The sequence below is a fragment of the Notechis scutatus genome, chromosome 13 (genome assembly GCF_049901735.1).
Source record: "Notechis scutatus isolate UNSWTSFEM ecotype Mainland chromosome 13, rNotScu1.2, whole genome shotgun sequence".
Classification (NCBI taxonomy): Eukaryota; Metazoa; Chordata; class Lepidosauria; order Squamata; family Elapidae; genus Notechis; species Notechis scutatus.
Genome location: NC_142021.1, coordinates 7,427,466 through 7,498,974, shown reverse-complemented (window position 1 = coordinate 7,498,974; position 71,509 = coordinate 7,427,466). Strand labels below are relative to the sequence as shown.

At 44.4% G+C, this 71,509-nt stretch overlaps 2 protein-coding genes across 4 annotated transcripts in view; one reads left to right on the top strand and one right to left on the bottom strand.

Annotated features, from left to right (window-relative positions):
• Positions 1 to 2,802, top strand: part of GNB1L (G protein subunit beta 1 like) — a 37,376-nt gene extending 34,574 nt beyond the window's left edge. Inside the window, exon 7 of the mRNA XM_087942844.1 lies at positions 1 to 2,802. This exon is cut by the window's left edge and continues 1,423 nt beyond it. The gene's annotated coding sequence lies outside the window, so the exon portion shown is untranslated.
• Positions 2,803 to 15,924: 13,122 nt separating this feature from the next.
• TBX1 (T-box transcription factor 1) lies at positions 15,925 to 63,650 on the bottom strand. Of its 3 annotated transcripts, XM_087942842.1 has the most exons (9): positions 63,617 to 63,650; positions 54,942 to 55,145; positions 48,749 to 49,328; positions 37,499 to 37,600; positions 33,612 to 33,783; positions 31,652 to 31,807; positions 24,477 to 24,544; positions 23,723 to 23,823; positions 15,925 to 16,558 (listed from the first exon to the last, which is right to left on the bottom strand). In XM_087942842.1, the coding sequence occupies exons 2-9, from the start codon at positions 54,973 to 54,975 to the stop codon at positions 16,113 to 16,115; spliced, it is 1,659 nt and encodes a 552-aa protein (XP_087798968.1). In that variant the 5' UTR covers positions 54,976 to 55,145; positions 63,617 to 63,650; the 3' UTR covers positions 15,925 to 16,112. The 3 variants fall into 3 exon arrangements, with proteins under 3 accessions (XP_087798968.1, XP_087798966.1, XP_087798967.1); XM_087942840.1 differs by lacking the exon at positions 63,617 to 63,650 and having other exon boundaries at positions 54,942 to 55,390; XM_087942841.1 differs by lacking the exon at positions 63,617 to 63,650 and having other exon boundaries at positions 48,749 to 49,277; positions 54,942 to 55,351.
• Positions 63,651 to 71,509: the final 7,859 nt, after the last annotated feature.

The window sequence follows — 71,509 nt, the reverse complement described above, 5'->3', positions numbered from 1 at the left end:
GGTCTTCTAGTCCAACCCCCTCCTCAAGCAGGCGACCTTATAGTACCTTTCCAGACAAATGGCTATCCAGTCTCTTCTTAAAAGCCTCCAGTGATGAAGCAACCACAACTTCTGGTGGCAAGCTGTTCCACTGGTTGATTGTCCTCACTGCTAGGAAGTTTCTCCTTAATTCCTGGTTGCTCCTCTCCTTGATTAGTTTCCATCCATTGTTTCTCGTCTTGCCTTCTGGTGCTTTGGAGAATAATTTCACCCCCTCTTCTTTGTGGCAGCCCCTCAAATCCTGGAAAACTGCTATCATGTCCTCTCTAGTCCGTCTTTTCTGTAGACTAGCCGGACCCAAATCTTGCAACTGTTCTACACTGACTGTAAACTGCTTAGAGAGGGCTGGAAAGCACTGTGAAGTAGTATATAAGACTAAGGGATATTGCTAGTGTCCTTCCTTCCTTCCTTCTTTCCTTCTTTCCTTCCTTCCTTCCTTCCTTCCTTCCTTCCTTCCTTCCTTCCTTCCTTCCTTCCTTCCTTCCTTCCTTCCTTCCTTCCTTCCTTCCTCCCTCCCTCCCTCCCTCCCTCCCTCCCTCCCTCCTATCCATCCATCCATCCATCTGCACAGTGGTCAGAATGCAGTATTGCAAGCTAACTCTGCCCACTGCCAGGAGTTCGATCCTGACTGGCTGAAGGTTGACTCAGCCTTCCGTCCTTCCGAGGTGGGTAAAATGAGGACCCAGATTGTTGGGGGGAAGGGGCTGACTCTGCAAACCGCTTAGAGAGGGCTGTAAAGCGGTATATAAGTCTTAAGTGCTATTTCTATATATCCAAGTGCTACTGCTATTACTATTGACCTTTCCTTCCTTCCTCCCTCCCTCCCTTTCCTGTGTAGTGATTAGAATGCAGTATTGCAGGCTAATTCTGCCCACGGTCAGGAGTTCAATCCCGACCAGCTCAAAGTTGATTCATCCTTCCATCCTTCTGAGGTGGGTAACATGAGTACCGAGATTGTTGGGGGCAAGAGGCTGACTCTGCGAACCGCATAGAGAGGGCTGTGAAAGCACTGTGAAGCGGTCTATAAGTCTGAAGTGCTATTTCTATTGCTATTGACTCGGTCTCCCATCCTTCCAAGGTTGCTAAAATGAAGAGCCAGATGGTTGGGGGCCTTGTGCAAATCATGCTGATGTTATAAACCATGCTTAGAGAGGGCTGAAGCAGGACACCACTATGGCATTATGGACAAATGACTGTGTCCACGAAGGGTCATCAGCTCTTTTGAGCTGCAGCTTCTGTGAGATGAATAAATCAATGAATAAAATTCAGAAGAGGAGGAAAGTCTCACTTTCTGCAAGTTAAGCGTCACTAAAGGAGGAGAAGCAAAGCATTGTGTTCACTCTGTGTGTGTTTGTGTGTGTGTGTCTCCTGGAAAGATTACAGCAACGTGGACTCCTTCTACAAAGTGCAGGTGCCCCTTTGACATTCCTGATGGCATTGTAAGTGGTCTGGTGTGTGACACACACACACTTGTGCAAACATATACAGTGCAACTGCTTAAAAAGGAGCATGCCTTTTTTTGGCTCCTATTGCAAAAGGGAATGAGACACTTGGCCCGAGGCGGTGGGAGTAAATTGATTTTTCAATTATTTCACAGTTTCCAACCTGCCCTGTTTTTCCTCCTCCTGCTGGAGGGTGGGTGAGGGGGGGGTGAGGGGGAGAGAGAGCAGTTGTAACATCTGAACATTTGGAAGCACGGTAGGAAAACGAAGGTGAGAAGCTGCCCCCAACAGAGTTACTGAAAGCCAAGCTGTCTCTCAAAAAAAAAATCTCATATACAGGTTGTTCTGATCGTACAACCACAACTGAGCCCAAAACTTACATTGCTATGTGAGAAATTTATTGAATTGAGCTTTGCCCCCATTTTATGACCATTCTTTCCATGGTTATTAAGTGGATCAAGTACAGTTGTTAAGTTAGTAATAGGATTGTTAAGGGAAAAGATCTTAACAGCCACTTGACAATTTTCAGGCTTGGGTTGACCCCTAAAATCACACCGTTATTTTCATTCCTTAAGGAATGAAAAAGATATTTGAACAGGGATCAATTAGGATTAATATTTGGAATGCTTGGGGATTGAAACCCATGGTAAGTTTTCGACGAGCTAGTCTAGGGAAGAGAAGGACCAGGGGAGACAGGAGAGCAGCCTTCCAATATTTGAGGGGCTGCCCCAGAGAGGAGGAAGGGGGTCAAGCTGTTTTCCAAGGCACCCAAAGGCCAACAAGGAATAATGGATGGAAACTGATCAAGGAGAGATTCAACTTAGAAATAAGTAGAAACTTTCTGACAGGGAGAACAATCAACCAATGGAACAAAAGTTGCCTTCAGAAGTTGTGGGAGCTTCATCACTGGAGACTTTCAAGAAGAGACTGGACTGCCATCGGTCAGAAATGGTGTAGGGTCTCCTGCTTGGGCAGGGGGTTGGACTAGATGACCTACAAGGTCCTTTCCAACTCTTGTTTATCTGGATGTGCTTAACAATGCAAATTTACATTCTTAATCTCCACCCCTTTTTTTCCAACCATTGGTAAAATAAATCCCATGTTTGATAATAGTCTACATCTTCTTTCTGTTTAATTTTCAATGTCAATCTATCCATTTCTGCACAATCTAGCATCTTCCTGACTTCATCTTCATTTTTCCAGTACTGTGCGAATATAACCCTCGCTGCTGTTAAGGACACGTAATATAAAGTACATACTTTTCTTCTCTAATTTTTTTCTGATATTATACCTAATAAAAACAGTCCAGGTTTTCACTCTACGTGTTTCCCTATAATCTTTCTTAGCCCACCAGAGTACCTTTGCCCAAAACTTTTTTGCTGTGACACAAGTCTGCCACATACGTGCCTGTTTTTTTGGTTTCATTTCCAACATTTGCTAGACATATTTTGAAATATTTTAGCTAACATAGCAGGGGGTAAACTCCATCATATTTTTTTTCCAATAAACTAATCATTTTGGGGGTGGGAGTGAAATGAATGAAAAGTGACTTAATAGCTGCCGTAAAGCATCCAGAAGGAAAGCTGATGACAGCTTATTTGCCGGATAATAAAACTTCCCTCCTGGCAAGTGGACACAGCTCTGATGCCACAATTAGAGGAGGATCAGAGCCACAGTTTCCAAATTGTCTGGCAATTATCTGGGATATTTATCGGGGGTGAAAGGGACACGCATCTCAAACTTTTTGACATTTCCTCCTCCTTGCGTTGCCAATTCCTCTTCCTGTGTGACCGAGAAGGCGGTTGCATCTGAATTCTTCTTTCCCCATCTCCTCCCCCCTTGACAACAACACTGAAAAAAAAAGTGACTTTCACACTTTCACAACCATTGCAACATCCCCGTGGTCATGTCAAGTCAACACAACCGGCCTGGAATTGCTAGGGCAACGCATTGTGTATGTAATTAGCCTGATGAGAATTTTTTAAAATGTCGAGGGGTTGCATCTGAATTCTCCTTTCTCCGTCTCCTCCCCCCCTTGACAGCAACACTGAAAAAAGTGGCTTTTACACTTTCACAACCATTGCAACATCCCTGTGGTCGCGTCAAGTCGACACAACCAGCATGGAATGTGTTGTGTATGTAATTAGCCCGATGAGAATTATTGTAAAATGTTGAGGGGAAGCTGAAATGCAAGATTTCCTTCAACAGGGCAGCCAATAAAGCATATTTCCCTCCCCCCCCCAGAAACCAAAAGGTAAAAAAACAAAAAACAATTTCAGCATTTCTGCTGAGATAAACCTCAAATGCAGGCAAGTTTGAAACCGTCTGAGCAAGTATTCCCGCTTTTAAAATATGCTCTGTTGACCGTACGCGGAATAGGTGTCTGTTCTTATTTGATCATTGTTGGTTGGGGGAATGTACAGGTCGTAAAAAGGAGATCATATGACCCTGGGACTCAGCAACGGTCATAAATATGAGTCAGATGGCAAGCGTCTGAATTTTGATCACATGACCATGGGGATGCTTGCAGCAGTCATAAGTGGGGAAAATGTGCCTAAGCAGAGGTGGTATTCAGCTGGTTCTGACCAGTTCTAGAGAACTGGTAGCGGAAATTTTGAGCCATTTGGAGAACCAGCCAATCCTGCCTCTGACTGGCCCCGCCCCCATCTATTCTCCGCCTCCCAAGTCCCAGCTGATTGGCTGGGTCTTTGGTTGCCCTGCACGGGAGAACGGAGCTGGAAAGCAGGTGAGTGGAGTGGGATGGGAATGGATATTTTGCAGTATCCTTCCCCTGCCACGCCCACCAAGCCACGCCCACATAACCGGTAGTAAAAAACATTTGAATCCCATCAATGGACCCAAGTCACTTTTTTCATTGCTGCTATAACTTCAAAAGGTCTCTAATAGCTGTAAGTCGAGAACTACCTGTTGTAGAAACGTTGCTTCTTCTTTTTTTAAACAGTGTATACATTTTCACATTACATGCATGCTTGGCAAACAGGGTATTGTCTGGATCATTTTGCTTATATAATAATACTTCTCCCACTCTTAATTTCTACCTCTGTTATCCAACTATTTGTACAACAAATCCCATGTTTGAAAATTGTATCTTCTTTTTCTTTCATTAATGTCAAACTGCCCCATCTCTGCACAATCTAAAAAAAGTTCTAATTACATCTTCTTCTGTAGGTGTTTCCTCATTTTTCCAGTTTTTACCATTCTTACTGCTGTCAAAACATGTAATATTAACTATATATATTATCTTTGTCATACTTTTCTGGTGCTATGCCTCACAAAAATATTTCTGGCTTATAATCTTAAATGCTGCTTTAACATTGGTTTCTAATCATCTATATATTTTGGTACCATTATTTCTTTGCTTTTGGACATGTCCACCACATATGATAATATGTACCCGGTGTCTGCTTACATTTCCAACATTTGGCGGACAAATTTTTAAACATCTTTGCTTGTGACCCTCGGGATGTTGCAACTGTCATAAATACGAGTCAGTTACAGGTGTCTCAATTTTGATCACAGTTTTAACCGCAGAGTTGCTGCAATGGTCATAAGTGTGAAAAATAGATCTAGGTCATTTTTTACAGTGCCGCCTTAAGTTCAAACCATCACTAAGTGAATAACTAAGTCAAGGACTACCTGTCGTAGAGACGTTGCTTGCAGTTGCAGGGGAAATCTCCAATCCTGTGGCTCACTGGGATCCATGAGATTCCTAATCCAAACTGCCCAAGGAGCTGCTGATCCAGTTCTATTGAGTCTGTATATGTCTGGTTTGGTTCTGCAACCCAACAGGACAGACAGAGACTTCAGTGAGTAATTAGGACTGCAGACAAAACAATGGCTACCAACCTGCCTTCCATGGAGGACCTGCATACTGCACGAGTCAAAAAGAGGGCTGTGAAAATATGTACAGACCCTTCACACCCTGGACATAAACTGTTTCAACTCCTTCCCTCAAAACGACGCTATAGAGCCCTGCACACCAGAATAACTTGACACAAGGGGAGTTTTTCCCCAAACGCCATCACTCTGCTAAACAAATAATTCCCTCAACACTGTCCAACTATTTACAAAGTCTGCACTACTATTACTATTAATCTTCTCATCACTCCTTATCACCCATCCCCTCCCACTTGTGACTGTATGACTGTAACTTTGTCACTTGTATCCTTATGATTTATATTGACTGTTTCCTGGTATGATTTGATTGCTTATTGTACCCTATGACTATTATTAAGTGTTGTACATTATGATTCTTGACTCTTGACGAATATTTCCTTTCTTTTTATGTACACTGAGAGCATCTGCACCAAAGACAAATTCCTGGTGTGTCCAATCACACTTGGCCAATAAAGAATTCTATTCTATTCTAATTCTAATTCTAATAATTCTAATCCTTATTCTAATTCTATTCTTATTCTATTCTATATTCTATTCTGTTCTATTCAATTCCCTATTCTATTCTATTCTATTCTATTCTATTCTATTCTATTCTATTCTATTCTATTCTATTCTATTCTATTCTATTCTATTCCATTCTATTCTATTCTATTCTATTCTATTCTATTCCATTCCATTCCATTCCATTCCATTCCATTCCATTCCATTCCATTCTATTCTGGATCAGCCTGTCACCCACCGAGCTGAGTCTTACAGCAAACCTGGAATAAAACAGGCGGCTTCGAACCCAGCCAGATCTATTTCACCCATCAATCACATGAGTAAAAAAAAAAACCCTTCCCTGACTTGGAATTAGGTTGCTACCATCCCAACTGTGGGCTTTTCGTACATTAAAATGCCAAGCGCCCCTTGATGAATGGCACCAGCGGGGATCAGGGCCAGATGGCCCTGCACAGAAGCCTAGATTTGAAGAATGAGGGCGAATTTTCAGTTCGTATGCGGAGGGTAGCATAAATAAGAGACCAAGAAAAAGAAAGAAAGAGCATAGATTAGCAGAGGCTGTTTCACATGACTCCAAGAGGCACTTTGCTGGATTTGAACAGGTTAACCTGGGACTATCTGACTTGATTATCCAGCTATCAAGGAGAGAATGGGGGAGGGGATTACAATTTGATTTCTGCTAAAGTGAACTTTAGCTGTTCATTCAATCACATAAGCAAGCAGCTTAATGAACTGTAGAGACCCTGAAAAGGTTAACTTCAATACATTTCACTATCTAAAATTATCTTCTTAAAAGGGGCATTTATTAAGTGGGTTAACAAAGAAACATCATCTATCTATCTCTACTTGTCTCTATCTCTGTTCTATCTGATTATCTCTACCTTTCTCTATCTCTGTCTCTATCTCTTTTTGCCTATCTATCTCTACCTATCTCTATCATCTGTCTACCTCTACCTCTATCTATTGTGTCTATCTATCATCTATCTAATCTTCTATCTATATCTATCATCCCTGCCCAAAAAGCAGACTTGAAAAACAGGAAAAGAGCAGAAGAAGAAAAAAGAATATAATAGTTTTACATTCAACTGCATAAGATTAATTGCACCATCCAGGACCCATAAGTGGCTATAATAAAAATACGGATTAATAACAATATCTTTCTCTCTATTTCTCTCTCTTCACTTATTTATATCTCTATCATCTATTTACCTCTACCGTATCTATCTAACCGGCTACAACAAACAGGGATAAATAACAAGTTTGGTGTCTAACACACAGCTTGAACACCTCCAAGGTATGACTTCAATATTTCGATCATGCATCGAAACCGCTCCCTATTTTTTTTCAGCCAAGCATGTTACAAAAACATTTGAAAAACATAAAGTTCAGGCATGTTAGAGAGGAATGTTGTCACACTGGTCCCTTACAGAGAGTGCCAACAAACACCACCTGGCCAGAGAAACAGAAGGAAAAAAAAACCATCAGTCCTTTTGCAAGACCGACATCAGGGTTGTGAGTGTATATCTCAGCGCCAATCATTTATCTCAGTGCATTGCGGTAAACCAATAGTTATTATTAACAATTAGCGCTCACAAATCAGGCTGTGATGAAGGAGATTATTGTAAGCGGCTTTGAAATAATAAAATTAGGGCTCGGTAGAAACGGAGCCAAGTCAGCTGAGTGCAGAGATTCAAAGAACCGTGTTTCTAACGAACCATTAAGACAGGTAATCCTTGACTTAACGGCCACAGTGGAGCACGAAATTTCGGTTGCTAAGGGAGACATTTGTGAAGTGAATTTTTGTCTCATTTTATGATCTTCCTTGCCACCGTTTTTAAGGGAATCACTGCAGTGGTGATCCAAACATTTTTACTACTGGTTCTGTGAGTGTGGCTTGGTGGGCATGGCAGGGGAAGGTTACTGCAAAATCCCCTTTCCCTTCCCTCCCCACCCAACTAACCTGCTTTCCAGCTCCATTCTCCTGGGCAGGGCAACCAAAGGAGACCCAGCCGATCAGCTGGGACTCAATGGGAGGCAGAGAATAGATGAGCGCGGGGCCAGTCAAGAAGTGGGATTTGCTGGTTCTCCAAACTACTCAAAATTTCTGCTACCGGTTCTCCAGAACTAGTCAGAACCGGCTGAATACCACCTCTGAACCACTGCCGTTGTTAAGGCAGTAACACGGTCATTAAGTGGAATCTGGCTTCCCCGTTGATTTTTGAAGGTTGCAAAATGGGATCAAATGACACAGTAATCGTCATAAATATGAGTCAGTTGCCAAGCCCCCTGAATTTTGATCCTTGGGGATGCTACAACTGTTCCAAGTATGAAAAATGGTCACGTCACTTTTTTCAGTGCCATTGTAACTTTGAATGGTCACTAAATGAACTGTTGTAAAATGAGGACTATCTGTAATGGTTCCAAATTTCATACCGGCTGCAATGCCCTACCTGTTTGGATTGCCTCTGTCTGGAAGACAGGCGAATCCTGAAGAAGGGACATGCCAGTCAAATTAGAAATTTGAGTCACTGGGAGCTGGTTTTCAAAGGGCTCCCATTGCCATTTTTAAGTCTTGTTGAAGCTTCTCTGCTCTCCTTCTCATTTGGCCTTTTTAGAAGATGGGTCTTCAAACTTGACAGCTTTAAGACTTGTGGACTTCAACTCCCAGAATTCCTCCTCCAGTCATGTTAGCTCAGGAATTCTGGGAGTTGGAAGTCCACAAGCCTTAAACTTGCCAAGTTTGAAGACCCTTGTTTTAGAAGAAGAATGGAAGAGGATCTGTGACCTAAAATAATGAACTTGACTCTCATTTCACACCTCATGCTGAACCCCGGGCTTGTAAACCATGATTGAGTGGATGAACTACAATTAGGTGAGCTCATACAGCACCATCAAGCTAAGCCTGGAGTTCAACTCCCAGAATTCCTCAGCCAGTCATGGACTTCAACTCCCAAGTTCCTCAGAGGTCTCAAACCCTGGCAACTTTAAGACTTGTGGACTTCAACTTCCTTCAATTCTGAGAGTTGAACTCCAGAAGTCTTAAAGTTGCCAAGTTTGGAGACTCTTGATCTGAACCATAATTGGCCTACAATGCTTGGCTGGGACACCACAGCAATCCTCCAAGGCTTACAAACAGAATACATGCAACTTACACAACACCCAAGCCAAGCCCAAACCACCTATTAAGATATCCCAATCTAGCCTACATCCCCTCTTTCCTTCCTACAAACCCATCTATCAACTGGTCTTCATCATCTCTTAGCTCCATGTTCTTCTCAGCTTGAAGTACTGCAATCAAAGAGTTGGTCTCCAGAAAACTGAAAGCTTTTAAGGCTAGACTCTTAAGCAGGGGTGGGCAACTATGGCCCTTTTATGAATTATGGACTTCAACTCCCAGAATTCCTGAGCAAGCCATGCTTGCTCAGGAATTCTGGGAGTTGAAGTCCATAATTCATAAAAGGGCCATAGTTGCCCACCCCTGCTCTTAAGCCATTACCCTGAGAAGATTCTTAGAGATCTTCCAGCCATTTTCCTACTCTTGAGGAGACTCTTACTCACTAGTGGGCTTTTATTTTTGAGAAGTCCTGCTCCTGAGTCCTTAGATAGGTACTTTCTATGGTCAGTAGATGGCAGCATCTACCTCACCTTGTTGGAATCTCAAACTAAGCTGAGTAAATGTTGATGGATACTTAGATGGAAGACCATCAACCTTAGACTCTGATTATGACAGCAGCTAGCTAACCTTAGCTGAACTCAGAATCCTATAGGAAGGTGGTTAGATTAACAGAGTTAGAAGGGACCTTGTAGGTCATCTAGTCCAATCCACCCACCCAAGCAGGAGACCCTACACCATTTCTGACAAATGGCAATCCAGTCTCTTCTTTGAAAGCCTCCAGTGATGAAGCTCCCACAACTTCTGGAGGCAACTTCTGTGCCATCGGTTGATTGTTCTCACTGTCCAGAAATTTCTCCTTATTTCCAGGTTGAATCTCTCCTTGATCAGCTTCCACCCATTATTCCTTGTCTGGCTTTGGAAAACAGCTTGACTCCCTCCTCTCTCTGGCAGCCCCTGAGATATTGGAAGACTGTTCTCATGTCTCCCCTGGTCCTTCTCTTCCCTAGACTAGACCGGCCCTGTTCCTGCAACCGATCTTCATATATTTTAGCCACCAGTTCCCTAATCATCCTAGTTGCTCTTCTCTGCACTCTTTCTAGAGTCTCAACATCTTTTTTATAGTGTGGTGGCCAAAACTGGATGCAGTGTTCAAGGTGTGGTCTTACTAAGGCTTTATAGAGTGGTATTAGGACCTCACGTGATCTTGATTGTATTCCTCTATTAATGCAATTCTATCTATGCTGCAACCATCATAAATTCATATTGATTGCCAAGCACCCAGATTTTGCTTATGTGACCGTAGGGAATGTTGTGATAGCTGCAAATATGTGGACTGGTTGTAAACCACATTTTTCAGGGCCGTTGTAACTTGGAAGAGTTGCTAAGCAAATTGTAGTCAGTCCAGAACTTCCTGTACATGTGTGTATGTATGTAACCAACACACTTCTTGGAAAACATTGCATGTGCCTATTTTACATCTGTCATTCACGTCAAGAGCTTTTATATTTAATATCTGGTCTGCCTTCATCTCCCTGGAACACTTCAATTTAAAAAAAAACTCCCCTGGAACATTTTCACAACAGACTTGTAGAGTTTGGCCGAGAATTTTATTTTCCCCATCGTTTTGCTCTTTCCTTATTTTTTTTTTCCCCAAAGCCAGTCCATTTTTACATTTTGATCTGATCCCTTTCAAGATCAAGTTGCTTTCAAGCATGAAACATCCTTGCTGGGAAAAAACTTCTGTCTGGTATACAGATTAGGCAGGGAGATTTCTCTCTCTCTTTTTCTCTCTCTTTTTCTCTCTCTCTTTCTCTGTTTTAAAGAATGTATGAGTCTAGTTTTTTTCTCCTTTTTTTGGTTTCTGTGCACACAGTCATCAGGAAATCCTGTACCTAGAATTTGGGGGCCTGTCAAACATCTTTTTTTAAACTCCAGGTCCTTATCCACAGCTAATCTCTTCAAAGTATGCATTTAATGGGAAAAATGTGCACGCTGCATTGTCCTTCTTTTAATGTAAGCCTTACTTTGCAAAGCTCGCCTCTCATTTCCCATGTGAGTAAGGAAAGGCGCCCATTTATCTTCATTTAGTCACAGATCGGTCAGCCAAGCCCAGTGCTGTCTACGGCAAAACAAATGTGACATATACAAACCGCTGGGATGTCATAGGCTAGGAGATGAAATCCCAGACGTTTATTTCCCAAACATCTGTGTCTTGTTTCAAAACCCCACTTAAAGGCTTGCGCAGGTTCTCACTGGCTGCGTGTTGAGGTTGTTTCTCCATGTTCGTGAAACCACCAAAAACTATAGACTAAGAAAATGAAACTACATGAATTGTTTCCCCCAACCATCTTGGTTCTTTACACACACACACACACACACACGTATGTGTGTGTATGTATGTATGTATGTATGTGTGTATCAAGAGAGATTGTAGGAATATACTGGTTTCGATGTTGACTTTGAAGACTTTGAAGGGCCAAAATGTGCGTGAAATTATCCTGATTTACATAAATCTCCAGACAAAGGAAAAATATTGTCATCTAGTGGAAACATTTCAGACAAATGGTTGCCCAATCTCTTCTTAAAAACATTCACCCACAACTTCTACAGGCAAACTGTTGCACTGGTTAATTGTTCTCACTGTTAGGAAATTTCTCCTTAGTTCTAAGTTGCTTCTCTCCTTGATTAGTTTCCATCTACTGTTTCTTATTCTGCCAGCTTGACTCCCTCTTCTTTGGGGCAGCCCCTGAGATATTGGAAGACTGCTACCCTGTCACCCCCTAGTCCTTCTTTTCATCAGACTAGACATACCCAAGTCCAGCAACCATTCTTCGTCTGTTTTAGCCCCTAATTATCTTTGCTGTTCTTCTCTGCACTTTTTCCAAAAGAGTCTCTAATGCAAAAGGTCGCTCTGTGAGATAGGCAGCCTCCAAATTTGTTCTATAAAATATAAAATAAATACAACAACACTGGGCTGATGTTTGCACCCAGGAACCCCCTTGTGGAAAGAAAAACATGAGATAAAGCAAAAGCTCAAGAGAAATACTGTTTATAAGTGTTATTGCCTGTCATCTTCCCTCCTCCCGCTCCCTCAGTGTTATCTACACATATCTACACATATCTACAACTTATCTACATATTTTGCAGATATGATTCTTTGGTTGCTCCTGAATTTTTCCACTCTTTCTCTTTACGCAGCAACTATAAAAGAAAAAAGAAAAAAAGAACCATCGAGAACTGCAGATGTAATCTCTTGGGGTGAGGTGGGGAGGGGAGGAATAATATAATATCAATAAATATACCAATGTCACAATAGGTTTGGACTCAAACCTTTGGCACCGATCCGTTCTGAGAGACAGAAATCCTTCCACAGCATTTGAGATCACAAAGCAGAACAAAACAAAAGCGTTTTTTCTCTCTCAAAGTTACGATGCACGCAGCACAGCAGAATTCTTCCAAATGGATTTTACGTAGATTCCTCAAAGAATCCTACAGCGAAATTCATTAAAAAATAAAAACCATTTTTTTTTTCATTTTGTACCATTTTACGGCATGGCGTTGGTTGGGCGCTGTATTTTTCTGCTTTTGCCACTAGCTAAACAGAATAAAACAATGCAGAAACGCATGAGGGCTACAGCTGGTTTATGCCCGCACCTGTCTTGAAGGCTGCCCCCAAAAATATCACGCCCGGTTGCTATTATCATCCTGGGACTTTAAGCCTCTGCATTTGGGGTTGGGGGGGGTTGGGGAAGGAGAGAGGCAAGAAACCCCACGGTGAGCAAGAAGCTGCAGACGCTGGAATTAAAAGCACAGAGAAAGGAAGTTGTTTTTTCCAAGAGTTGGGCAAGTTTAGACCGGGGTGCCAGAATTGCAAAGAAAGGCATCTGTGATGCAAAACGGAATGCCTCCCATTTTAAAAAGCGGAAAGATCCTCCACCTCCATGGAAGAATTATATTGATTTACGGAATCCCCAGCATTGTGAGGACGAAGACGATGGAAGTGTTGGGCAGCTTCTGCCTTTTTGAGGATCAACCATTAACTTGGAAGAACAAGCGGATTTCTCATCCTGTGGTTTTTGCACCCAGGTAAAAGACTGAATGGTGTGTGTGGGTGGGTGGGTGTGTTTAGAGGATGAGCGGGTTTTGGATTGTGACACTTCTTCCCAACCCCCGCTCTCCAAATCCTGGCCAACTTTCTCTTTTAAGAGGACAATGCTGCTCATCCTTGTGAATGGAAGATCTGTGTTCCAGGAAAGACCCGGGACCAAAGAAAACGGTTTTATTCCAGCTTGTGGAAGGGGGTTGGACTAGAAGACCTCCCAGGTCCCTTTTCCATCGCTTCTGTTGAAGGGCGTTTACGGATTCTAATCCGCAAGTCTCAAGCCCGCTGCCGAAAAAAATAAATAAATAAATAAAGACCATTGAACCTTCTCCAGTGGTGGAATTCAAAATATTTAACTACCGGTTCTATGGGCGCACGCTTCCTTATGAACGGGGTTTCCCCCCTAAAACTTACCTTACTGTGAATGTAGAACAGTTGAGGCGCAGCTGCGCCTATCAGCTGAGCTACCAACAAAGGATATATAGGACAGGAAAGGGCAGGGCCAATTGTTGACAGGCACTACCGGATCACTAGAACCGGTGTGAACCGGCAGCATATCACTACTGACCTCTAAAGCAGGGGTCCCCAACCACCGGTCCGCAGACCGGTATCGGTCCGCGGAACAAGTCCTACCGGGCGCTGGCTTGCTGCGCCGCCATCTTTTTTGATGAAAAAGTGCTTCCGGTGAGGTCACCGGAAGCACTTTTTCATCAAAAAGATGGCGGCGCCCAGCTGATGCCGGTACCGGTCGCGGCGCCCAGCTGATGCCGGTACCGGGCGCGGCGTAAAAAGGTTGGGGATCACTGCTCTAAAGTACTCCTGCTGTGACCCCTACTCTCCCTTCTACTTCCCAGGAAGGGGGTGGGGGGGATATTCTTGGGGAAGGGAGAATTTATTTTGGTGTCCACTGGCCCTAATACACTCTTGGGATGGGGAAATACAGATAGTCCTCGGCTTGCGGCCATCATTGAGCCCCACGTTTCCGTCGCTACGTGAGGCCGTTGCGAAGTTAGGGTTTCCGACCCCATTTTGTGACCTTCCTTGCCACAGGCATTAAGCGAATCCCTGCCACCGTTATATCAGGAACAACGGAGGTTAATGGCCACCATGGAGCCCAAAAAATTCGGTTGCTGAGGGAGACGTTTAAGCGAACGATGCCCCATTTTAGGACCTTTCTTGCTACAGCTTTTTAAAGGGCATCGCTGCCGTTAAGTGAGTCACACGGTCATTAAGTGAACCAACGGCTTCCCCATTGATCGTGCTGGTCAGAAGGTCGCCCAAGGGGACACAGGAATCAGTTGCCAAACGTCTGAATTTTGATCCTGTGAAGGAGTCAGGCGTCACTTTTTCCCCTTTGCCGTTGAACGACGAATGGTGACTTAATGAACCGTCGTAAGCCGAGGGCGACCTGTATTCGTGCAAAACCCACGCTTCTGGTGGGTGGAGTTGGCCGGGCTTCCTAGATGCCTTGTTGGTGACAGTGAGAATTCCAGAACTCTCAAGGACACGGTTGGCTTGGCACCAGCCTGAAACGGAGGCCTGGTTCAGGAGAGGTGGTGTGGCAGGGGACCAAGAGATGCTACTGCCGGCATCTCAGCACCCACCCTGCGCATGCCAGTCATGTGTGCTAAGCACATGCTCGTGTGTGACAAGAGAGACCTCGCGCTCCAACAATCGTTGGCAGCTGTGCCCGTCACTCAGAAAGGATGAAGAAACTCGTCCCGGGATTGTAGGCAGTTGATCGTGGTCGGGTTAAGGAGGCATGCAAGGACCGGAGCCTTGTTCCAGCACACAGGTAGTCCTCAACTTACAGCCTCAAATGAGCCCAGGTTTCTGATGCTAAGGGAGTCCTTTGTTCAATGGAACAGCATTTGGCTTCAGAAGTTGTGGGAGCTTCATCTCTGGAAGCTTTCAAGAAGAGGACTGGACTGCCCTCGGCCAGAAACGGTGTCAGGCAGGGGTGTCAAACTCAAGGCTGCAGCGCTGCCCTAGAAACAGCAAAGGACCAGCCGCGGGCAGCACTCCTGGGCTCCTGTGCTGCTGGCAGAGGGTTGCAGGAGGCCATTGCAGCTGAAAACGGAGCCCGGGTTGTTGGCAGAGTTCTTGGGCCACCAGAGGCGAGTAATATCCAGCTGGCCATGCCCCAAGGTCAAACATAACACTAATGAGGCCCTCAATGAAATTGAGTTTGACACCCCTGGTATAGGGTCTCCTGCTCAGGCGGGCAGGGGGGTTGGACTAGAGGACCTACAAGGTCCCTTCCGACTCTGTTAATTTGTAAATCTGTAAATCATGTTGTCATTCAATGAATCTGGCTCCCCTGCCCACCCATTGACTTTGCTTGTCGGAAGCTGCCTGAGGAGGTTACCAATGGCCGTCCCTTGACCATGCAACAGTCACACATACATGCCAGTTGCCACGTGCCCGAATTTTCACCCCATGACTATGGGGTCGTTAGCATGAAGAATGACCAGAAGTCACCGTTGTTTTTTTTCAGGGCCGTCGTAAGTTTGAAAAGTCACCAAGGCTGTAAGTCAAGGACTACCTATTTAGAGCTGCACCAGTGTCAGGACAGCCATGAAACGATGCCAGGATGCTTGGTGGGTTACGCAATGGAGAAGGGAACTGCACCTCAGTGGGCCGAGGGGAAGGCGGAGGAGAGGAAGAACTGCCCGCCTAGCCCCACAGCCAGCGACGTAAAGTGAGTCCAAGAGAACGCCGGCCTCCCATCAATCCACCGCAATGCCCCTAATGCAAGCCAAAGATCACATCCCCCCGGATGGAAAAAGACCACACGAATCTTGAACGACGTGTCCAACAACCGAACATTTTGGAAGGATGGTGCGAGAAAGAAAACCATGTGCACGAGGGATGATGGCGGATTCCCCACCCCCCATCCCCAATTCGACAAAACAGGACACTCTTCCCAAACGTACTGAGCAATTCACACCATGCAAAGAGTCGGTCTGAGCTCAAGGAGTGTGCATCGGAGACGTTATCTCGGTCCGTAGTCGTAGGTCGTGGGAGCGCCGGCGGAGGAGTACATGTTGGCGGCCGCGGCAGCCGCGGCGGCTGCAGCCGCGGCGGCTGGATTCATGTGGTGATGGTGGTGATGGTGGTAACTGTGTCCTCGGATACCGGGCAAGGGGTAGGGGGCTGGCCGGCTCTTGGCTCCTAGATAATGGTCATAAGCGGAGACCGGATGCTTGTAGGGATGGTGATGGAGAGGTTCGGAAGCAGGGGGGTCCAGGCGCAACTCGTGATGGGGGGGACTAGGCCGGCTTCCAGCTGGACTAGGCAGTGGGACCAAGCCGCCTCCACCAGGAACCGGGAGCGCTGGACTTAACACCCGAGACATGAGCTGCTGATGAGTTGGATCGGCGTGGAGGGGTGTCCTGCTAGCTGATTCCTGTTCGTATTCCCGTCGACTGTCCACTATATCTGCAGCACATGACAGAATAGGGAAAGGGGATCAGGGGAGAAAGTACAAGAAGGGGTCAGCTAAGTGTGACATCTCCAGGACTTTAGGTAGTGGCCTCTGCGGTGTAAATGTGTAGGACAGGAGTTCTCCAACCTTGGCAACTTTAAGACTTGTGGACTTCAACTCCCAGAATTCCCCAGCTTTGCAGAGATATCTAATTGGCCGTCTTTGGCCTGATCCAGCAAGGATGATTCTTAATGATAAATTTGTGCACTGAGTGAAGCCATAATCCAAATTCATTCCTCATGTTGTGTATATCCAGGTAGGCTGTTCTGTTCTTTATTCTATTCTGTTTGTTGGATATTACTATAATGCATTGTTTCATAACCTCAGCATCTTTAAGATATGTGAACTTCTATTACCAGAATTCTCCACACGGTATGGCTGACTGGGGAATTCTGGGAGTTGAAGTCTACAAGTCTTAACATTGCCAAATTTGGAGGCCCTGGGTGTAGGAGATCAGCAAGCTGAGCTGCAGGGTGGGGTTAAATGCATCATTAGTTTGGAATCTGCCAAGTCCAGTCTCCTGTGAATTCCATTCACTCTTATCTACCACCAATTTAGCTTGACCGTTAGTAGACCAGATTCTTGTGTATAGATGACAGGAATAAACTTCTAGTGTTTTGAACTCAACTTCTGTTTCTGATTATTTGTGCCTGACAAAGTGTGGACCATTGCACAACTGGACGGCTCAAACTCACAAGTAGGGCTACAGAGATATCTGCTTCCATGTACTCATCTGAAACCCCATTTTGAAACTGGACACACCACCCCAATATTTTGATACTTCTGCTCCTTTGGAAAAGGGTACAAAGAGGTTGGTCTTCCAGATATTGCTAGAGCGGACACCGTTATTGTTGATAAAGGTTTGTTCTTCGCTTGTTCTTCTGCTACATCTAAACGTTCACCCTTCGAGGGTGACAAGAAACACCACCAGGTGTAGTAGCTCTATACTGGCAGTCCTCGACTTACAATAATTTCATTTAGTCACTGTTACAAAGTTACAATGGCACTGAGAAAAGTGACTTGGGACCGTTTTTCACACTTGGGACCGTTGCAGCAACAGTCACATGATCAAAATTCAGGTGCTTGGGCACCTGACTCATATTTATGATGGCTGCAGTATCACACGTTCCCCTTTTGCGACCTTCAGAATAGCAAAGTCAGGGGGGAATCCAGACTCATTGAACAACTGTGTTGTTCACTTAACAACTGCGGCCCGAAAGATTGTGAAATGGAACAAAACTCTTTGTCTCAATAGCCACAGAAATTTCGATGCTCGGTTGTAAGTTGCAAGTTGAGGATTACCTGCACTGCAAAGTTACACTAACAGAACCTTGCAAAATTGAAAGTATTTCCCCCTCTCCATCTCTTCTACTCTCCGGAAAAATAGGGAGGGTCCCTTCTGAATTTTTTTCCCCCACACCCTCTCTCCTTCTGCGAGCTGGGAATTCTTGTCCATGCTGTTTGTTCAGTCTGCAGCTCTTCCTCCTCCCTCAAGGTCATTCTCGCATACCATTCTCTCTAGATAGCTACAAGTTCCCCTTCACCTAGGCTTAGGAATTTCTTGGCGTGTATCCAGCCTTCCCTGAGTAAACCAGACAGGAAACCTGTCTAGATGAACTAAACTTCTATTCTATTTATTTAATGTAAAATCACATTAACGGCATCTCGCAGGCCCGAAGGTACTAAAGTTCCCACCGCCCCTTTTAATTGCCTGAGCAATTAAGGTGGGTCCTTCCTAAATTTCTTCCTCTGGTTGTTAATCCACTGTCGCTCTAGACTGATTGTGTCCTGGGCAGCATCTTTTCCCCTCGTCCCCCAAGGTCATCCCCCATATTGCATTACATCATGCCATAGATCAGTTTCATTCTGATCCCATTCCTGCTCCCCTGACGCGGCAGAGGGAGAAATATACTTTACAATAGAAGTATAAAAAAGATGTAGGGATTGGGGCCCCTATGCAAGGACAGGTGCAGTGCCCAGATGTTTCCCTCCATTAGGTCCAGCATCGCTGTCTACGCTACAGAGAACAGGATCAAACTACACAACTTAGGGCTAACCTTCTACGTTTTGGATTGTAGGATTCTACATTCAGTGTAGAATTGAGTGTCAACATCAATTCTACGTTCAGTGTAGAATGTAGAAGGCTAACTTTCTATATTCTGGATTGTAGAATTCTACAATGTAGAATTGAGTGTCAACATCAATTCTACATTCAGTGTAGAATGTAGAAGGCTAACTTTCTATATTCTGGATTGTAGAATTCTGCATTCAATGTAGAATGTAGAAGGCTAACCTTCTACATTCATCAACACTGAATCATCTAGTCTACCTTTGGCTCCTTCTGTCACATTCTTCATTTTGTGGATGGTTCCGGGAGATAGACCCCAGTCTTAAAAAGCTTCTAGGTTGTCCTTTCCCTAGAAATCCAGGAGGAGTTAAAATAAGTTTTCTACCACCACAAAGTTAAAGAGATCATCTGACCCTCTGTCACCAAGATGGGAATTGCTAACCTAAGCAACTCTAGTCTTCCTGTGTGTTCTGGTCACAGAGCTATCTTCATCTTCTGATGGAAAGATGGAACTATCTCAGATGCTTTCATTCAGATGCAAGACCTTCTGATCGGTTGTGATCCACCAAAGTGGAAGCTTAAGATATTAAACTGCTTGGTCTTTAAGCTACCTCTGGACCAGGGGTTGGATTCAAATTTTTGTGCTACCAGTTCTGTGGACATGGCTTGCTGGGCGTGGCAGGAAAAGGATACTGTAAAATCTCCAGTCAGGTGGTGTTTGCTGGTTTTCCGAACTACTCAAAATTTCCGCTACCTGTTCTCCAGAACTGGTCAGAACCTGCTGAATACCACCTCTGCTCTGGATACCTCAGGGTTATAATGTCCCAACAAATCAAGAGAATATTGGGTCCAATTGTTCTTTTTGCTGGAATTGGGTATGTCTAGTTTAATGAAAAGAAGGACCAGGGGGACATGATAGGAGTGTTCCAATATTTGAGGGGCTGCTACAAAGAAGAGGGAGTCAAGATATTCTCCACAGCACCTCCAGGCAGGATGAGAAGCAATGGGTGGAAATATATCAAGGAGAGAAGCAACCTAGAACTAAGGAGAAATTTCCGAACAGTGAGAACAATTAACTAGTGGAATAACTTGCCTCCAGAAGCTATAAATGCTCCAACACTGGAAGTTTTTAAGAAGAGATTGGATAACCATTTGTCTGAAACGGTAGAGGCTTTTCCTGTGAAAACAGTGGGTTGGACTAGAAGACCTCCAAGGTCCCTTCCAACTCGGTTGTTCTACGCTTTTTATGTCTCCTGCTCTGAAGTCACCTGGAGATTCAAAATATATTTTCACCCCTACCTCCACGACAAGGCTCTTCCTTGGAAAGCCACCGCAATGTTTTCTCCTTAAGAAGGAAACAAAAGGAGACTTCTCAGGGTGTGGGTGGGTGTTTGTGTGTGTGCATTTGTGTGTGTGTGTGTGAGAGAGAGAGAGAGCGCCTGTATAGGTATGCACACTGTGATTGCTTTTCAGACCCAACCGTCCGACGTGAACAGAGATGAAGGGAAGAATGCAGAAATATACCAAAGTTTAGGTTTCCTTCTCATTCTTTCTTTTTCTTTCTTTCTTTTTTTAAAAAAAGATGAAGTGTTTAACATAGTGTTTAGGCTCCTGAGACAAGGCATTTTGACTTTGATAAATTGAGCAGAGTTGAGTGACACGTTTGCACACGCCTGAAATTTTTGCAATTGTATAACGCTAAACAAATACAGCCTCCCCCCCCCACCTTTCTTTATTTTAATAGGCCCGGAGTGCGCTGGGAGAAAGGGCCTCACTCTTGTTCTTTTTCTTCTCCTGAGAAACTGTTTATTCTGCGTAATGGAAATAGAATCAGCGAGAAAGCTTAAATAGATATCTGGGACAGGTTTTGGAGGAGGTTAAAAGCAATTGCTGGGTATTGTGGGGTTTTTTTTTTTCTTTCTTTTCTTCCATCCTTCCTACTTTTTTTTTTTTTTTTTTTTGCAACTTCTCCTCCTATCTGTTCTTTTGTTTGCTTGCTCAAGAAAACTGCTTATGTTACAAAGCTCTCATGGAAACACCGGGACGTTGTTTACAGGTTAAATTAACATTAAAAAGATACATAAGGGGAAAAAAATGAGTCATATTTAATGTGAATTGGTTGTAAGTTTACACGGGAGGCTATATATATGTATATGTATATGTATATGTATATGTATATGTATATGTATATGTATATGTATATATATATATATATATATATATATATATATATATATATATATATGTGTGTGTGTGTGTGTGTGTGTGTGTGTCTGTGTTTATTGGTCTTGGAGTTTGCTGTGTTCTGTTTGATTGGGGTTTCTAATATCTTCTCTCTGTTTTGTAGCATTTTTTTTGTCTTGATTGGCTGGCAACACTATGTTTCATGTATTGGGGGCTTTTAGCGCAGCTTGGCTTCGGGTGAATGGCCGGCTATCATTTATTAGGAAGCTAGGTTTCATCTGGGCTGTGTTTGGGCTGGAGGTATACATACATACACATATACATATACATATATACATATATGTATGGTATTCAGCTTTGTTCGGGTATTTTCCCACGTCATTGTAGTTGTGCTTTTAAAGTTGTAGCAATGTTTCGGCAGAATCTCATCTGCCATCATCAGGCTTCTGTATTGTGTTCGTCTGTGAGTCAGACTTTTACAGTGGTTTCAGTTTTAAATGGTTTTTAAATGGTTTCAGTTTTAAAACTGAAACCACTGTAAAAGTCTGACTCACAGACGAACACAATACAGAAGCCTGATGATGGCAGATGAGATTCTGCCAAACGTTGCTACAACTTTAAAAGCACAACTATAATGACGTGGGAAAATACTCCAACAAAGCTGAATACATGTAATACCAGCGAAAACTTAAGAAAACAAATATATACATATACATATACATATACATATACATATACATATACATATACATATACATATACATACATACATACATACATACATACATACATATATATATATATATATATATATATATATATATATATATATATATATATATATAGTTTTAAACCTAGCTTGGTCGCTTTTGTGGCTTCATGTGACATGCTTAACCTGGAGGCTGTCGGTCACTCCATGCATTTTGCAGAAAAAATGGGCTCCAGCAGTTGTCTAACCTTCAAAATATTTCCCAAACGACACTACTGAAAACACTGCCTTCTCCCCAAATAAACAGGCCCCAGAATGTTTCTTTGGACAAACCGAACTGCCACTGTTAAATTTCATGTTCTTATTCCTCCAAAACAGGATTCTTTACATCAGGGACAACAATGTTTGCTTGTAGGGACCTGTTTTTTTTTTTGTTTTTTTCAGGTAGACTCAGAGCGCTAGATGGAGATCCAGCTAGTTGGATCAATGTTGCTTCCCCCCCCTCACCCCCGCTATTTACAAAGCTGGCTGTCTTGGGAATTAAGTCCCTTTGATGAGTTTGCAAGGAGATGCATTAAGAGCAAGAAAATTTCCCCCAAAGAATAACCAGATCAGGCCAGGGAAAGAACAATAAAAAGAATATCAGCTCCTAAGAGCCCAATAAAGAAGAGCGAACTTCCATCTCTAAATCCTGGTTAGACGTTCCGGCTTTTTGTGAGCAAAATGTTTTTCTTGTAATCCTCTAAAAGGAGACTGGCCAATTGCCAAGCGCTGTGTCTTAACTAGTTAGCAGATTTGGCGGTTCACCGCATTTAATGGCAGGTTCCTATGCGTCACTCCCTTAAGACCCAAGGGGGCAATTTCAGAGGGCGCAGCGCACAGAGAGCCAAATCCTGCATGGCCGGGCTGAGGTGGACTCTACAGGGGGTCAGTCTTAGGGGTCAGTCTACACAACAGACGTGGCTGGTTTCATGGAGCTGAGGGCATCCGAAGGCTGCTTTGCATTTCAGGTAGCGTTGCCTGGAATCCATGTTAATCTTGGAATGGGTTGAGTTTGGTGCTTTTAAAATGATTTGATATGGCTTTTAATTTAATTTTTTTTTTTTAAATTTAAGCCGCCCAGAGTTGGATGGGCAGGTATATACATGTTTTAAATAAATGGATAAAATGATAGCTAGCTAGATGGATGGATGGATGGATAGGTAGATGATTGATATAGAGATAGATAAAAGATAGATATAAGATGATAGAGACATGGCAAGATAACAAGATAGGTAGGAAGTTAGGTAGATGATAGATAGATAGATAGATAGATAGATAGATAGATAGATAGATAGATAGATAGATAGATAGACAGATAGATAGATAGAGAGATAGCAAGATAGATATTGTTGGTAGGTACTGTATGTATGTATGTGTGTGTGTGTTTGGTGTGTGTGTATACACACATGTATACATCAAGAGAGAGAGAGAGACTGTAGATAGATAGATAGATAGATAGATAGATAGATAGATAGAGAGAGAGAGAGAGAGAGAGAGAGAGAGAGAGAGAGATAGATAGATAGATAGATAGATATAGATACATAGATCAACAGACAGATAGCAAGATAGATAGATGATAAATATAGATAGATAGATACTGTGGATGTATATAGATACAGATAGATAGATAGATAGATAGATAGATAGATAGATAGATAGATAGATAGATAGATAGATAGATAGATAGATAGATAGATAGATAGATAGATAGATAGATAGATAGATAGATAGATAGATAGATAGACAGACAGACAGCAAGATAGGTAGCAAGATAGATAGATCGATAGATGATAGATATAGATAGATATTGTAGATGGATATAGATACAGATAGATAGATAGATAGATAGATAGATAGATAGATAGATAGAATGATAGAATGATAGATAGAGACATAGATCAACAGACAGATAGCAAGATAGATAGATGATAGATAGATAGATGATAGATAAAGAGAGAGAGAGAGAGAGAGAGAGAGAGAGCATAAGGTGACTGGGGATGATGAACAGGGAATTATCCATAGAGAAATGACAAAGCTCCCCTTTTTGGCTACTGTTTTCCTGTACAGCTGTGACTATCACAGGCTCAGAGCGCAGGTGGGAAACTACGGACTCACCTTTGTCAGTTCCGTTTTGGTGCACTGGGGAAGACACGGGATTTCTCGACCGAGCGAAGGCGCTCATAAGAGGTAGGGCTCCTGGCCGGTGATTCCTAGGCCTGTTATGGGAGAGAGAGAGAAATCAGAACATGGTTCTGCTCTGTGACCAAACAGGGGGGAAGATACCTAACTCATCTTTCACTTCAAGCTTCCTGCAGAGGGGTACTCTGTTTTTTGCATGAATTGTATTTTTGTAGGAGCAGATTAAGTTCCACATCTGAGTCAGGCCAGGGATGGGCCAATCGATTAAGATGTTAGTTAATAATTAATTGGAGGACAATTAATCAGTGGAATGACTTGCCTCCAGAAGTTGTGGTGCTCCATCGCTGGAGGTTTTTAATAAGAAATGGGACAGCCATTTGTCTGAAATTGTAGAGGGTCTCCTGCTGGATCAGGGGTTTGGACTAGATGACCTCCAAGGACCCTTCCAACTCTTTCCTTCCTTATCCATCTTTCCTTCCTTCCTTCCTTCCTTCCTTCCTTCCTTCCTTCCTTCCTCCCTCCCTCCCTCCCTCCCTCCCTCCCTCCCTCCCTCCCTTGTCCATCACTGGAACTTTTTAAGAAGTGATTGGACAGCTGTTTGTCTGAAACGGTATAGGATGTCCTGCTTGAGCAGGGGTTGGACTAGAAGACCTCCAAGGTCCCTTCCAGCTCTGTCGTTCTGTATTCTATTGAACACTGTAGAAGAGAAGAACAAATTGAACAGGCTTACCAATCTTCAGGGTCGCAATCCCGGAACCCTTTTGCAAATGGATTGCTGGCGATCTTAAGCTGGGTTATCTGAAGGAGAGAATTAGAGACACGGCTTAAAGAGTCATTTTATACGATCTCCTTGCCCCCGTTGGTAAGTGAATCACTGCAGTTGATAAGTTTGTAACCCAGTTGTTAAGTGAATCTGGCTTCCCCCATTGACTTTGCTTGTCAGAAGGGTGCAAAAGGAGATTACATGACCCTGGGGCATTGCAACGGTCATAAATAGGAGTCAGTTGCCAAGGGCCTGGATTTTGACCATGTGACCACGGGGCGGCTGCAGTGGTCGTAAGTGTGAAAAATGGTCCTGATTCACTTTTTTTTTCAGTGACATTGTAACTTTGAACGGTCACTAAACAAATGACTGTAAGGCAGAGACTACCTCTATTTACATGTAGCTCTTTTTAAAATTGCCACGTTAAACTTTACTGCTTTTGAATGTCCGCCCTATGGATTGTCATCTCAAGTTTCTCAACTTTAAATTGTGTCGCTGGTTAACCTTGTAAACTCTGTAAACCGCTTAGAAAGGGCTGTAAAGCACTATGAAGTAGCATATAAGTCTGAATGCTATTGCTGTTGCTATTGATTCAGCCTTCCATCCCTGTGAGGTGGATAAAATGAGGACCCAGATTGTTGGGGGCAAGAGGCTGACTCTGTAAACCGCTTAGAGAGGGCTGTGAAGCATTGTGAAGCAGTATATAAGTCTAAGTGCTATTGCTAGTACCCTTCCCTCCCTTCCTTCCTTCCTTCCTTCCTTCCTTCCTTCCTTCCTTCCTTCCTTCCCTCCCTCCCAGTGGTTAGAATGCAATATTGCAAGCTAACTTTGCCCACTGCCAGCAGTTCGATTCCCACCAGGCTCAAGGTTGACTCAGCCTTCCATCCTTCTGAGGTCAGTAAAATGAGGACCCAGATTGTGGGTGCAAGAGGCTGACTCTGTAAACCGCTTAGAGAGGGCCGTGAAGCATTGTGAAGCAGTATATAAGTCTAAGTGCTATTGCTAGTACCCTTCCCTTCCCTTCCCTTCCCTTCCCTTCCCTTCCCTTCCCTTCCCTTCCCTTCCTTCCTTCCTTCCTTCCTTCCTTCCTTCCTTCCTTCCTTCCTTCCTTCCTTCCTTCCTTCCTTCCTTCCTTCCTTCCTTCCCTCCCTCCCTCCCTCCCTCCCAGTGGTTAGAATGCAATATTGCAAGCTAACTTTGCCCACTGCCAGCAGTTCGATTCCCACCGGCTCAAGGTTGACTCAGCCTTCCATCCTTCTGAGGTCAGTAAAATGAGGGCCCAGATTGTTGGGGGCAAGAGGCTGACTCTGTAAACCACTTAGAGAGGGCTGTAAAAGCACTGGGAAGCGGTATATAAGTCTAAGGGCTATTGCTATCAGTCTTTTAAATCTGATTCTCAGCACCAGGACAGAGGCATCTTTGAAGCTTCAGATTTGAAAAGCACATATGATTGTTTTGAAAAGCACATATTATCTGCAACATATCCCTGTCCTATTCCCCCAGACCATCACTGCAGAGTATTTATTTCATTCACAGGGAGGTGGGGGAAGAGCGAAGGAGGGAGGAACCTCCTCCCCCTTCTTTATAACCCTTTTATATTTAAACAAATCCAGGGACAAAGTATAATGATTGTGAGTTTCCGGAATGGGTTGAAAAACAAACTTTAAGCCCCTCGGTGACAGTTCAGCCGTTCGAGGTCAAAGTGATAGAAAGCAGAAGAGAAAATAAGCAGCTGTTCGAAGCGATCAGAGAGATGCCAGCCTGGAAAAGTCTTCTTAAAGGCACAGCTTCCCTCCAGCCTTGGTGGTTCCATGGCTCCCCTTTTTCCTTGTGCTCCATCACTGCTCCTCCTCTCCTCCTCCTCCTCCTCCTCCTCCTCCTCCTCCTCCTCCTCCTCCTCCTCCTCCTCCTCCTCCTCCTCCTCCTCCTCCTCCTCCTCCTCCTCCTATTATGGAATAAAATCTTCTCTTCCACCTCCTTCATTGTTGCAATACTAACTTCTCCTTTATGAAAAAAATATCCTTCCCTTCCTCTTTCTCCATTAATATGAAAACATCTCCTGTCTTCCTCCTCCTTCTCCTCCTCCCCCTCCTCCCTCCATTATTCTGAAATCTTCTCCTCCTTCTTCTCCTCCTCCCTTTCCTTCTCCTCTTCCTCCATTATTCTGAAATCTCCTCCTTCTCTTCCTTCTCCTTCTCCTTTTCCTTCTCCTCCTCTTCCTCCATTATACCAAAATCCTTTCCTTCTCCTCCTCCTTTTCCTTCTCCTCTTCCTCCTCCTCTTCCTCCATTATTCTGAAATCTTTTCCTTCTCATCCTCCTTTTCTTTCTCCTCTTCATTGTGAAATCTTTTCCTCCTCCTTTTCCTTCTCCTCTTCCTCCTCCTCTTCCTCCATTATTCTGAAATCTCCTCCTTCTCTTCCTTTTCCTTCTCCTTTTCCTTCTCCTCCTCTTCCTCCTCTTCCTCCATTATACCAAAATCCTTTCTTTCTCCTCCTCCTTTTCCTTCTCCTCTTCCTCCTCCTCTTCCTCCATTATTCTGAAATCTCCTCCTCCTTCTCCTTTTCCTTTTCCTTCTCCTGCTTTTCCTTTCCTCCTCCTCCTCCTCCTCCTCCTCCTCCTCCTCCTCCTCCTCCTCCTCCTCCTCCTCCTCCTCCTCCTCCTCCTCCTCTTCTCCATTATTCTGAAAACATCTCATTCTCCTCTTCCTCCTCCTCCTTCTCAAATAACATGGTTACCATTTTTCTCATATTTAGCAGGAAAAGGCACATCTTCCTTCACTTGGAAATGGTACATTGGACGGGTGGGAAAGCAGGCACTTCTGAAAATCAGATTCGAGGAGAGTGCGCTCCCATCGAAGCAAGAGATTTGTGGTCCATCAAGAGGAAGAGTGAGATCAGTGTCAATCCCCCCGAAATGGGGCACTTCTGAACACGTTTGCTCACTATACCTCTCCCCCTGGCATCTTTCAAATCAAGCACAACACCCAAGATTTCTTTTCCATTTCTTCTGTGTAATGTTCTTGGTGGATTTTTGCATTTCCACCCTAATGAACAGCGCTGGGATTTTCTGGTGGTCTCTCATCCTAATTCATCCCTCCTTTTGAAAAACCCACTGGAAAGTCATTTCAGTGCTGCCACCTCCTGGGAGGATTTTTACATGCAAGACTAATTTGGGGGTGGGGGTGGGGGCATACTATGTTCCTTATAAGAGGAAAAAATTCAAAAGAATCTTTGATTCCATAGACCTTTAGGAAATGGAAGATTCCAGCTGACCAATTTGATTGGATATCTTTTCAGCCGCATTGTAATTGAATGAATACAAAATGTGACCTTTGTGAAAACTTTTGCATATTGGAGAGGCAGGTTGAAGCATCAGCCTAGAAACCAGGAGACAGTGAATTCTAGTCCTGCCTTAGACCTGAAAGCCAGCTGGGTGACTTTGGGCCAGTCACCAGGAGACAGTGAGTTCTAGTCCTGCCCTAGGACTGAAACCCAGCTGGGTGACTTTGGGCCAGTCCAATGCACATCACAAAGCTGTTGTGGGAGTGGAGGAGGAGGAAGGTGTGTGTTGAATATGCTCACTACTTTGAATTATTTGTAAAACTAATAAAGGTGGGATACAGATAAAATAAAATAAAGAAGCATAGATAACACCCCTCTATTCCATGCATGCACCACCAAAGCGAAATAATTCTGGTGCACTTTTCAGAAATGAAGTGAACTTTTCAATAGTATTCTAAGGCAGTCTGCTGACACAGACCAATCTTCTCCAAAGAAATGCAAAAAATATGGGGACCTAACATTATCCAACACTGTTTTTTCCCCCTTTGGGGTGTGTGAATTGCTTTGGTGAGGGATGGGAGCTGCCAATAATACAGGAAGATCAGTTTAACCCAAGTCGTGCTGTTTTGCCAATTTTGAGGGTGGGGGAGCAGGGAAAGGGGAGATCTCTGCTTCTCCACATTCAGGCCTCCCAGGGTGATCAAATTCCTTCAGAAAGCCATCAAGGGATTTAGCAGATGAAATGCTTAAGGAAAAGCAGAGAAGGCAGATAGCTCTTCAGACAGTCTGCAGGACTTGGTGGAGATGCAAAAATGTACGTTCTTTAGCTGCGGAATAGCTGTGCAGAAAAGAGTGAGTCTCCTGGATAAGCCTCCCAGAAGGGACTTTCAGGGTTGTGAACGTGGTTTTTCAATCTCGGCGATGTTAAGATGTGTGGAATTCAACTCTCAGAATTCCTCAGATGGGTGGACTTTTAACTCCCAGAGTTTCCCAGCCAGATTGCTTTAAGATATATGGGATTCAACTCCCAGAATTCTTAACCCAGCAAGATTTAAGATATATGAATTTCAATTCCCGGAAATCTTAATCCAGCGTGCTTTAAAATATAGGGACTTCAATTCCCAGAAATCTTAATCCAGCATGCTTTAAGATATATGGACTTCAACTCCCAGAATTCTTAATCCAGCAAGCTTTAAGATATATGGACTTCAACTCCCAGAATTCTTAATCCAGCATGCTTAAAAATATATGGACTTCAAGTCCAGAATTCTTAATCAGCAAGCTTTAAAATATATGGACTTCAAGTCTCAGAATTTTTAATCCAGCATGCTTTGATAAATGGACTTCAACTCCCAGAATTCATAATCCAGCAAGCTTTAAGATATATGGGCTTCAACTCCCAGAATTCCCCAGTCAGACTGCTCTAAAATGTGTGGACTTCAACTCCCAGAATTCCCCAGCTGCCAGCATCGGTAGGAAACTCTGGCTGGGAAAACTTCCCCCTGCTTGCTGGGGAATTCTGGGATTTGAAGTCCATATCTCTTAATGTCACCAAGGTTGAGGAGCACTAGTTCAGAAACTGGCCTTCTTCACACCAGGTTAACTGAGCTTGAAATGGATTGGGCTTCCCCGTTGATTTTTTATTTTGCCAAAAGGTCACAAAAGCGGATCACGGGACTCCGGGACATTGCAACCGTCCTAAATATGAGCCAGGTGCCAAGCGGCCGAATTTTGATCGCGCAACTTCATGGGGATGTGCCAATGGTTGAAAGCGTGCAGAACGGTCCTAAGTCGCATTTTTTCCCGGCGCCGTTTGTAATCAAGATGAATATCCTACCCAGAATCTTATACTTGTTTCAAACAATACCAATCAGGCTTGGAAAAGACTATTTTGAAGAGTTAAATAAAATTGTGTTGAAGTACATATGGCAAGGTAAGAAAGCGAGAATAAAGTTAAAACTTTTACAAGATGCCAGAATTAGAGGAGGTTTTGGTTTGCCTGATTGGGAGTTGTATTATCAAGCTGCAAATTTGATGTGGGCCAAGGAATGGATAACACTAAGAAAGACTAGATTGTTGACATTAGAAGGTCATGATTTGTTGTTGGGCTGGCATGCCTTTCTATGGTATAAGGGAACTAAAACGCAGGGCTATTTTAGAAGACATTATATACGGGAGTCTTTGTGGTTAAATTGGGAGAAGATCAAAAGACAATGTTATTTGAAAATTCCAGTTTGGTTATCGACCATTGAAGCATTTTCCTATCCTATAATTTATAAGAAGGAACAAACAGTTAGATATGGGGAAATACTGGATGAAGAAGCCTCCCCCCCCCCCTATTTCTAATTGATTTGAAGCATTCCAAGTTGCTTCGGAGTTGGGCTTTACCAATTTCATGGGTTCTTCTCCGTAGAGACGCATTTCCCATGTAGTCTTCTGGCACCGAGAATATGGAGGTCACATTAGACACAAGCAATCCATAATCCATGGAGCTTGGCGATCAAAGGCTCCCTGGGCACATTCTGGGCATGGAGAACTCCCAGATGTATAAACAGATGCAGTGAAGATGCGGCGTTTTTATCCCTTGCTGCAAATTCACACAATTTCTGCTCCATTAGGGCACCGTAATTGCATGCATGGGAAACCGATAAGTACAATACTTCATGCACGCATCTGGTTTCTGGGTCACCAGCTGCATAAGAGTCCCATATAATGGTGAGGACAGGAACCGCTAATGTTCCAGATGTTACCAAACTGAAACTTCTGGAACCTGTCGTGATCAACCCCATCCCTCTGGGGCTATGAAGAGTTTGATGCGTCAGTGTTATGTGGAGGACTTAGATTATAGATTATAGATTGACAGAGTTGGAAGGGACCTTGTTGGTCATCTCGTCCAACCCCCCACACACCCAAGCAGGAGACCCTACACCATTTCTGACAGATAGCAGTCCAGTCTCTTCTTGAAAGCCTCCAGGGATGAAGTTCCCACAACTTCTGAAGGCAAATTCTGTTGATTGCTCTCACTATCAAAAAATCTCTCCTTATTTCCAGGTTGAATCTCTCCTGGATCAGTTTCCATCCATTATTCCTTGTCTGGCCTTCAGTTGCTTTGGAGAATAGCTTGACCCCCTTCCTCCTCTCTGGGACAGCCCCTCAAATATTGGAAGACTGCTATCCTGTCTCCCCTGGTCCTTCTCTTCACTAGAATAGCCAGGCCCAGTTCCTACAAGCGTTCATCAGAAGACGTCTCCGTGGTCATGTGGCTGGAATGACTTAATGCCGAAGGCGCATGGAACGCTGTTACCTTCCCACCAAAGTGGTCCCTATTTTTCTATTTGCATTTTTTTTACGTGCTTTCGAACTGCTAGGTTGGCAGAAGCTGGGACAAGTAACGGGAGCTCACTCCGTTTTGTGGTGCTAGGGATTTGAACCGCCAAACTGCCAACCTTTCTGATCGACAAGCTCAGCGTCTTAACCACTGAGCCACCACGTCCCCTAGAGTTGCTAAAACTGGAGCCCAATTTGAATTTGCAAGGTTTCCATTGCAAACTGACTTAATTCTTCCATCCAGCCCCTCGTATCAGAGATGATTTAAACAGGAACGTGTTGCCTTTAAGAGCTTTGCACCAATTTTTTTTCCCCAACCAAAACAAGAAAAATTGGGTTGATTGACTGCACCCAACAATCTCCAACCTTTTCTCTTTTCCGGCTCTTCATCCATCATGTCACTCGATGGAGATGTGTGCTGGACAGGGGAAGGTGGCTTTTTAAGGTGGGGGGGGGATTGCCTGTGGGCGATCGGTTGATAAATGACGTCTTGGAAAGCCTGCAGTCTCCTTAATGAATTCCAGATACTCACCCGATGGTTTTGGTAAGCTGTGACGGCGGTGAATCGGGTCTCCTCAAAGACAAAAGTCTTAAAGTTCTCCTCCGCGTACTTCTCACTGTCTTTCCGTGGGTCCACGTAAACTACGTGGAAACGGGGCTGGTATCTGTGCATGGAGTTCAAAATGATCTGAATGACAAAATGAGCAAGGGAAATTGTATAACTGGTCCGTTCGGCCACACCAAGGTGGTTAGCAATGAGAGAGACAGAGAGAGACAGAGAAAGAGGGAGAGAGAAAGAGAGAGAGAGACAGAGACACAGAGACAGAGACACAGAGAGAAAGACAGACAGACAAAGAAACAGAGAGACAGAGTGAGAGAAAGAGAGAGACAGAGAGAGAGTGAGAGAAAGAGAGAGACAGAGAGAGAGTGAGAGAGAGACAGATAGACAGAGACAGAGAGAGACAGAGACAGAGACAGAGAGACAGAGAGAGAGGGAGAGAGACACACAGAGAGAAAGACAGAGAGAGACAGACAGAGAGAGAGAACACTATTCCACAAAATGTTCAGCTTAGAAGAGGCCACTTCAAAGGCCACTTCTGGTTCTCGCTTGCCTCAGCTTGGCAAGAAGGTGATGGGCGAGTTGTCCACCATGTTGGATGGACATGATGGGGTTTGTTGCATCATGCAGCTGTTGAGTAGGGTTGCTCAGCCTTGATGACTTGAAGATGTGTGGACTTCAACTCACCGAATCCTGGAAGCTGACCTCCTCACATCTTCATGTCACCAAGGTTGGAAAACCCAACTCAAGATCTTTGCAGCTACATGACCTCACAGGCTCCATCGTTCCCAGCCAACATGGTGGACACCTCACCCACCATCTTCTTCTGTTGTAGAGGAAGGATGTGTAGAGTATCTTTTTTTAGGATAGGAGACGATCCCCAAAGCTTAAAACAATGAGCTATTTTTCATTGGGAAAGCTATGGTTTGAGTTTTGAAAGGTATAGTAGATGCTTTATATCAGAAACGTCTTTTCATCTTCCCAGTTTGGCCTACAACTTTGAGTCTCCCAATTAAGTCTTAATCCTGTTGAAGACCAGTTAAGGCCGATAAGATGCTGACATGTTGTTGTAATCCAATAGATCTGTATAGATCTATGGTAGCTCAATAGATCTGGTCAACAACTCCTTGATCAATTCAGGAAGAATTCAAAAGGACAACCTGATCATTCTACCCTTCAATTATTCAATTGTTCAAACATTTAATCTCCCCAGTTTACCCCACAACCTTGAATCTCCCATCCAAGTCCACCATGTTGGCTGGGGATGATGGGGCTGCAATGTTATTGAGTAGGGTTTCTCAGTCTTGATGACTTTTAAGAGGTGTGGACTTCAACTCCCAGAATTTTGGAAGTTGATTCTCCACGCATTGAATTTTCAAGGCCAATTAAGGCTGATAAAATCTAGACACAATGTTGTAACCCAAAGGATCTGTATGGATCTGTTGCAGCCCAATAGATCAGGTCAATAGTTTCTTGATCAATTCAGGAGGAATTTGAATGGGCCATCTAATCATTTATTCAATCACTTCATCACTCATTCAATCAATTTGAATGTCGCCCAACTCTTAATAGTAACCAGAAAACACCCAAATACAAAGAATTACTTTGAACAGGTACAAAAAAAGTACAAAAAAAGAGCATAAAAGTTCAGAGAAACCTGGCCTCCGATAATGGTGATTTATTTGATGTGACCAATGTTGGTTACCATTTTTTAAGCTAACATTTAATTTAAAAAAAATGTTTTAAGATGTTGCTATAGCTTGTGAAAAGCCCAGAGTCACACTTGTGAAATAGGCGTGCATCTAAATTGATGAAATAAATGGTGATGAAATAATTGATGAAATAAATGGTACCGCTAGTGGGGATATTCACCTCTCCCTCCTCATACCTCCCCCAGCTGTCCCTGGTTCTCCCTTCCGCAGCAACCACTTACATGCCCATTGTCGTCCAATAAATTGTTCGTCAGCTTCAGTTTGTCAAAGGACACAATTTGCTTCATCCACTGAGCTCCCCTCGCCGGCGAATCCGGGTGGTAGTGCACTCTCCCAGGAGTAGCAGGGTCAGCTTTGCCAGCCACCAACCAGGAGGAACTGTGAAATGCATACCTGCGGGGAAGCAAAACAAAAAGCAACAACAATCAGGAATTGATTTGACTCGCAACACTTGGAAAGGAGACCACCAAGAAATCCCACATTTGATTGGGACAGTGGGGGGGGCGACAAACATTTGGCAGATGTAGGAGATGCCAACATCCGATGACAGATATGGAAGGAGGAGGAGGAGGAAGAAGATGATGATGATGATATAGTAGTAGTAGTGGTAGTGGAGGAAGAGGAAGCAGAGGAAGAGGAGAAGGAGGAAGTACTAGTAGTAGTAGTAGTGACAGAAGAAGAAGAAGAAGAAGAAGAAGAAGAAGAAGAAGAAGAAGAAGAAGAAGAAGAAGAAGAAGAAGAAGAAGAAGAAGAAGAAGAAGAGGAGGAGGAGGAGGAGGAGGAGGAGGAGGAGGAGGAGGAGGAGGAGGAGGAGGAGGAAGAAGAAGAAGAAGAAGAAGAAGAAGAAGAAGAAGAAGAAGAAGAAGAAGAAGAAGAAGAAGAAGAAGAAGAAGAAGAAGAAGAAGAAGAAGAAGAAGAAGAAGAAGAAGAAGAAGAAGAAGAAGAATCTGGCCAACTGGCTCTTAAGGGAAATGAGCAGGGGATAAGAGAAGTATTCAGAGTGAGCTAGAGTTACATCTGTTGTGGGCATGCAGGGATTCGTGACTTATGACGTGTTTGACCCTTCCCTCAGCCTGGTTATCTCCTATAGCAGCCCAGATATGACGTAAACCCAAACGCTGGGTTAAAGGCCGCACTGTGGTTGCATGGAGAAGCCACCACTGGACAGCTGCCTTGGCACCTGGGTAATCCTGGCTGCCACCTATCCAACCCCGGTGCCCGGCATCGGACCCCTCCCCCCCCCCTCGGGTAGATTCTTCTCAGCCAAGGGTGTCTTGAAAAAAAAAAGGCAGTTTTCAGTGAAGGCTCCCAATGAAGACTGAACAGAGACAAACGAGGAATCAGAGCGAGAAGGAAGGTGCGCCTGGGGCAAAAACCTCTTCCTTGCATGCAATAGATCCCATTTCCTTTGACAAGCAAACATTTTTTTTTGAAGCCCTCCGGGAAGCTGCCGAAATATTTACCTCCTTGTCGGTGAGCAAGCAAGGAGCTTGGAAGGGTCTGCAAAGGGAAGGGGCATAGGAAGGGGAGAGTAACATCATAATGGGCGATGAGGTCATCGCGACACCCATGAGGTCATTGTGGATTCTCTTTTTATTCCTCCCCCCCCCCCCGAATGTTGGGTGGTCAAGGGAGGGTGGAAAACAGAGAGTAATTACTCATCTGCGCTCTTGGATTTTAACCCATTTAAGTTCATTTCCTTGTTGTCCATTTTAATCAAGGGTCTTCAAACTCAGCAAGTTTAAGACACGTGGACTTCAACCCCTGGAGTTCCTGAGCTAACAGGACTGGAGGAGGAATTCTGGGAGCTGGAAGTCCGCAAGTCTTAAAGCTGCCAAGTTTGAAGACCCCTGATTTTAATAATGCTTTTCATGGTTTTAGATATTTATGCTTTTTAAACTCCTGTAAACTGCTTGGAGTCACTTTGGAGAGTGAGACAGATGACATACATATTTATTCAATAAACAAACAAATGCTGGCATTGTTCCAGAGAGAATTGTGTGTGTGTGTGTGTGTGTACATGTGCTTGTGTGTTTGAGCAAGGGAGGTGGGAGATGGACCCCTTGGTTGTGCAAGAAGCGATACCACAGATTTCCCAAAACAACTGGAAGAAAAAGAAACTACTGGCAGCACAATTCTATGAATATTCTCCTCTTCTTCTCACATAGAGTACGCTTGATTTGGCCAGGAGATTTTATCAGCCACCCTCAAGGAAGTCGGTGAAATAGGTGGTGGTGGATGTGTTTGCAGGACACATGAAACCCAAGTGATATTCGACTGTCTGGGGATCATGTGAAACCAGCATGTTTGGTGAGCTTAAAGAATAGCTGAAGTTCGTAGCTAGGTTAAGAATGAAGTGTGAACGTGAATATGAATGAACTTTCCCCAACTAAAATACCCCCATAATGCTGGGAATTATGGAAACTGGAACCCAGCACATGTGGAGAGTGCACAGTTGATAGGTAATGTGGGAGGGGGGGAAGGAGAGAGAGATTGTGATTTTAATAATGCAAGGAACATTGAAAAGTTAATTACTAGCCGAGGCCCGATCTTGCTTGCTTTTTTTCTACCTCCTTAGGCCTCTCCTATTTTAACGGCAATGAGAGAGAGAGAGAGAGAGAAATAAGAAAGAGAGAGAGAAACAAGAAAGAAAAATAAAAAAAGAAAGAGGGAGGGAGGGAAGAGAGGCAGGAGAGAGAGGGAGAAAGAAAAAGAAAAAGAAAGAAAGGAAAGAGAGAGAGAAAGAGAAAGAGAAAGAAAGAAGAGAGAAAGAGAAACAAGAAAGAAAAATAAAAAAGAAAGAAGCAGGGAGGGAAGGAAGGAGGGAGGCAGGAGAGAGAGGGAGAAAGAAAAAGAGAAAGAAAGGAAAGAGAGAGAAAGAAAGAGAAAGAAAGAAGAGAGAGAAAGAGAAACAAGAAAGAAAAATAAAAAAAGAAAGAAGCAGGGAGGGAAGGAGGGAGGCAGGAGAGAGAGGGAGAAAGAAAAGGGGAAAGAGAGAGAAAGAAAGAAAAAGAAATAAGAGAGAGAAAGAGAAACAAGAAAGAAAAAGCAAGAGAGAGAGAGAAAGGTAAGATTTCTACTAAAACCTGTTTAAAAAATGGCTCAAAGGCATTCTTGCTTTTAAACTGAGAACAAAATTGGAGATAATCACTGACAAATGACTGAAGCCTCAAAGCAAAATAATGATTCAGAAAAAAAGAAGCAACAAATTTGAGGTTTAGCTCCCTGCTCCTAAATTGCAGCTTCTTGGCAAGAAGCAGAGGACAAGGAAAACAGTTAGTTTAGGCTAGCTTTGGAGAGAGAGAGAAATGCCTGAAAGGAGCTGAGCATGGAAGAACAAATTAAGGAAAGGCAGAGGGAGAAGGGCCACTGGGGGAGGATTATACCACCCAGTGAAGCCCCCTCCTCACTGAAAAGCATAATTAATCAACCCTTCCCATGACTATCTACTAGAAATGAATTGTCCTCTTGTTTCCAAAAAGTCGAATTATTTTTTTTTGCTCCTCTCCCTAGTTAACAGAATAGATTAAAACACTGGGCTGAGGACAATATTTTACTGTTTATATCCTGCCTGTATAAGTTTTGCAAATAAGTCAAGTCAGTGAGCTTATGCAACACACCTTTCCCACTCCTATTTTCCCCACAACAACTCTGTAATGATTGGCCCAAAGTCAGCCAGTTGGCTTTTGTGCCTAAGGCAGGACTAGAACTCACCATCGCCTGGCGATTGTCTCCAAGTCATCTAGCTGGCTTTTATGCCTAAGGCAGAACTAGGACTCATAGCCTCCTAGTGATTGGCCTCAAAGTCACCTAACTGGCTTTCATGCCTAAGTTGAAACTAGAACTCACAGCCTCCCAGTTTCTAGCCTGCTGCCTTAACCACTAGACCAAACTGTCCCTCACAATTCTGTAAAATCAATACTGAATCCTCCAAGGAATATTCTGCCTCGGTGGGGAATTTGCACCCTCAGCATGGACAAAAAGGAGACGGGCCTCACAGCTCTAGGATCTAGTTGCAACTTGTGGTTTCCACCCTCCCTTTGTTCCTTGCAAGTCACTCAGCCGACTACTCGGAGGCCATCTCTTCCACAAGAGGGCCAATACTTGCCGATAACGTTTGTCGTCCACCGGGACAAAGTCCATCAGGAGCATGTAGTCTGCCATGGGATCCATCCCGAAAATTTTCACCTGGAACGTGGGGAACATTCTCCTGTGGGAGGAAAAAGGAGACAGCTGAGAAGGACAGATGCGCCTCTGGCACAGCCCCATTCTGACCTCTGCTTTCCAACGAAAAAGAAACTGAGGTGGCATCGAGCAGTTAGAAACCCAGTAGGAAGGTGGCTAGATTAACCGATTAACAGAGTTGGAAGGGACCTTGTAGGTCATCTAGTCCAACCCCTCGCCCAAGCAGGAGACCCTGCACCAGGGGCCTTCAAACTTGACCGCTTTAAGACTTGTGGACGTCAACTCCCAGAATTCCTCCTCCAGTCATGTAAACTTAGGAATTCTGGCAGTTGAAGTCCACAAGTCTTAAACTTGCCAACTTTGAAGACCTTTGCCCTACACCATTTCTGACCGATGGCAGTCCAGTCTCTTCTTGAAAGCCTCCAGTGATGAAGCTCCCACAACTTCTGAAGGCAACGTCTGTTCTGTTGGTTGATTACTCTCACTGTCAGAAAATTTGTCTTTATTTTCAGGTTGAATATCTCCTTTTTCGGTTTCCACCAGTTGTCTTCCCTCAGGTGCTTTGGAAAACAGCTTGGCCCCTTCCTCCTCTCTGTGGCAGCCCCTCAGATACTGGAAGGCTGCTCTCCTGCCTCCCCTGGTCCTTCTCTTCCCTAGACTAGCCAGGCCCAGTCCCTGCAACCGTTCTTCATACGCTTTAGCCTCCAGTCCCCTAATCCTCTCGGTGGCTCTTCTCTGCACTCTTTCTAGAGTCTCAACCTCTTCATGTTATGAGATAGCGATAGAGATCTTGGTGTGGAAATGTGAGGATTTCTATCCACCACAAGTTCCTTGTTCTTGTTTTGAAGTAGACCTCTTTCACTCAGGCCATTTCTAACACCAACCAGTGACCCAAAATGTGTCTGCATATGGTGTCATCATAGCCAAGCTTTGATATGACATTAAAAAAAAAACACCTAACCACCTCTTCTAAACGATGTATGAGATCACAAGGAGACCCCATTAGGAACTGACTATAAATTGGCCATCTTCAGAGTGCCAGAAGACTCTTCTTCAACACATGTTCTTTGCCCCACTGGCTACATATTGGTTTCTTCAGCATCTTGGTCTAAAAAAAGGTGACTTGGATACCCTCTGTTTGATGGACTTCAGATTTCACATTGTAAACCTCAATTCTCTGCCAATAGAAGAGGACATTTGTAGCTCAGGGGGTCTTTGGTGCTTTCTGAGCTTGGTGGTTTTCTTGCAGACAAACAAGAGAGCAAGCCCCACTCCCTTCTAGCACTGTTGATGTTACCTAGTTGGGTAATGAAATGTTTGCAAGAAAGCCATCAAGTTCCGACAGCACCAAGGACCGCAGAATTCTCTGACTGCTTAATTCTGCACTTAGCATATTCGGGGGAAGAATTCCAGCCAGCACCACTGACTAGGTCAGAATCTGTATTGCAGACCAAAGTAAAGAGTGCAGTACAAAACTTGGTTGCCCATCACAGATAAAGAAGCAACTTTTTTAAAAAAAAATTAACCTCCCATCTTTAAACTCTTGGCTTCAACTTCCTGGCCTTCCGAATTAACGGATCTTCTTTTGACGTGCTTGGAAGGAGCTAAAATAAATTCATAAAGACATTCTCACTAGCATGGCAATCCTTGGTGCCCACCTCTCAGCCCTGACATAGTCAGCATTGGAAAATTAGCACCAGTGGAAAAATCCACACCATTGTATTAGTAATCAATGCAAGGCCAAAGTTGGTCTGATTTGCTTTTTGCATTTCTTTCACGAATCTCAAGGTTTGCAAGTTCTGGACTGCTTTTTTTTTAAAGGCAATTTGAGCTCAGCTTTACAAACCCAGAGCAACTTCCCAGATAGCATATATGCGATGGCATGAATAAATTCCATCATTAAACCCAAGAGGCTCCTTCCACAGACATTCCCTCCCTCCCACTTAATTTATAGCTGCCTCCAACACTTTCCCTGCTCTGGGCTTCTGTTAAAGGTAAGTGTAAAATAATGGCACATGCCCTACAAAAGTTTCCTTCCAAACACAAGTTGCAAGTTGCAATATTCTGAGGTTCCTGGCAAGCCGATATTGAAAGCTCAATGGAAAAAGAAAGACAGGTTTTTCAAAAGAGCCTTCCTTTCCAAATCAAACGAGACAATTTGTGGGCAAGATTCCACACAGTTGAGGAAATATATTTTTGTTCTCTCCTGAAACTCAGCTGAAGCAGAAGCGAAAGCACATCGAACTGGCTGCATGCAACAACTTTTAGCTGGTTCCAACGAATGGAAAGAGTTGCGATCACGCTGGTGTCACCCCAAACGCAAAAACGAGGATCGTTTGAGGTCGCTTGAATAGACTTTCTTGGAACAAGTTTTCTCCCACTGGGTGCTCTCTCAGACTCCTACCCTCAGCCTTCTCAGCCAGGTGGGGGAGGATGGGTGTTGTAGTCCAAGCGTTGTGCAGCCCACCAGCATTGATCTTGCCCTCTTCCCCGGCTACCCGTCTCGTCCAGAGAGAGGAAAAGTGGGTGAGCGGGAGGCTTTGCAAGGAACACGTGTGGGGGGAATTTTGTTACCTGTGTCCCAGGTACATGTTGTCTGAACATGTTGCCTTACCGTAGTTATTTGTCAGGATTTGATGATAATAATAATGGGGGAGGGGGAGGAGGACAAGAGAAGAAGAAGAAGAAGAAGAAGAAGAAGAAGAAGAAGAAGAAGAAGAAGAAGAAGAAGAAGAAGAAGAAGAAGAAGAAGAAGAAGAAGAAGAAGAAGAAGAAGAGGAGGAGGAGGAGGAGGAGGAGGAGGAGGAGGGGGAGGGGAGGAAGGAGGAGGAGGGGAGGAGGGGGGGGAGGAGGAGGAGGAGAGATGGGGAGGGGAGGTGAGGGGAGAGGTGGGGAAGAAGAAGAAGAAGAGGAAGAGGAAGAGGAGGAGGAGGAGGAGGAAGAGGAAGAGGAGGAGGAGAAGAGGAGGGGGAGGGGAGAGGGGGAAGAAGAAGAAGAGAAAGAAAGAAAGAAAGAAAGAAAGAAAGAAAGAAAGAAAGAAAGAAAGAAAGAAAGAAAGAAAGAAAGAAAGAAAGAAAAAAGAAAAGAAAAGAAAAAGAAGAATGATTTTAAAGTCCATAATCTACATTATACTTTTTATTTTGTTTTACATTTTGCTCTTAATTTTACCGCCAGGGAGAGAGGAGGGCCGGCTCCTAGGCCGGTGAGCAAAGCCCCCAGATCAACCTGAGGAGGGTTTTTATTGACAAAGGAACCCGAGAAGACAACGCCGCCGTCGCCGCCGCCGTTTAAAAATTTATCGCGCGTCCTTCCTCCAACCCGGAGCGAAAACGATCTGAATTTGTTTCCATTCCTACGCTTCCCTTCGCAGCTTTCTTACCCCGTCTTGAGTCGAGGTGGTTTTTTTTTGGTTTTTTTTTTTTTTTTGGGGGGGGCTTCGTTTTCCTCCTAAACGAGACCTCCCTCCTTTCCTCACGCAAGTTAAATCAGGGGTTTAAAGTGAAAAGGCCAAACTTTTTCGTTCGTCCTGACCCCTCTTCGGGACGCCTTAGAATGCTTCGCCGGCCCGCAAACCTTGACGATATGAAAATAATGTAATAAATACGGTTTGAACTAATAAGACTGAGAATAGTAATAAGAGGAGGAAGGCGTATAAGGCTTCGGAGCCTGGAGCGATTTTATAAAAAGGAATATAGTCGGGATATGAATGAATAAAATAAGAATAACTATCTAAACATCTGGCTTGCTATACGAACACCCCATAAGGATATTAATAGGACTTGAATTATTTTTATTTTAAAATGTTTGTTTATTTGCTTTAGTTATTTATTTATTTGCTTTATTTGCTTATTTATTTATTTGCTTGTATGTAGAATGAGAGCTTATGCACGGGACAAATTACTTGTGTGTCCAATCATGCTTGGCCAATAAAGAATGCCTATTCTCTTATATTTTAAATATTTTTTTTTAAAAAAAGTTTTCACCAGCCTTTCTCTCTGTGACTCTAATTGTAGTTTGCCCATAATAATAAATAAGATAGCATAATAGTACTATGCAAGATAATTATAATACAACACAATCCCTGAAAACATAATATAATATTTGATCATTATGTTAACGTCTGATAATAATCCAGTAAAAGGGATCTTTTCCTTGGAACAGCTGACTTCCCTCAAGACCTTTTAACACCCTCAGACAACCACATCTGCCTTGGGGAACCAAATCCAGTGTGAACATCTGGCCGGCTGTGCGAAGAACCACAATAATATATCTAACCTCTTTAGATACCCTCCAGGATCAACAATGACCATTTTGAAGAACACGGTTTTAAAGACAGCAATTGTTTAAAGAAAGCAGTTCTTTTGCTTTTGCGTGGTTTTGTGTGTGTGTGTGTGTGTGTGTCTGCCTGTCTGTCTGTCTGTGTGCGTGTTTCAAGAATTTTATCCATTTTTGAACCGGGCCTTTGGCAAAAGGAATCGCTTGAACGCGGTCGGTTAAGGAAGCAGCGCCTCTACGGAATCGCAAGGTACACAATCCGGTTGAAATCAACCTTACAAATTAGGCGCAGTCCTTCCCTTCCCACCCACCGCCGGGCTGGGAAAAAAAAAAAAACCACGGGCGGGGGGGTCTTGGAAAACTTCCTTTCCCACTCGAAAGAGCGTTTGAAGGTCGTTTTCCCGCAAAAGTCTCCGAGGGAGGCGGACGATTTAAGAAAACCTGAAATATAACCAGAATAAATAAACGGGCCGGCCCTTCTTGCGAGAAAACGACACTTTTTCGGCGGGATTTTTTTTTTTAAAAAAAAAACCCACTTGGGAGAGTGAGGGGTGATTTTGAAAACGCATTTGTGAGACGGGAGGTTTATACACCTAGGATAAATCAATAGGACAAAAAAATTGTTTTAAATAAACTGCCTGTATATTTTTAGCGGGGTTGGGGGGGCTCCAAAACCCCAAGATTTTATTTCTCAGAAAAGGGGTGCACGATCAAGGGGAGGTAACTTCAGGGGAGAACTATATTGTTCTTGTTTTACTTTAAATAATGATCCGGGCGATTCTTGTTAATTTTCCTGGTCGTGCATGAATGTTGATATTATTGACAATCGGGTTGATACTAACGCGAAGGTCGATATCGGTTTAGGATTTACACCCGCGACCCAAACCACTTTCTTGTCCTTGTGCGAAAGGGAAGCCTTTCTTCTTTTTCTTCTTCGTTTTTTTTATGAATACAGAAAATATTAGGGCACAATGTTCAAAAGTCTGCGTTCCCTTTCCGGAGGGGGGAATGGAGAAAAAGTGCCTTCGATTCCCCTTTTAGCTTTGAAAAATATCCAAAGACGGATTTCTGTGGAAGAGTTTTAAGCTATGGAGTTAGAAGGCGAGACAGAAGAAAAACTCTATCAGCCTCTATTTGGCGCTGGTGGATCTGGCCCATTGGTGTTCCTTTCATCTCTCTCTCTCTCTCTCTCTCTCTCATAACCCAGACGGGGAGAACCTTGAGAAGATGGGGGGGGGGAGGGAGAAGGAGACGGGGAAACTATTCCCAACTCTTAAAAAGTTCCCACAGGCTGGAGGAACTGTTCTCCAGCTTACTGCAGCCTCTAAAGCTGAAATAAAAGGAAACGGCTGCCCTATTTATTAATTATTATTATTAAACAAATTTATATACCGCCCAACTTACACATAGGTGACGCCAGGCTGATTCATAGAAAATTCATACAAACGCTGTCTATCTCTGTCTTTATAACTTCTCTTTGTCTGTGCGTCTCTGTCTGTTTCTATGTCTCTGTTTCTATGTCTCTGTTTCTCTCTGTCTCTCTGTCTGTTGCTCTCTCTCTCTCTCTCTCTCTCTCTCTCTCTCTCTCTCTCTCTCTCTCTCTCTCTCTCTCTTACAGAGACACATGGAAACATTCTTCTTCTGAATCTAGGGTAAAAACTGAAATCATTGCCTTTTGGTGTCTCACCAATATATTGTGGGATTGCAAGTTACAAATTGCAGGACCCCAATGTCGGGCACGAGGGGTGTTGGAATTTATAGTCACATTTTATATAGAGAGACTGCCAGGTTCGAAGAAAGGTAGAGACTGGAGTGGGGAGGGGGCATTGTACAAAGCCAGGGTTACCTTTAACCGTGGTCTCTTCACCAAGCTGAGTTGGGTTCAGCTAGTGTGGCTAGTATTGTCCAGCCAGCAAAAAGAAGGAAAAAATGGATTGCTTACCGCATCTTGGGTGCAAAAATCAGAGTGTCCTCTAGAGGGCAGCAGGATGGAGCCAATGGATCCACTCTGTGCTGCCCTCTAGGGATGGTTCATGGTACTGCTAGAGTCAGAAATGGGGAAAATTATAACTCTGGAGGGAGGATGGGGGAGGGGGCTGTAGCTTTGTTGGGTAATTGTTGGTAAACTTTCATTTATGATTGGGTGCATCTCTTGAATACAACTTGGATTTATTCCAGAAAATATATTTTCAGGACACCTTAAACTTAAATCCATGCAGCACACCAAGTGAGGTTTACTTTTGGGGTTTCTGTAAAGAATAATGCTGAAGCCACCACCCTTTTTTTTTTTTAATCCAAGGAAGATCCATGTGGAATCAAAAATACAGAATTTATCTGGACACATCTCTTGGCCTATGGAATAAAATAACGAATTCCAAAATTTGTGGAAAATTCCCTGATTGGGAGCTTTTACTGGTAGATCTCAGGCAGTTAAACGAATGTATCTTTTCTTTTTATGTACACTGAGAGCCTATGCACCTAAGACAAATTCCTTGTGTGTTCAATCACACTTGGCCAATAAAGAATTCTGTTCTGTTCTATTCTATTCCTATTCTTTCTATTCTATTCTATTCTATTCTATTCTATTCTATTCTGTTTTCTATTCTATATTCTATTCTATTATTTCCTGCTGTTGTCTACTCTATTTTCTATTCCATTCTATTCTCTATTCCATTCTATTCTCTATTCTATTCTATTCTCTATTCTATTCTATTCTATTCTATTCTATTCTATTCTATTCTATTCTATTCTATTATTCTATTCTATTCTATTCTATTCTATTCTATTCTATTCTATTCTATTCTATTCTATTCTACTCTACTCTACTCTACTCTACTCTACTCTACTCTACTCTACTCTACTCTAAATCAGTTAGAAAACCACACCTAGACAAACTGACATGGGAAGACTTTAAGGTCTACGAAAACGTTTTGTATTTTCCGTTCCTTTTTTACTGAGATCAAGGAATAAACTCCCCACCAAGAAAGGGCTGCAGCGCACTTGAGTTCCAACCACAGAGACAAGGCCGCATGCTATTCTTGCAGACATCTCATTGCCCCAACCAGGTTACCTACCGTCTGCAAAGAAAAACCAAGCAAGCTCAGAGAGCACCAAAGGACAAGTCAACCCCAGCTACAAATATTCTCCTTTTATTAGTTACAAGTCCACACGGCCACAAACCATTCGAGCAAAAGCTCGGGTCTCCATTTTAATCCCAGATTTATGTGATTTCCCCCCCCCCTTTAAAATGAAAGGGGAAATAAAGGCATGAACGCGCAGAGGAGAAGAGAGAAGGAAGTTTATTTCTATTCATTTTTCTTCCCCCCCACTCCCCGGAGCAAAGTTTGGGTAGCAACAAGATCAGTTTTGTTTCAACTCAGTCCTGTTCATTTCTTTTTTAAGCGAAGTGCGAAGTGCGAAGAGGCATTTTTCGGATGAAATTTTTCTGCATCCCTCCCCAGCTTTTAAGAGGCCTATATAGACCGATTCTCTAAAGAGGTTGGTTGCAAAACAGATTGCCTTCGATAAGAAAGCATGCCTACATTTTCACTTGCATTTGAGGGTTGGCAATATATTTTTACACCCTTTTACCAAGGCCCGTGTTCAAAACAGATTGCCTTCAATAGGAAAGCATGCCTAGATTTGCATTGGAGGGCCAGCGGTGTGTATTTTCCACCCGTTTACCAAAGCCGCGTTCTCGTTTTTTATAATCTTATTTAATAATTTTATAATCTTACTTTTAATAAAGCCGAAGCAGCTCCTTTCCTAACGGGGAAAGTCATTCATCCTGTTGGGTTACTAGAAGAAATTAACAGAGCAAAAACGTTCCATAGGAAGGGTAAACGGAGACCTCACACAATCAAAAAACCAATAATTATTTTTTTTGGGGGGGGGAGAGGGAAAGAACGAATAATGTGTGTGCGTATAATGTGAGTGTGCGTGCACAAATTCTGCATTTGTATGCCCTTCAAAATCTATATACAGCCGCATGCTTTCATACACACAGGCATTTAAAATGTACATACACACACACACAAAGATATGCATGCACACTATTATATATACACACACACAAAACACGGCACGTAAAACACAGAGCACACACGTTTTAAATTGTGTGTGTAAACATACACACATACATACACACACACTTGCATGCATTGCACACAGACACACACATAAGCTTTTCATATATTTATACCCACACATATGTATGCACTTATTTTAAATGTGTGTGTGTATATATATACACATAGATGCTTTCGTACACACGCACTCAAGTACACGCACACACATATTATACACGTCAGGTTTTGAACACTATTTATTATACCAACGACAATGAAATCCTGGAATTGGTAGCCATTTTCTTCTAAATCTTTTCTTTCTTCGACCTACCAGCGACCATTCCGAACTACAGAAACATTTTGTCTTGGGGGTGGGGTGGGAGAGGATATTGATTAATTAAGCAGATTGCGACTGTCATTAGGGGGCCCTGGCTTTGGATTCCCTCCCCTGCCCCCCCCCTTGAGGGGTTGAAGGCTTCAAGGCCAGCGCTACCGCCACAGCTACAAAGCGCCACCCAAAAAACTTCTCTCAGAAAAGGGGAGCACAAACGGCGGCGCACAAACGGCGGCTGAGACACGGAATCTGTGGCTTGTTGGTTTCTTTAAAAACAAAAATCAAAAATCCCCAGCCTTCCCCCCGCCCTGGATTTCATTGTTAATGTTGCCCTTTTTTTGCCGCCTCCTCCTCCACTTACACACACAGAGAGACACGCACAGACCCTCCACCCCCTTTTTTTTTTTTTTTGCTAAATACGGGGAACGATTCTGCCCCGGGAGTTTTGCACGGCTAAGAACCGGAGCGAGCCGACCAGTTGGGGACAATTCCATTGGGTAAAATCATCTGCGCTCCGGCTTTTTCAACTGAAGCTCGATCAGGGGAAGGAAAGGAGGGAGGGGAAGGGAAGGGAGAAAGAAGGGAAAGGTAAGGAAAGGAAGGGAGGGAGGGGAGGAAAGGGAAGGAGGAAGGAAGAAGGGAAGAAAAGGAAAAGGGAAGGGAAGAAGGAAGGGAGGGAGGGGAGGGAAAGGGGAGGGAGAAAGGAAGGGAGGAAGGAAGAAGGGAAGAAAAGAAGGGAAAGGAAGGGAAGAAGGAAGGGAGGAAGGGAGGGAGGAAAGGAAAGGAAAGAAAGGGAGGGAGGAAGAAGGGGAGAAAAGAAGGGAAAGGAAGGGAAGAAGGGAGGGAGGGAGGAAAGGAAGGGAGGGAAGGGAAAGGGAAGGGGGAAAGAAAGAAGAGAAGAAAAGAAGGGAAAGGGAAGGGAAGAAGGAAGGGAGGAAGGGAGGGAGGAAAGGAAAGGAAAGAAAGGGAGGAAGGAAGAAGGGGAGAAAAGAAGGGAAAGGGAAGGGAAGAAGGAAGGGAGGGAGGGAGGAAAGGAAAGGAAAGAAAGGGAGGGAGGAAGAAGGGGAGAAAAGAAGGGAAAGGGAAGGGAAGAAGGGAGGGAGGGAGGAAAGGAAGGGAGGGAAGGGAAAGGGAAGGGGGAAAGAAGAAGAGAAGAAAAGAAGAGAAAGGGAAGGGAAGAAGGAAGGGAGGAAGGGAGGGAGGAAAGGAAAGGAAAGGAAGGGAGGGAGGGAAGGGAAAGGGAAGGGAGGAAAGAAGAAGGGAAGAAAAGAAGGGAAAGAGAAGGGAATAAGGGAGGGAGGAAAGGAAAGGAAGGGAGGGAGGGGAGGGAAAGGGAAGGGAGGAAAGAAGAAGGAAAGAAAAGAAGGGAAAGAGAAGGGAAGAAGGGAGGGAGGGAGGGAGGAAAGGAAGGGAAAGGAAACAAGCAAAATCCCGAGCCCCCTTGAACTTCAGAGAGCAACCCATTCAAAGAGCCAGCCCCGCTCCCAAACCCTCGCAGAAACACGCCAAAATTTGCAAACAGGTTTGAAAACACACCGCCCTACACTTTCCCCAAGGCCGACCCTCTAAGATGTGTCGGGGCAACTCCCATCATCCCCAGCCAGAGGAAAGGCGAAGGGCGAATGCATGCACGCTGGAGGCGGGAGGCCCTGGACACCCGGCGAGTTAGCAGGACTAAAAATGGGTTTTGAAACCTGAGGTTCCGGAGACATTTCCCCTACACCCTTAATGAACCGATCACTTATCGCCGTGAGCGAACACAGCGAATTATTCTGGTGACCGACCCGGCTTCGGTTACATTTTTCATTTCCTGCAAACTAGGCAGACCCGCCTTCGATGGCGGGGGGTGTTCCGAAAGGTGATTATTATTTTTTTTGGTCCCAGCTTGTACCTTTCCCGACAGCCGGACCGAATTTAAGGAAAACAAAAAGTGGACGGACATATGGTGAGCCGGAGGGAAATCGTTGCCGTTAAAATAGGAGAGGCCTAAGGAGGTAAGAAAAAAGCAAGCGAGGTCGGGCCTTGGTAGGAATTAACTTTTCAATGTTTCTTGCATTATTAAAATCACAACTTCTCTCTCTCCTTTCTCCTTTCTCCTCTCTCTTTCTCTCTCTCTGTATGTGTGTGTTTCCCAGTCATTTTTTCCCCCTCACCAATCCAAAGCCGTTCGCGGCCCCCCCCCTCCGTCCCAGCAAATTAAGGTGACACCCGCAACAGACTTTTCCGCCTCCAACAGCTCCCAATTCCTGGGAAAGACGCGCCAAGTCGGCCGAGTCCTCCCCAAGAGAGCGCGCGCAAAGGCGGGCACCCCCCAAATGTATCTCTGTTTGGCGCACAGGCGGCGCATCGGAGGCCTGGAAAACGCGCAAGGAAGGGAGCCGCAGGAACCCGAGTCGCCTCTTCCTCCCCAAACGCCAGGGAAGTAGAATTGCGCCCCCCAAAAATACCCCTCCGCAACCCACCCCGTCCGCTTTAGAGACCCGGCGGGGCTTCTAACCTGCCGGCTTTGGTGACGATCATTTCAGTGCCCAGTTGGTTGAATTCGTCCCACAGCGCTTTCATCTCCAGCTGGACGCTGACGTTGGCCACCTTGGGGTTCTTCTTGACCGGAGCCTTGGCCGAGGCCGGGCCTGATCCTCCAGAGCCGGACCCCGATCCGCTGCTTCCTCCTCCACCCCCGCCGCCGCCGCCTCCTCCTCCTCCTCCTCCTCCTCCTCCACCGCCTCCGCCGCCGCCTTCGGGAGCCTCCGAGCCCACCGGGGGTGGAGGGTTGTTGCCCGCCGCTCCGGGCGCGAAGGAGTAACCGCCGTGCTGCGCCTGGCCGTGGTGGTGGTGCGGCGGTTGGTGGTGCTGTTGCTGGGCCGGCGGGTGGTGAGGCGGCGGCTGGGCCGAGCAGGGTTCGTAGTGCGGCGGCGGCGGCTCATGCTGGCCGTAAGTCTCTCCGGCCGGGGAGGGCGGGAGGTGAGGGTAGCCCGCCGCGGCGGCCGCGGCCGAGTTGAGGCTGCTCAGGCTGTTGGCGGTGAAAGCTGCAACATCGCAAAAATGGGAGAGCTGCGTGAGCCACGGACTGGAGACGGCTGAGATCATTCCAGGCAGGCGGCGAGGAAGAGCGAGAGGGAGAGAGGGAGAAAGAGAGAGAGTGTGAGCAGAGGAGGAGGAGGAGGAGGAAGAGGAGGAGGAGGAGAAGGAGGAGGGCGGAGAGGGCACCCAAGCGCCGCCGGCCGGCCTGGCTCCCTCGCTTGCCCGCCTGCCTTCCCTCCCTCCCTCCCGCTGGGCTCTGGGCCGCCCCGTCGCGGCCCGCCTCCACTTATAGCACCCCGAACCGCCAGCCAGCCACTCCGCCGGCCGGCCAGCGGCGTGCGCGCCTCGGAGGTGCGCCTGGAACGCGCGAGCAAAGCGACCGGGGGCGCGTCCCTCGCGGCTGCCCTCTTGCGCTCCCTCTGGCCCGCTTTTGCGCTCGGCCAAGTTCGAGCCGGAGCGCGCACGTCCCACGCGCGCGCTCCCCTTTCTCCCCCCCTCCCCCCTCCCTTCCTCCTCCTCCTCCTCCTCCTTTCTCCCCCGCCCCCTTAGGCTCCGGGCTCCCGGCGGCAAAAGTTAGGGAGCAGCGGAGGTCTGCCCTTCCCCACGTCCGACCGGGCGCTCTTCTCCCCGGAGCGGAACCCGTTCACTCCGTGCGCGCAGCCAAGGCTGGGTTTGCGCGCTGTTTCTCCCTTTTTCTCCGCCCAGCTGAGGCGCGCTCCCCTCCCACGGCTTCCAGTGCGCGTTCCCAGCGGGAAGGGGGAAAGGAAGGGGAGGGCGCGCCGGCGCGCCTTTTGCCTCTTCCAGGGAGCGCGCACCGCGGCTCTTGCCTGGTTTCCTTCCCTCCAAGGAGCTTGCTCCGCTCCGCTCTCTCTCTCCCTCTCTCTCTCGGCCTCCCCAGCCTAGAGGGGAACAGGCGGGGAGGCGGCCAGCAATGTGCTCTCACAGCCGCCGCCGGGCGAGGCTGGTTACCCCCCCACTCCCAACCTTGTTCGCCTCTCTTTCTCCCGGGCTTGGCTGCGGGGCTGCCTCGCCGGGTATCCCCGAGGCCGCCGCCAAACCAGTTCCGAGTTGATTTTCGCTTTCCTCCTCGCCTTCCTCGGAGATAAGACGGAGAGGAAAGGTGTGTGTGTGGGGGGGTGTTAGACACCTTTGCAGGTAAAAACCACCCCCCGGGAATGTTTGACGAGGAGAGCAATTGGGTCTCGGGCGAAAAGAAAGGGGGGTGGGTGGGTGGGCTGGCTTCTAATATTCCTTTCCATATCTATATCAATGGAATCCTGCCGGACGCATTTGGCTTCCATCAACGAGGAGGAGGAGGGAGGGAGGGGCGCTTATCCCGCAACCCCTTCTTCGCACTGGCCTTGTCCTGATCGGTGGGGCCGAGGCGAGAGAGCTTAGAGACCGAGCGAAAGGGGTCTCAACAGATCCAGAGATTCAGAGGGAGCCCCCTTCCGAAAACACCCGCGCTCCCCCGCGTCCCAGCCGGCGTTTATTAAACTCCGGGCAATCTATCGGGGCGATCGGAGCCTTGGAATCTGGAGCGAAACGCCTTCCCGGGCAGGCTGGACTCCAGAGGAATTTTAATGGGATTTAATTCTCGTTCTGGAGAGGGGGGGGATTTTTTTTTTTTAAACAAAGTTCGCCTTTGCGGCGGGAGGAGAACGCGCGATCCACCCTCCGTTTTATTTTAATGTCAAATGCCATTGAAAGATAAGGCGGGTTGGGGGGGGGGGCGAGGAAACGAGCCAAGCGTTTTTCCATACATCCCTCCAGCTCCTCTCGCCTCCCCTCCTTCCACACACACACACACACACACGTCCAATAATTTCCTACCGCGGTTTCCCCTCGAAAGCCCTTGAAACCCGCTGGCGAGAGAGTTTGCTTTTCGGGCCGTTCGAGCAAAAGCTCCGCGATTTGACATCGATGGAGGAGACGCCATACTTTTCTCTCCTTCACGCGATTAAACTTTCTGATATCGTCACTATTTATTATGCGAGAGAATAAAGGCGAAGGCTATTTTGTTGTTGTTGATGATGGTTATGTGCCATTAACTGGGTGTCGACTTCGAGGATTATTTTTAATAGTAGTACAATAATTTGCATGGATGGATGGATGGATGGAAGGATAGATAGATAGATAGATAGATGATAGATAGATAGATAGATAGATAGATAGATAGATAGATAGATAGATAGATAGATAGATAGATAGATGAATTGAGAGAGCGAGGGAGGGAGGGATTGAGAGGAAGAGTAGGGGGCGTGCATAAGCGCACCAACGTGCCTACCGTCCCTGTCCTATTGTTTCTCTTATTCTTTTATTTTTCTTATATGTACCCATTTCATGTATTCACAACTATGTATACACTTATACTTATTATCTTGTAAACAATTGGCAAATCAAATAAATAAATAAATAAATAGAGAGGAAGATAGATAGATAGATAGATAGATAGATAGATAGATAGATAGATAGATAGATAGATAGATAGATAGATAGATAGATGATAGATAGATGGATGGATGGAGGGATGGAGGGAGGGAGGGAGGGAGGGAGGGATTGAGAGGAAGAGAGAGAGAGAGAGAGAGGAAGATAGATAGATAGATAGATAGATAGATAGATAGATAGATAGATAGATGAATAGAGGGAGAGATAGATAGATAGATAGATAGATAGATAGATAGATAGATAGATAGATAGATAGATAGATAGATAGATAGATAGATGAATTAGGATAGACGGACAGATAGTAGAGGTGTGTGTGTGTATTAGTGTGTCTGTGTTTTGTGTGTATGTGTGAAAGGGGGGGAGGGGGGAAAGGATTTTTTCTGAACCTGTTTGGGATCTTCTAAAGAATCTCGACCAAAGCAATAAAAAAAAAACTCTAGAAAGAAGTGGATAAAATCCAGGAGAAGCCCTGTTGTTTATTTTCCCTTTCCACCTTCCATTCTTCCAAACACTCCACCACTATTCCTAGGCTCGATTAGGAGGGATTTTCTGGGCGCCTAATTTGCAGGATTTTTTTATTTTTTTTTGCTTCATTTGATAGCTACAGCCTCTCAACCTCCATCGTCAATATTTGGGACCAATATTTAGTTCAAAACCCTGCGGGCTTCTCTGCTATTCTCCAGTTCAGAGAAATATTTTGGTTTTTCAAAGGCCTGGGTCAGCCGTCAAGGTTTCTTTGACCTGCAGCTCTCAGATGGACTCACAATATTATTTGACACATGTTGCTTCTTGTAATCTTTTTGTTAATGTCTGAACCAGACATGTGCCATTCCTTCCCCTTTTATTTCTTTTCATCTCTTCTGCAAGGTGTAAACCACGAACTAATTAATTATTTGTAGCCTGCCTTTATTATTTTTACAAATAAGGTGGCGGACATATCCACCACACCTTCCTCCTACTTTTCCCCCAACAACAACCCTGTGTGTGTGTATATATATATTAAAAGCTGTGGTTCGGGGGATCTATAAGAACCGGACTGGCAAAATATGAACACCGCTAACCAGTTTTGCGTGCTAGTTAAGTCTGAAACCTGACTTGGTGGGCAATTAATGCCAGGGGGACAGAACACCGTTTAGAGATCCATCTGTGGGTCTCTAAATCCAGCCTAAGATAAATGCACAGAAACTGGTTTTATTTTTATTGTCCTGGTCAGGGATAAAACAAGCCACTTTCGCCTCACTTTAAAAGAAATGACCCCTTTAAAAAAAAGAGAGAGAGACAGGAAGGATCACACCCTGAGGCTGAAAAACAACATCTTTGCGATTCTTCATCTCAGATTTTGTGCTAAGTTACCCTTTTGATTAGCAACTCACCGATTTCAAAGAGTCTAGACTGGGTTTTTTGATCCCGCTTTAAAGCCTCCTTATAGTTCCTGAGCTAAGGATCCACAAAGCATATTGTGTGAATCCGGAGTACAGATTCCTGTATTCCTGCCTCTGACACGCTGCATGCATCCCCCCCTCCCTTCTCCACGCAGACCTACAGACGCGTGAGTTTGCCCTGGAAACAGGTACGGCTCGTGGCAAGCTCGCTAATTGACAGGAAGCTGTCATTAAAAGAGTAAGAGGCTCTGATAGTTTGATCCCCAGACTTGAGCTAGGCGTAGCTTTGGGGTTGTTTCCCTCATCGGAAGAGAGAAAAAAAATATTTATGTTTGCACCCCGGTTTAGATACCTACTTCCGGTGGTGAATTTACTCCTCGGAAACGAAGGAGAAAGCCCTCTGATATAAAAAGACTCTGGATATCTATTCCCAGGGCAAGGTTACTTAGAGATAACGTGGTACTCCAGAGTTAACTAAAGGTTTACTCAGAGAATCCCGCTTTCTTAAGCAGCAACAGCGGGACTTGCCCAGTGGATTTCTCCTGGTTACCAAACTGGCCTGAGCTGATTTTTTTCTAGGCTGACCCAACACACTGACCCGTAAATTAAGCCGTAGCAATAGTACACCACGCTCAACCAAGATTTAAAGTTAGCTGCTTGTGTGAATGCAGCTGCAGCTGGATCTGGTGTGTGGGGGGGCATAGATCTGTCAACAAAAACAGTGGGGGATCAATGGGGCAGCGAGGGAGGGGAAAGGTCGCTTCCCCAACCATTTCATAAGCCCAGCTTTTCTGGATGCCTGAAGTGTGAGGACGCAGAGACGCAACCTGGGTCCATCCGAAAACAAGCCAACTTTGGCCCCTAGCGGATGTCGTGTCTTCGAGACCACACAACCGTGGTGGAACAGGAAGAAGGAGAAGGAGAAGAAACAGAAGAAGGAGAAGGAGAAGGAACAGAAGAAGGAGAAGGAGAAGGAGAAGAAACAAACAGAAACAGAAACAGAAACAGAAGAAGAAAGAAGAAGAAACAGAAGAAGAAACAGAAGAAGAAACAGAAGAAGAAACAGAAGAAGAAACAGAAGAAGAAAGAAGAAGAAACAGAAGAAACAAGAAGAAGAAAGAAGAAGAAAGAAGAAGAAGAAGAAAAAGAAGAAAGAAGAAAGAAGAAAGAAGAAAGAAGAAGAAGAAGAAGAAGAAGAAGAAGAAGAAGAAGAAGAAGAAGAAGAAGAAGAAGAAGAAGAAGAAGAAGAAGAAGAAGAAAGACAGACAGACAGATTCGGGGTACCACGCCTTGATCGTAAATGTCCCCGACAACGTGCTTTTGGAAGGCGGTTGGATTTCAGCTCCCAGTCGAAGGGACGGCAGCCGAGGACACCCTGAGGGCGCCGGGCTTTGAAGACCGGCGTGGCTGGCTGGACAGCTGGCGCTGGCGCCGTTCGGTCAGGTTTCCTGAGCTTCCGTCCCGTAGCGCGTTGGCTTGGAGGTCAGGAGCCCCCGAAAAGCCGGCCTAATCGGAGAGCCCCCCCTCCTTAGTTCAACCGCAAGGCGGGGGTCGTTTCCAGAAGCGAACGGCAGCCTTAGGAGCGCGGGGGAGGGGGGGGAGCGTCTTTAACCAGAGGTAGGTTAGGTTCCTTATTTGACTTCGGCGAAAGAGCAGGCAGATTGAAGGAAAAGGGGGTTAAGGAGGGGGAGTTTGTCCCCCATTCAACCCCCTTCGCCCGAATCTCGGCGGGGGAGGGTGGTCCCTAGAGGGGGGGGAGGCAGAGAGCAGAGGAGCCCCGGAATTTAGACCCGTGCAAGCACCCCGGCCGTGATTTTTCCCCCCTTCTCGCCGCCTTACCTTCCATGTCTCGGGTGACAGCGCTGAAATGCATCCTTCTGCGGGCGGCGGCGACGGCGGGGGGGTGGTAAGCTTTGCGAAGGCTCCCTCCCGCGAAGGCGGTGCCGGGATGACAGTCCAGAGCAGGTTCTTCCTCCTCCTCTTCCTCCTCCCCCTCCTCCTCCTCTTCCTCCTCCTCCTCCTCCTCGCTGGCGGGTTCGGCGGCTGCAATCAGAGAAGCGATGCTGAACGCGTTGGCCTTGGGGGACAAGGGGCTCGCCTCGTCCATGGGACGGGGGGGGTGGGGGGCGCAGCGGGGAAGCCCACCCGACGGCGCTCTCCGAGCCCAGTTCAGAGCTCCGTGGGCGGCTGGCGTGGACGCGGCCGCAACGAGTGGCGAGGGAAGGCAAGCAAGCAACGGAAGCTTCCAACGCGGCTCTCCCCTCTCCCTTCACACCCTCCCCCCGCCGCCGCCGCCGCCGCACGGGGCCCGTCCCTCCCCGCCCCTCCCCAGCTCTTCTCCTCTCCCTCCAACCAGCTGGCGGAGAGCGGCCGCCGAGCGCGCCTTCGCCCTGCCCCGCCGCCGCCTCCTCCTCCTCCTCGCCTGCACCTCCCGCGCTGGCGGCAGGCAAAGGCAGCGATCCGGAGCCGTTTGCGCCGAGTTCAGGCCCGGTTGGATGCGCAAGCGAGGCGCGCTCCTTTCTCTTCCCGTAACTCTTGCCCCCAAACGGGACAAAAGTTACACCGATAACGAAGAAATAGTGGAGTAGAATCATTAAAGGATGGAACGAAATGAAATGTGGATGACAACAATTATTATTATTTTTTAAAAAACTATTTTAAATCGTGAAATTGAATTTTGGAATTGTCCTGAAGTGAGTTGTCCTATGGTGGCTTGTCCCATTCCGTCCGGGGAGGCGAGGACGGGCAGAAGTTAAAACTGGTGCACCCCCGCTCTCTTTCCAAAACTTTGCATAGTTTTATTCCTCTGGGTCCCTAGTTCGACCTCCAGCACCCCGGTTCCCTCTTCTATCCCCCCCCATCCTTCTTGACGCCGCCCGCTTCCTTACAGGGCATAGAAAGGGCGCCCTTTCCCACGCACTGTCCCCTCCATGCAAGGTCACGGAGGGTGTGCGCGTGTAATGCGCGTGTAAGACAATCTACCTGGGCCCGCTGGTTCTGTTCTATTACTCTCTTTAAGCCGCACCAAAGATTTTAACAAAAGGTAACCGAGTTTTAAGGGAGGGAAGACAAGACAACAACAACAACAACAACAAAAGGCTCAGAGAGGACAGAGAAAATAAAAACTCGGCGCTTCGCACCCCTACTAAGGGACTGGCCTTGACTGGGGCACCTTAAAATACTTCCCGTCCCTGGAAGATATCCAGACCAAAAGCGAGGCAAGGGGTTCCGGATTCCAAGGATGCATTGCTTTCTTAGGTAAGCTCCTAGCCCCTAAGGAGAGAGGACTGGGGGGCTAAAACATACGGAGACTATGGATAGGCATTGAATGGCTGAAATTATCCCTTTTTGGATATGTTATGCAAATATCTTGGACTATTGCATCCATTTTTGGTTGCCACGATATTAAAAAAAAAAGACGTTGAGACTCTAGAAAGAGTGCAGAGAAGAGCAACAGAGGATTAGGGGACTGGAGGCTAAAATATTTAAAGAACGGTTGCTGGAACTGGGTATGTCTCGTTTGATGAAAAGAAGGACTAGGGGAGACATGATAGCAGTCTTCCAATATCTGAGGGGCTGCCCCAAAGAAGAGGGAGTCAAGCTATTCTCCAAAGCACCTGAAGGCAGGAGAAGAAGCAATGGATGGAAACTAAACAAGGAGAGAAGCAACCGATAAATTTCCTGACAGTGAGGAGATAATTAATCCGGGGAACGGCTTGGCACCAGAAGTTAGAAAATAGAAGGTTATTAGTATTAGCAGGTTTTGATCTCCAACTTGGCTGGCACGCCTTCATGTGGGATGGAAAATCTAAACAACATTCATATTTCCAAAGGCACCATGTAAGAAATGTGTTGTTCAATATCTGGGGAAAGATTTAAAAAAAAAACCACTACCCAAAGGTTCCATTGTGGCTATCTACATTGGAAGCAGTCACACATCCAAATGTATTGGATTATGAAAATAATTGTCAGGTATAAAGATTTATTATATGATACTGGACAGCTTAAAAATAGGGACCAAATACAAATTCAAGGAAAGGAGATAGCATGGTGGCCCTTTGCACAAATACAAACCCATTATATATATATAAAAAAAGAAACTTAATCAAGGAGAGAAGCAACCGATAAATTTCCTGACAGTGAGGAGATAATTAATCTGAGGAACGGCTTGCCACCAGAAGTTGTGGGTGCTCCATCCATGGAAGTTTTTAAGAAGAGATTGGACAACCACTTGTCTGGGATGGTATGGGGTCTCCTGTTTGAGCAGGGGGGTGGACTAGAAGACCTCCAAGGTCCCTTCCAACTCTCTGGCATTCAGTCTCTTATTCCCAAGGCTGGTGCCCTCCAAATGTCATAGCACCCACTGGCATAATCTCTAAGCATTGGTCTTGCTGGCTGGGCCTTAGGAGAGCCAGAGTGCCAGGCACCTGAATGTGTCAGGTAATAGACCATAAACATAGACTGAAAGTGAGAGAGAACAGTCTTTGTGGGTGAAGGTAATATCAACTAAGGTAGTAAACTAATTTGGGGCTCGCTCTAATGTTTCCCTCTCATTAATGTTTTCCTTAGAGGTCAGTTTTGCTAAGAAAGTTCCTAGCTCAAGAAAAGATAATGAATCTACATAACCGTCTTTTACCTTTCCTATCAGTTGAGCAGATTGTGGGATGAATCGTTATTGCAATTAATTTGCTCATCAGGTTTAATTCTCCCTTCTCAATAAAGTCATCCTCCAACTAATTATCCCTGGCATAAAACAAGGAGTGAGAACAGAGCGACCCCTTAAGATTATTAGCTTAGGTTTTGCATCATCTCAACCCCCCCCCCAAAATACTCTTAATTCCTAAAGCCAAAATGGGGGGGGGGTTTAAGGGGGGATTGAAATCATAGACATGTGTTGCATGGTTAGATACCATCCCCCCTTTACTAAAGTAACAGAAAAAGAAAGCTTTTATGTCATCCTAGCTTCTGTGAAGTGAGACGAGACTGCTTATCTGCTTAATTAAATTCGGATCAGACGCTAAATCTTCCAAACCTCTTTCTACAACTGACGGTATGAATTGAAGATCAGGAACAAGGGCTACGGATTTGGATTGGTATAATTTGGATTAATGCAATTTATTTATTTTTTCCTGCCTAGTCAAGCACAGGCATAAGATGCAGTACAAAAAGGCAGGGAAGTACTTAAAAGAGTTTTAATACTGTATGTTGGAAACAGAAAAGAGAGAGAGAAAAAAAAACTGAATTATTATGGTCTCAGACTGGCACAATTAGAACAGCAATGAAAATCCTTCTAATCCATATGTATTTGTATATTTGTTAAACAAATTTATGTAACTGCTCAACTCACACATTAAACAAATCCAGCTGAAAACACACAATTTAAAGCCCAATCTCCACCACAAATACCAATAAGATCAATGTTAATATTAAGCATAGATAAGGAAGAGTTCTTAGAATGGAAGATCAGGGCTGTGTTAGATTCAAAAAAAAGAACCACCCAAAAACAACAACAACAGAAGACTAGGTCTAAGAATATTGACATTTTGTCAACCAATGGATCAATATTTTTATTACAGCCACAGACCAGTTTCAACCAACAGAGCTTACAAGCTTATACCTAAATACAAAATAATGCAATGCAATTCAAGCAAAGAGACCATATCCTTTACTCAGAGGGATATCAAACCATTCATGTATGGCTAAAAGGAGGGAAACCCCACAATTTTCCAATAATTGAATCAAATTCTTCATTGGCCAAGTGTGATTGGACACCCAAGGAATTTGTCTCTGGTGCATAAGCTCTCATGTACATACAAGCAACAAGTGATAAATCATGATCATAAAATACTATCCTCATAAATTGTAAGATACAATGCTTGGTGCTAGTCATAGGATACTAAATAAGTGATCAACCTAAATCATACGAGGATACTAAATAAAGCAATATAAATTGTAAGAGACAAGCAGCATAGTTATAAGAAGATAAGAAGATAAGGAGATAGATAATAGAAAAGATGGGGAGAAGAAGAGTAATGCAGCCTTACTAGATAGTTTCAGTGTTGTGGGAATTAGTTGTTTAGAAGAGTGGTAGCATGGGGGAAAAAAACTGTCCTTGTGTCTAGTTGTTCTGGTGTGCAGTGCCCTATCCTATAGCATCATTTTGAGGGTAGGAGTTGAAACAGTTTATGTCCAGGATGTGAGGGGTCTGTATATAATGGAATAGCAATAGGAATAGAATTGGAGTAGAGAGGAGAGGAGGAAGGGACCCTGGAGGTCTTCTAGTCAAGCCTCCTGCTCAAGCAGGAGAACTATATTATTTCAGATAAGTGACTATCTAGTTACTCTTCTTAAAAACCTCCAGTGATGGAGTGTCCACGATTTCTGAAGGCAAGCAGTTCCACTGATATTTTCACAGCCCTCTTTCTGGTTCCTGCAGTATACAGGCCCAAAATGCAAGGCAGGCTGGTTGCAATTGTGGGTTGTTGTTGTTTGTTTCACTTTAAGCAGGTCTCCTGGAACTAAAGGACTACACACCCTCCTGGCACCCAATCTAGAAAATGCACCTCTCTTGCAAAACTGCGGAGTGGGAGTGAGGAACGGAAGGGAGGGGAAGGGAAGGGAGGGGAGAGTATTGATTTTGGCATATAAAAGGGAAGGGCCCTCTTTTCGGAATCTGGCTCCCTGACTGACATCTTCCCAGGACCATGGAAATAAATCTCAAGGACCTAGTTCAGGTATTGGGCAGTTCCACCACCTTCTATGATCTGTCTTTCACTTGCTAGATCATTGACCCCAGTGGAAGTTGAATGAACATTCTGAATTTGTGTCCAGATTTCTTGGTCTACCCCGTTTATCTAACCCAGAAGCTCAAGGATAATGGAAGTCATAGTTGAAAACATCTGGAAGGGACCGAGTGGCAGAAGATGGCTGTAACGCCAATTTTGAGGGGTTGCTCTGGTTGTGTTTAGCACTGACGATGTTCCCTAGTTGGGTCATGAAATGCCTGCAAGGACATCAGCAAACTCAAGACAGCACAGTTCTCCTCCTTCTCCACTTCACAAATCCCATACCCTTCCAGCACTGATGATGTTCCCTAGTTGGGTCAAGAAACGTCTGCAAGAAAACCACCCAACTCAAAAGAGCACCAAGGACCCCTCATTTCAGCCCTGAGCCACAAATATTCTCCTTTACACTGAAATATAATTTTATCACATTTTACCTATATCTTAAATTATTGTATGTCATTCCAATTTCATTTTAGACTGTATTTTATCCCAATTTCATTTTAAATTGTATTTTATCCCAATTTCATTTTAGACTGTATTTTATCCCAATTCCATTTTAAATTGTATTTTATCCCAATTCCATTTTAAATTGTATTTTATCCAATTCCATTTCAAATGGCTTTAATCAAATTTTACTAATAATTTGTTCCTGGAACTCTGCACTGGGATATGGCCCAAAGGCTAATCAATCAATCAATGTAATGTAATATTCTCCTTTACAGGTAAACCCAGAAATGATTAATGCTGGAGATAATGATCACATTCACACAATACATAGGACAACAGTTCTCTCCTTCCTGCCCCCAGAAAAATCCCACCGGCCTAAAACTCTTCACCCTTCTGGAATTTAATCTAACAAATAGTGTAACTTCAGCTTGGGACCTTCAAACAGGGAAGGAGAAGGTATAAAAAATGGTTTGAGAGTTCCCATTTTTGAAGATTATTGGCCAAGCATCGTCACCAGAAGGACATCTAGGAGGAGAACATGATCCATGGGGCACAGCTTCCTCCCCAAAGAAAAGACTTGGGGGGGAAGAGAGCAGAAGAGAAGCAGCTGCCCCCAAACTACCTTCTACTGTGGGCTGAATATTGTTTTGTGGGCTATATTGTTTCAACCGCCAATCATCTCTTTCGTGCTTTGGTTGCAGACTTCACCAGGAAATTCATAGCATCCTATTTATAGGGTATGTTTTCCCAGGGAAGAAGATCAGGAGGAACAATTTGTTAGAAAACCAAGGTTGGGCTCCGCTTCCAAATAAAAATAAAAATGTTCCATCCAAGGACGAGGCATTGGATCTTGGGATGAAAGGCAATGCCTCTGTAAATACAGGTAATCCTGTAGAAGAGTAGGAGGAAGAGGAGGAGGAGGAGGAGGAGGAGGAGGAGGAGGAGGAGGAGGAGGAGGAGGAGGAGGAGGAGGAGGAGGAGGAGGAGGAGGAAGACTGTGGGATCCTTGGTGCTCTTTGAGCTTGGCTGTTTTCTTGTAGACATTTCACAACCCAGCTAGGAAACACCATCATTGTTGGCACCAAGAACCCCACACTAAATCAGGTCCCCAAGCAAACTGTTGCAGTGCCCCCCCCCACAAGATGTATGGACTTCAACTCCCAGAATTCCCTAGCCAGCATTGGTGGATTCAACTTCCAGCCTGCTGCCTGGGGAATTCTGGGGGTTGAATCCATAGAAAGATGGAAGTTTTTCCACCAAACCTTTTCCCCCCTTTCTCAGACTTTTATCATCCATAATTCCCTGGCTGCTTTTTAAATAGGGAAACAGGCCAGGGAGGACTAGCTGAATTCTGTAGCAATTATTATTCTTAATATCAGCAATCTTTGTAACATTAAAGTCCGGTTTCTGTGAGTACAGACAGTTGTGTAATTATTTTGCTATTGCTGTGTGTCCAGTGTTGTTGTCGTTATTGTGTTAAATCGAAGTTTGCCCTTCCCTCACTCTTAAAAGACACCTCCACACAGAGAAAGAATAACTTCACCATTTTACGTTTATGTTATTTATTAAATTTCTGCACTCCCATCACAGCCGAATGTCCCCGGGCAGTTTACAACCCCATAAACCTAATATTTTTAAAAAATATATCTAGCAGGATCACTGATCTACTTATTCTGAAGCCAGTCCCCTTGAATTCAAGGAGTCTGGATCCAAACGGAACCAGAACTGGAGTATCTCAATTGAAAAGGAAAGCATGTTGGCTTGAACACGGGTCTTAAGGCTACATCTGGATTTTTCTAGATCCAGTTTTATTTAGGAGAAGGAAAGTCATGTTTAGGCCTGCATTCAAAGAGAAAGTCCCTTTAATATTATTCCACTTTGGGGTTGTTGTTGATTTTTTTGCCAAGTTTAAAACTCTCTTGCAAAGCCGCCTCTCTTTCCAACAGTCTGCAAACTCGCTAAGAGAACACGTGTACCCAATGCACACCTATAGTATAGTAGTATAGTATAGTACTGAATAGAATACCATGCTTGGGGATACAAAGTTGTTATGGGGATCGGACCTCAGGTCTAGAACACGCCTTTTGGGCCAAAAGGGAGGGAAGGAAACGCTTTTCGCTTTGTCCTGCAATTCCCAGCTCGACTCCTTAAAACAAATTAGCAAAACAATTCTGGAAAACTCCGGAAGCCCAAGCCAATTTTGTCACCCAGACTGGAAACCTGGATGGTCCTTACACCAGAACTCTCTCTGGCACCTGCGGAATCCCACATGCGCCTCTATGCCCCAAATCCAACGAGATTTCCACCCGGCTGCATTTTAGTTCAACAAAAATGCTACTTTTTAAAAAAAGTGGACTCCCACTTTTAAAATAAATTGGAAGACAAGAATGATGGTTTGACGGTTAGACAGTTTGACTAATTTGGACCCGTGAGGAAGTTCTACCAAGAGTGCCACCAAAAACAAATTTAGTATAGTATAGTATAGTATAGTATAGTATAGTATAGTATAGTATAGTATAGTATAGTATAGTATAGTATAGTATAGTATAGTAGTATAATAATAGTAGAGTAGAATAATATAATATAATATAATATAATATAATATAATATAATATAATATAATATAATATAATATAATATAATATAATATAATATAATATAATATAATATAAATATAATATAATTATAATATAATATAATACAATATAATTAATATAATTAATATAATATATAGTATTTTATAGTATATTATAATATAATATAGTATTATATAGCGATATATAGTATAATATAATATTAATATAATATAATTATTGTTAAATTGTATTATAAGTATATTATATTAAGTATATTGGAACATTACCAATAAAACAAACTTTAAAAAAAAACAAAATCCCTAATATATCTTTATTTAAAGCCAAGACCATTGTATTGACTTCCACATAGTGTGCTGTCCGTTTTATCTCACTAGGAAATCTATCCGACTGAGCTTTTTGCCGTTTGCAGAAGAGCTAAAAAACCCCTTTTTTTTTGCCCCCCACAATCCAGGGGCAGTTTTTTTTTCCAAAAGAGAAGCTACCCTGGACAGGAGCCTTCTTATTCCAAAGTCTAGCTTTAAAAATAAATAAAAGAGGGGGAGACAATCCCTGCCCTACTTTAAGGATCGGGGTCGGCAAACAAAGAGCGAGGTTAAAGGCGGGAGACTTACGGTAAGAGACCCGCTTGATCCGACCCCTCCGCCGCCCCCCCCAAAAAAACTTTCGCTTCCAAAGTTTCCCCCACCTGGAGAATCCCTCGTCTTCCTTCGGCTGGTCTGTCTCCCGTTCCTCCTGAAGGGGGGCCGCGGGGAGGGGAGGCGCCGACACACGCACACGCACACGCACGAATAACACCTCTCCGCCTTGCTTGCGTCGTTTTGCGGGTGGCTACACCCACCCCAGCCAAGAAACGGGGAGCAACTGCGCAATTCCGAAGAACCAGATTTCCAATTTGCCTGGTTCACTTGCTACCCTCCCTCCCTCTCTCCCTCCCTCCCTCTCCCCCCGGGCGTTATAACCCCTCCCCGTTTTAAATAAGGGGTGGGGGGGTCACAAGGGAGCCCCTAAAATATTGGGCCGGGTTTTTCTCCAAGGAGCACCTCCCCTCCCAGAAACACTGCAGGACTCTCCTTTCCACCTACCTGAGCGTGGTGGTGGACGTTGGGCATTTTTGTCGTCCAGCATTTCTAGAAGAGGCTGGCTTATGGGAATGTGGGAAAAGGGAAACCTGGAAAACTGTAGGAGGGAGGGGGGCAGAACGGGTAAAATATTGGTGTGGTGGGGGGCACAAGTGATTTGGATTTAGGCTGGGATGTACCAATAAAGAAGAATATTTGTAGCTCAGGGTTGAAATGAAAGGGTCCTTTATTGTTTTCTTGTACACGTTTTCATTACCCAACTAGGTAACATAATCAGGACTAGGAGGAGGAGGGGGACTGTGGGGTCCTTGGTGCTTTCTGAGCTTGGTCGTTTTCTTGCAGACATTTCATTACCCAAACCATAACACCACTACTTGTTTGGGTAATGAAACTTCTGCAAGAAAACCAAAGCTGGGATGTTTTAGACTTAGAATCATTTTATCGTCACTTTGAATGTACACGGCATACTTTAAAATGAAATTTCGTGGCATAACAATCTTCAAAGGTCTCCACCTCTAATATACACTACATAAACAAGACAAGACAGATAAATACAAAATTATGCATATATCCACATATATTTATGGAAGGAAGGAAGGAAGGAAGGAAGGAAGGAAGGAAGGAAGGAAGAAAAGGAAGGGAAAAGGAAAGGGAGGAAGGAAAAGGAAAGGGGGAAAGGGAGAGAAGGAAGGGGGCAAAAAAAGGAAAGGTTGCAGCAAGGAAGGAAAAAGAAAGGAGAGAAATAGAAAAAAGAAAACGAGGGAAAGAAAGGGAGGAAGGGGGAAAAAGATGGTTTGCCAAGTAGGCAGGCAATTTAAATTATGGGTTTTTTATTTGAACGTGTTTGACGCTGTAAAATATCAATAGTTTGGTCTGTGGAACATCTCCAGAAAGAGACATTTTGTGCCCAAATAATCCCCCCCACCCCTTAAAACCTATTGATTAGCCCGGAGAGACAGTAGGAGCCACAGAGGCTGGTGCAGACTCTATAAGAAGCCTCTCAGGAAAGAGACTTGATCCCCCCAAACAGGTAACAAGAAATCTATTGGTTTGATAGCAGGGAGAGCTTTAAAGCCATAGCTAGGATTTAATTCGCTTTTTTTTTAAAAAATGCACATTTTCCAGCAGTTTCTAAATAGGTTGCACCAACAAAGACTTCAGTGTTGGAACTCAACAAGCAGATGGAGTGGGGCGCAAACTTTCACAAATAAAACAGATCGCATTTAATTCAGGGCCGCCTCGATATTCCAAGAATAGCTACTCCTAGTCGGATGCAGGCCAAAAAAAAAAAAAAAAAGTTTGTGAAAAAGCCACAACTTGTTCCCACATCGGGTTGCCGCATCCTAAATCGGCGCCAGAAGAGGAAATAGCTTGATCTAGTCTAGAATCGGCTGCATTATCTCCGTAGAAAAAGTGACGGGGAGTGAGAGGAACGTACTTTGTCCAATGCCGTTCAGAATGGCCTGCTGTGCAGGATCGCAGCCTCATCCTATACCCTTTGCTCCGATTCCATTGTGTGGGGTTTCTCCACCCGACCCCATTCAGCCTTTGGCCCTGAGATTGTGAGTTCTAGTCCCGGCTGGGTGACTTTGGGCCAATCACTAGGAGACTGGGAGTTCTACCTACCTTAGACACAAAAGCTGGCTGGGTGACTTTGGCCCAATCAGGAGGAGACTGGGAGTTCTAGTCCCATAGCTGGCTAGGTGACTTTTGGGCCAGTCCCCCCCTCTCTCAGCCCAACCTATCTCACAGGGTTGTTGTTGTGGGAGAAATTGGAGGAGGAAGGTGTGCTGAATATGTTTGCTTCCTTGAGTTATTGGTAAAAAATAATAAAGGCAAGATAGAAAGAAAGAAAGAAAGAAAGAAAGAAAGAAAGAAAGAAAGAAAGAAAGAAAGAAAGAAAGAAAGAAAGAAAGATGATAGAGATTGATATATAGATAGATAAGAGAAATATATAGAGATAGATGGTAGATACATAGATAGATAAATAATAGAGATAGACAGAAAGAAAGATAAATGATTGATAGAGATATATGATAGAGATAGACATTAGATAAATGATTGATAGATAGAAAGACGAGAGAGAAAGACAAAAAAGAGAAAGAGAAACACAGAGAGAGACAAGATAGATGATAGAGATAGATTAGAAAGAAAGAAAGGAAGGAAGGAAGGAAGGAAGGAAGGAAGGAAGGAAGGAAGGAAGGAAGGAAGAGAGAGAGAGAGACAAAGAGTATAAAATAAGATGGAATAAATAAGGAACCCTCCCGTCTCCTCCAATTTGTTTCTCCTCCGATTTGTGTGTCCATAAACCGGATTGTGACTCCGGGAGAGGAGACTGGGGGAGGGGGGGGCTGAGGACGCCCCGCTCTCCCCACCTTCCGCGTCTCTTAACCCCAGTAAAATTCGTGGCAACCCCGGAGCTGGTTCCCCGGTTAGCTCTTGCGCGGGAGTGGCGGTTTTTTCGGAACTCCAGCGAGGATCCCGATGGAGAGACCGTCGGGGCTCTTCCTGGCCTTTTCGTGCTTGATGCTCCGGGACAGCATCGCCTCTTCGTCCATAAAACGAAGTAGGAAGACTTCGGCCTGTTTTTGCCCTGCTTGCATCGGGATGTCCGTTTGCAATCTCGGGCTTTTGAGGACGCCGGGTTTAGCGAAGCTGGTCGCCAGGTTTCAAACGCCACCCTAGACGCGCTTTGGCTTTGCAATAATGCCCGCCTAGCTCCTGGCCGGTTTTCCTGCCGAAAGTGGAGCGCTCTTCCCTTTTGGAGAGATGCTTTTTCAAAAATATCTGGCTCTGCGAAGCTAAGTGAGGAATAAAGAGCCGCAATTCTCACATCTTCTGGGTCTGGGCGGGATCCAGACCGAAGCTGGGAGTCTTAGAAGCTCGTCTGGGGGCTTAAAGCAAAGTTTATGCGGGCTAAATTGTTTTCTTCCTTTCTTCTTTCCTTTCTATTTCGTTTTCCTTCCTTCTTTCCTCCCTCCCTCCTTTCTTTCCTTTCCTTCCTCTCTCACTCTCTCTTTCTTTTCCTCCTTTCCTTCTCCTCCCTCCCCTTTACTTCCTTTCTCTCTTCCTTTCTCTCTTCCTTTCTCCTTCTTTCTCTCCTCTCTTTCTTTCTCCCTTTTCCTCCCTTCTCTCCCTCTCCTTCCTTTTCTGACTTCCCTATTCAATGACATTTTCACAATTTTCCAGCTTCGCCTAGCCCTCATTGTGAGATATTCTAATCTAAACCCACGCTGACATTATTGCTATTATACATATTGGTAGGACGATGGTTGCAATCAATTAACGCAGGAAAAACCAACAAATACCATACAGCTATTATCCCTAACCGTCTCTATGTCAGAGGGCGGGGAGAATTTGTCTCCGTCCTTCTCCTTTCCAAGGACTTTAAGACCAGAAAGGCGGCTGTAAAATCGCTGAACACCCCCCTGCTAAAAAAATCAACCCGTCCACATGATCCTCCCGTCTCTTCGTTGACGCGGCTTCGGTTTTAAACGTCAGAAACGCGTTTTATCCCTAGACAAAAAAGCACTTTAGGAGTGTATATATACTTATCCCTGCCGTTCAAATCCGCTCTGGTTATTTCGTTGTCAATTTTCGACTCAATTTCTTTTCACTGAATTAACTTGGCTGCGTTTTTTTGGGTAGCGAAACGAAATAAATAAGCCGGGAGCGGAGATGTTGGGGAAAGCCGATTAAAGATAGATGGAAAAAATACACCCCAAAGATGCAAGGATGGAATATTATTTATTGAAATTAGAGGGGAAGCAGATACATTGAAATAAATAATGAACAAACAAACCTGTATAAGAAGGAATTATATATTTATAATTAATTAATAAATAAACATCGATAAGAAACAAATAATCAATTATACACTCATAATTGATAAATAAATGCAAATAAGCAAATACTTATTGAAACGTATACATTTCTAATGGATAAATACATAAAGCATAAGCCAATAATTATAAGTAATTAAACATTTATAACGGATAAATAAATGAACATTTCAACGTTCGGCCACTTTTGCGAAAACGGAACAAGCCGGCTCTGTTTGTTGTCCGGAGTGTTAAAACTTCTTCCCCGATTGCTTCGAATCCGGACTTCGAAAATATCCTTAAAGGGGCTGCCTTGCCCCCTCCTTCCCACTCCCCCCCCCCACACTTCCCGCTTGGCTTGCTAAGTAAGCCCGCGCACATCTCTGCCCCCATCCCTTGTTTAAAAATAAAATAAAATAAACTTGGGGTTAAAAAAGCAAAGGGGGCTGTTTGGACGGAAAGGGCCAGACGCTATTTGGGGGCGGGGGGAGGAATGGACGGGATGGGGCGGGGGTTTCCTTAGAAATGTGGAAGAGGGGTGCAGAATTTCTGTTGGCGTACCCCTCCCGTTCAACCTGCACGATGAATGTGATTATCCCGCCTCCCCCCAGCCCGCAGAGTGCCCCCCATTTGGGGAGGGGGTGGAAAGCAGGGGTAAGATTCTTCCTACCTTCTCCCTGGAAAGGAAGAGCTAGGAGTCTACGCCCCCCACCTCAAGCAGTGTCGGATTAAGGCTCACTGGTGCCCTAAGCCAGGGGTCTCCAACCTTGGCAACTTTAAGCCTGGAGGACTTCAACTCCCAGAATTCCCCAGCCAACTGGCTGGGGAATTCTGGGAGTTGAAGTCCTCCAGGCTTAAAGTTGCCAAGGTTGGAGACCCCTGCCCTAAGCAATGACAAATCTTGGTGCCCCTCCCTCTTTTGTGCATACTGTACAAACGAAGCCAAGCTTAGACTACATAAAAGTTTTTGGGGTGCCCCCTTTGGGTGCCCTAAGCAGGTGCTTGCTCTGCTTAATGGTTAATACACCACTGCCCCCAAGCCAAGCCTCGCGGTCTTCCCATGGCCCCCTGGCCCCCATACTATTATTATTATTATTATTAGTAGTAGTAGTAGTAGTAGTAGTATTAGTATTAGTATTTTTAGTATTGGTATTAGTATTATTAGTATTGGTATTATTAGTATTAGTATTATTGGTATTAGTATTATTAGTATTTAGTATTACTATTAGTATTACTATTACTAATTACTAATACTATTATTACCATTATTAGTTAATCTTCCATTTGATTCACAGTCTGGATCTGGTAAAAACTTAACAGTTTTTACCTAACCCAGGACCTAAGAACTATTAAAGTAGATTTATTATTATTATTATTATTATTATTATTATTATTATTATTATTATTATTATTATTATTATTATTATTATTATTATTATTATTATTTTTTTTTTTAGTATTTTTAGTATTTTTAGTATTTTTAGTATTTTTAGTATTGGTATTAGTATTATTAGTATTGGTATTATTAGTATTGGTATTATTAGTATTAGTATTATTGGTATTAGTATTATTAGTATTTAGTATTACTATTAGTATTACTATTACTAATTACTAATACTATTATTACCATTATTAGTTAATCTTCCATTTGATTCACAGTCTGGATCTGGTAAAAACTTAACAGTTTTTACCTAACCCAGGACCTAAGAACTATTAAAGTAGATTTATTATTATTATTATTATTATTATTATTATTATTATTATTATTATTATTATTATTATTATTATTATTAGTTAATCTTTAATGAGATTCACAGCCTTTGGGGCTGGTTGATAGCTCAACAGGGACCTAGGAATGTTGTTGTTGTTGTTGTTTATACTTTTTATTTTATAACAAATCCATCTTTCAGTTATACAGTGTTAACTGGGCAGTATATCTTGTGCAAATATTTATGTTTAATATACCTTTCTTACAATGATTACATTCACCTTAAAAATGGCTCAGCCTTATCTACCTTATCATTATGACAATATTGAACTTCTTACTTTATTTTCCAGCCATGTATAAAATAAATCCCATATCATACAATATTCCACTTCTTCTTGTCCTTTAACTGCCAATGTTCATCTATTCATTTCTGCGCATTTTAAGACTTTCGTGGTCGCCTCTTTTGCACCCCCCGCCTCCAATACTTGAGAGTAACCATTTACTCCGTGTTGACCTAAATAACAACCCGGAGGGGCAGGCTGGGACCGGAAAGACCCCCTCTGGGTGCCCCTGAATTCGGGTCTCCCAAACCGTAGACAGGGTTAAAACGAGGGGCGTGGGGGGGGGGCGAGAAGAGCCCAGGAGGAGGCACAGACATGGCACGTCCATCAAGGCGTGTCTTACGTGCGGGGAAGAGGAGAGCCCCATCCACGCAGGAAAACAAAGGCTCGCTTTTGCTGAAGGGAGAGAAATCCCATCCAGAAGAGAAATGCCAGAAGCTTGAATTTCAAGCCGGCTTGCCGACTGGCCCCTCCCCTCCCCGGCCTTGCCAACGGGCGGGAGGTGCCCCTTCCAGGCCGGCGCCATCGCTCAGCGCTGGGCTCAACCCAGCTTAGTCCGCGCTCGGCCCTTGAGCCCAAGGATAAATTCGCTGCTGCGCCTCAAGTATAGATGCCTCTGGCCACGTCCGACTTCCAGAAGTCCGCTCTGACGTTGCGGGGGGCCTTAGGCTTCAGAGAGAAGCCGGCCTGCCTACCTTCTCGCCTTCCCCTTCCCTCTAAGATCCATCCATCCATCCATCCATCCATCCATCCATCCATATCCATCCATTTCTATCTTATATCTATCTTATCTCTATATCTATATTATATCTCTACCTACCTACCTACTGTATCTATATTATATCTATCATCTCTATCTATGTTATCTCTCTCTCTCTCTCTCTCTCTCTCTCTATCCATCTCTATCTTATATCTATCTTATCTCTATATCTATCTATCTATCTATCTATATCTATCTATCTATCTATCTATCCATCCATCCATCCATCCATCCATCCATCCATCCATCCATCTCTATCTTATATCTGTCTATCTTATCTATATCTATCTATATTATATCTCTACCTACCTACCTACTGTATCTATATTATATCTATCATCTCTATATTATATGTCTATCTATCTATCTATCTATCTATCTATCTATCTATCTATCTATCTATCTATCTATCTTATCCATCCATCCATCCATCTCTATCTTATACCTATCTATCTTATCTCTATATCTATCTATATTATATCTATATCTATCTATCTATCTATCTATCTATCTATCTATCTATCTATCTATCTATCTATCTATCTATCTATCTATCTTTCTCTCTCTCTTATACCTATCTATATCTATTTATCTATATCTATATTATATTAATTTATATATCTATCTATTCTATCTATCTGTCTATCTGCCTATCTATATCTATTTTTATCTACATTCTATCTCTTATATCTCTATTATCTCTCTCTATCTATCTATCTATCTATCTATCTATCTATCTATCTATCTATATCTCCCTCCCTCCCTCCCTCCCTCCCTCCCTCCCTCCCTCCCTCCGTGTGTGTGTGTGTGTGTGTGTGTGTGTGTGTGTGTGTTTGTAGAGGAAGAAAAAGGTGGCTTTTTGTTGAAGG

Bases quoted from the DNA above. Each gene is read 5' to 3' on its own strand.
- TBX1 (XM_087942840.1), bottom strand. From the start codon at position 55,209: ATGGACGAGGCGAGCCCCTTGTCCCCCAAGGCCAACGCGTTCAGCATC. The intron at 33,784-37,498 runs GCAAGTATTGGC...GCTTCCCCGCAG, and splicing joins GTGGACGACAAACGTTATCG to GTATGCATTTCACAGTTCCT. The intron at 16,559-23,722 runs GTGAGTCCGTAG...CATGTGCTGCAG, and splicing joins CCAAAACGGAACTGACAAAG to ATATAGTGGACAGTCGACGG.